The sequence below is a fragment of the Schistocerca gregaria genome, unplaced genomic scaffold (assembly GCF_023897955.1).
Source record: "Schistocerca gregaria isolate iqSchGreg1 unplaced genomic scaffold, iqSchGreg1.2 ptg000066l, whole genome shotgun sequence".
Lineage (NCBI taxonomy): Eukaryota > Metazoa > Arthropoda > Insecta > Orthoptera > Acrididae > Schistocerca > Schistocerca gregaria.
The window spans coordinates 15,847,815-15,919,903 of NW_026061707.1; positions in this window are offsets into that span (position 1 = coordinate 15,847,815).

Here is a 72,089-nt window from a genome sequence, read left to right on the forward strand (position 1 = left end):
TGTGAATCGAAACTACTACTGGTCTTCCAGGGAACGATCAGAGCTTAGACTGTTTGAGACATTACTCCCATGGAGGGAAGTGGGCATGGTGACTGTTGTATTTAATCCCAATGCAATTTCTGTCTTTTATCAACACCCGGCTAGACCACAGATTACAGAATACCTCCAGATGTGCATCAGAAACTACTACTGGTCTTCCAGGGAACGATCAAAGCATAGACTGTTTGAGACATTACTCCCTTGGAGGAATGTGCGCATGGTGACTGTTGTATTCAATCCCGATGCTATTTCTGTGTTTCATCAACTCTCTGATAGTCCACAGATTACAGAATACCACCAGATGTGCATCGGAAACTACTACTGGTATTCCAGGGAACGATCAAAGCGTAGACTGTTTGAGATATCACTCACGTGGGGGAAAGTGCACATGGTGACTGTTGTATTTAATCCCGATGCATTTTCTGTGTTTCATCAACACTCTGATAGTCTACAGATTACAGAACGCCACCAGTTGTGCATCGGAAACTACTACTGGTCTTGCAGGGAACGATCAACGCGTAGACTGTTTGAGACATTACTCCCATGGAGGAAAGTGCGCATGGTGACTTTTGTATTCAATCCGGATGCAATATCTGTGTTTCATCAACACTCTGATAGTCCACAGATTACAGAATGCAGCCAGATGTGCATCGGAAACAACTACTGGTCTTCCAGGAAGGATCAAAGCGTAGACTGTTTGAGACATTACTCCCATGGAAGAAAGTGCGCATGGCGACTCTTGTATTCAATACCGATGCTATTTCTGTGTTTCATCAACTCTCTGATAGTCTACGTAGTACAGAATGCCACCAGATGTGCATCGGAAACCACTACTGGTCTTCCAGGGAACGATCAACGCGTAGACTGTTTGAGACATTACTCGCATGGAGGAATGTGCGCATGGTGACTGTTGTATTCAATCCCGATGCTATTTCTGTTTTTCATCAACACTCTGGTAGTCCACCGATTACAGAATGCCATTAGATGTGCATCGGAAACTACTACTGGTCTTCCAGATAACGATCAAAGCGTAGACTGTTTGAAAATTACTCCCATGGAGGAAAGTGCGCATGGTGACTGTTGTATTCAATCCCGATGGAATTTCTGTGTTTCATCAACACTCTGATAGACCACAGATTACAGAATGCCTCCAGATATGCATCGAAAACCACTACTGGTCTTCAGGGGAACAATCAAAACGTAGACAGCTTGAGACATTACTCCCTTGGAGGAAAGTGCGCATGGTGACTGTTGTATTCAATCCCGATGCAATTTCTGTGTTTCATCAACACTCTGGTAGTCCACAGATTACAGAATGCCACCAAATGTCCATCGGAAACTGCTACTTTTCTTCCAGGGAACGATCAAAGCGTAGACTGTTTGAGACGTTACTCCCATGGGGGAAAGTGCGCATGGTGACTGTTGTATTCAATCCCGATGCTATTTCTGTGTTTCATCAACACTCTGATAGTCCACAGATTACAGAATGCCACCAGATGTGCATCGGAAACTACTACTGGTCGTCCAGGAAACGATCAAAGCGTAGAATGTTTCAGACGTTACTCCCATGGAGGAAAGTGCGGATGGTGACTGTTGTATTCAATCCCGATGCAATTTCTGTGTTTATTCAACACTCTGATAGTCCATAGATTACAGAATGCCACCAGATGTGCATCGGAAACTTCTACTGGTCTTCCAGGGAATGATCAAAGCGTAGACTGTTTGAGACATTACTAGCATGGAGGAATGTGCGCATGGTGACTGTTGTATTTAATCCCGATGCAATTTCTGTGTTTCATGAACACTCTGATAGTCCACAGATTACAGAATGCCACCAGATGTAGATCGGTATCTACTACTGGTCTTCCAGGGAACGATCAAAGCGTAGACTGTTTGAGACATTACTCCCATGGAGGAAAGTGCGCATGGTGACTGTTGTGTTCAATCCCGATGCAATTTCTGTGTTTCATCAACACACTGATAGTCCAGAGATTACAGAATGCCTCCAGATGTGCATCGGAAACTACTACTGGTCTTCCAGGGAACGATCAAAACGTAGACTGTTTGAGACATTACTCCCATGGAGGAAATTGCGCAAGGTGACTGTTGTATTCAATCCGGATGCAATATCTGTGTTTCATCAACACTCTGATAGTATACAGATTACAGAATGCTACCAGATGTGCATCGGAAACTACTACTGGTCTTCCAGGGAACGATCAAAGCGTAGACTGTTTGAGACATTACTCCCATGGAGGTAAGTGCGCATGGTGACTGTTGTATTCAATCCCGATGCTATTTCTGTGTTTCACCAACACTCTGATAGTCTACAGGTTACAGAATGCAACCCGATGTGCATCGGAAATTACTACTGGTGTTCCAGGGAACGATCAAAGCGTACACTCTTTGAGACATTTCTCCCATGGAGGAAATGCGAGTATTGACTGTTGTATTCAATCCCGTAGCAATTTCTGTGTTTCATGAACACTCTGGTAGTCCACAGATTACAGAACGCCAGCAGATGTGTATCGGAGACTACTACTGGTCTTCCAGGAAGGATCAAAGCGTAGACTGTTTGAGACATTACTCCCATGGAAGAAAGTGCGCATGGTGACTCTTGTATTCTTTCCCGATGCTATTTCTGTGTTTCATCAACTCTCTGATAGTCCACAGATTACAGAATGCCAAAAGATGTGCATCGGAAACTACTACTGGTATTCCAGGGAACGATCAAAGCGTAGACTGTTTGAGATATCACTCACGTGGGGGAAAGTGCACATGGTGACTGTTGTATTTAATCCCGATGCATTTTCTGTGTTTCATCAACACTCTGATAGTCTACAGATTACAGAACGCCACCAGTTGTGCATCGGAAACCACTACTGGTCTTCCAGGGAACGATCAACGCGTAGACTGTTTGAGACATTACTCCCATGGAGGAAAGTGCGCATGGTGACTGTTGTATTCAATCCCGATGCAATTTCTGTGTTTCATCAACACTCTGATAGTACACAGATTACAGATTGCCACCAGATGTGCATCGGAAACTACTACTGGTCCTCCTGGGAACGATCAAAGCGTAGACTGTTCGAGACATTACTCCCATGGAGGAAAGGGCGCATGGTGACTGTTGTATTCAATCCCATTGCAATTTCTGTGTTTTATCAACACTCAGTTAGTCCACAAATTTCAGAATGCCTCCAGATGTGCATTGGAAACTACTACTGGTCTTCGTGGAAACGATCCAATCGTAGACTGTATCAGACATTACTCCCATGGAGGAAAGTGCGGATTGTGACTGTTGTATTCACTCCCGATGCAATTTCTGTTTTTCATCAACACTCTGATAGTCCACAGATTACTGAATGCCTCCAGATGTGCATCGGAAACTACTACTGGTCTTCCAGGGAGCGACCAAACCCTAGACTGTTTGAGACATTACTCCCATGGAGGAAAGTGCGCATTGTGACTGTTGTATTCAATCCCGATGCTATTTCTGTGTTTCACCAACGCTCTGATAGTCCACAGATTACAGAATGCCACCAGATGTGCATCGTAAATTACTACTGGTCTTCCAAGGAACGATCAAAGCGTACACTCTTTGAGACATTACTCCCATGTAGGAAAGTGCCCATGGTGATTGTTGTATTCAATCCCGATGCAATTTCTGTGTTTCATCAATACTTTGAAGAACCACAGATTACAGAATGCCTCCAGATGTGAATCGAAACTGCTACTGGTCTTCCAGGGAACGATCAGAGCTTAGACTGTTTAAAACATTACTCCCATGGAGGAAAGTGGGCATGGTGACTGTTGTATTTAATCCCGATGCAATTTCTGTCTTTTATCAACACCCGGCTAGACCACAGATTACAGAATACCTCCAGATGTGCATCAGAAACTACTACTGGTCCTCGAGGGAACGATCAAAGCTTAGACTGTTTGAGACATTACTCCCATGGAGGAATGTGCGCATGTTGACTGTTGTATTCAATCCCGATGCAATTTCTGTGTTCATCAACTCTCTGATAGTCCACAGATTACAGAATGCCTCCAGATGTGCATCGAAAACTACAACTGGTATTCCAGGGAACGATCAAAGCGTAGACTGTTTGAGACATTACTCCCATGGAGGTAAGTGCGCATGGTGACTGTTGTATTCAATCCCGATGCTATTTCTGTGTTTCATCAACTCTCTGATAGTCCACCGATTACAGAATGCCACCAGATGTGCATCGGAAACTACTACTGGTATTCCAGGGAACGATCTAAGCGTAGACTGTTTGAGATATCACTCACGTGGGGGAAAGTGCACATGGTGACTGTTGTATTTAATCCCGATGCATTTTCTGTGTTTCATCAACACTCTGATAGTCTACAGATTACAGAACGCCACCAGTTGTGCATCGGAAACCACTACTGGTCTTCCAGGGAACGATCAACGCGTAGACTGTTTGAGACATTACTCCCATGGAGGAAAGTGCGCATGGTGATTGTTGTATTCAATCCGGATGCAATATCTGTGTTTCATCAACACTCTGATAGTCCACAGATTAAAGAATGCTACCAGATGTGCATCAGAAACTACTACTGGTCTTCCTGGGAACGATCAAAGCGTAGACTGTTTGAGACATTACTCCCATGGAGGAAAGTGCGCATGGTGAATGTTGTATTCAATCCCATTGCAATTTCTGTGTTTTATCAACACTCAGTTAGTCCACAAATTTCAGTCTGCCTCCAGATGTGCATTGGAAACTACTACTGGTCTTCCAGGGAACGATCAAAGCGTAGACTGTTTGAGACATTACCCCCATGGAGGTAAGTGCGCATGGTGACTGTTGTATTCAATCCCGATGCTATTTCTGTGTTTCACCAACACTCTGATAGTCTACAGGTTACAGAATGCAACCCGATGTGCATCGGAAATTACTACTGGTGTTCCAGGGAACGATCAAAGCGTACACTCTTTGAGACATTGCTCCCATGGAGGAAATGCGAGTATTGACTGTTGTATTCAATCCTGTAGCAATTTCTGTGTTTCATGAACACTCTGGTAGTCCACAGATTACAGAACGCCACCAGATGTGTATCGGAGACTACTACTGGTCTTCCAGGAAGGATCAAAGCGTAGACTGTTTGAGACATTACTCCCATGGAAGAAAGTGCGCATGGTGACTCTTGTATTCTTTCCCGATGCTATTTCTGTGTTTCATCAACTCTCTGATAGTCCACAGATTACAGAATGCCAAAAGATGTGCATCGGAAACTACTACTGGTATTCCAGGGAACGATCAAAGCGTAGACTGTTTGAGATATCACTCACGTGGGGGAAAGTGCACATGGTGACTGTTGTATTTAATCCCGATGCATTTTCTGTGTTTCATCAACACTCTGATAGTCTACAGATTACAGAACGCCACCAGTTGTGCATCGGAAACCACTACTGGTCTTCCAGGGAACGATCAAAGCGTAGACTGTTTGAGACATTACTCCCATGGAGGAAAGTGCGCATGGTGACTGTTGTATTCAATCCCGATGCAATTTCTGTGTTTCATCAACACTCTGATAGTACACAGATTACAGATTGCCACCAGATGTGCATCGGAAACTACTACTGGTCCTCCTGGGAACGATCAAAGCGTAGACTGTTCGAGACATTACTCCCATGGAGGAAAGGGCGCATGGTGACTGTTGTATTCAATCCCATTGCAATTTCTGTGTTTTATCAACTCTCAGTTAGTCCACAAATTTCAGAATGCCTCCAGATGTGCATTGGGAACTACTACTGGTCTTCGTGGAAACGATCCAATCGTAGACTGTATCAGACATTACTCCCATGGAGGAAAGTGCGGATTGTGACCGTTGTATTCACTCCCGATGCAATTTCTGTGTTTCATCAACACTTAGTTAGTCCACAGATTACAGAATGCCTCCAGATGTGCATCAGAAACTACTACTGGTCTTCCAGGGAACGATCAAAGCGTAGACTGTTTGAGACATTACTCCCATGAAGGAAATGCGAGTATTGACTGTTGTATTCAATCCCGTTGCAATTTCTGTGTTTCATGAACACTCTGGTAGTATACAGATTACAGAACGCCACCAGATGTGTATCGGAGACTACTACTGGTCTTCCAGGAAGGATCAAAGCGTAGACTGTTTGAGACATTACTCCCATGGAAGAAACTGCGCATGGTGACTCTTGTATTCAATCCCGATGCTATTTCTGTGTTTCATCAACTCTCTGATAGTCCACAGAGTACAGAATGCCACCAGATGTGCATCGGAAACTACTACTGGTATTCCAGGGAACGATCAAAGCGTAGACTGTTTGAGATATCACTCACGTGGGGGAAAGTGCACATGGTGACTGTTGTATTTAATCACGATGCATTTTCTGTGTTTCATCAACACTCCGATAGTCTACAGATTACAGAACGCCACCAGTTGTGCATCGGAAACCACTACTGGTCTTCCAGGGAACGATCAACGCGTAGACTGTTTGAGACATTACTCCCATGGAGGAATGTGCGCATGGTGACTGTTGTATTCAATCCCGATGCAATTTCTGTGTTTCATCAACACTCTGATAGTCCACAGATTACAGATTGCCACCAGATGTGCATCGGAAACTACTACTGGTCTTCCTGGGAGCGATCAAAGCGTTGACTGTTTGAGACATTACTCCCATGGAGGAAAGTGCGCATGGTGAATGTTGTATTCAATCCCATTGCAAATTCTGTGTTTTATCAACACTCAGTTAGTCCACAAATTTCAGACTGCCTCCAGATGTGCATTGGAAACTACTACTGGTCTTCCTGGAAACGATCAAATCGTACACTGTATCAGACATTACTCCCATGGAGGAAAGTGCGGATTGTGACTGTTGTATTCACTCCCGATGCAATTTCTGTTTTTCATCAACACTCTGATAGTACACAGATTACAGAATGCCTCCAGATGTGCATCGGAAACTACTACTGGTCTTCCAGGGAGCGATCAAACCCTAGACTGTTTGAGACATTACTCCCATGGAGGAAAGTGCGCATGGTGACTGTTGTATTCAATCCCGATGCTATTTCTGTGTTTCACCAACACTCTGATAGTCCACAGATTACAGAATGCCACCAGATGTGCATCGGAAATTACTACTGGTCTTCCAAGGAACGATCAAAGCGTACACTCTTTGAGACATTATTCCCATGGAGGAAAGTTCCCATGGTGATTGTTGTATTCAATCCCGATGCAATATCTGTGTTTCATCAATACTTTGAAGAACCACAGATTACAGAATGCCTCCAGATATGAATCGAAACTGCCACTGGTCTTCCAGGGAACGATCAGAGCTTAGACCGTTTGAGACATTACTCCCATGGAGGAAAGTGGGCATGGTGACTGTTGTATTTAATCCCGATGCAATTTCTGTCTTTTATCAACAACCGGCTAGACCACAGATTACAGAATACCTCCAGATGTGCATCAGAAACTACTACTGGTCTTCCAGGGAACGATCAAAGCGTAGACTGTTTGAGACATTACTCCCATGGAGGAATGTGCGCATGGTGACTGTTGTATTCAATCCCGATGCAATTTCTGTGTTCATCAACTCTCTGATAGTCCACAGATTACAGAATGCCTCCAGATGTGCATCGAAAACTACAACTGGTATTCCAGGGAACGATCAAAGCGTAGACTGTTTGAGACATTACTCCCATGGAGGTAAGTGCGCATGGTGACTGTTGTATTCAATCCCGATGCTATTTCTGTGTTTCATCAACTCTCTGATAGTCCACAGATTACAGAATGCCACCAGATGTGCATCGGAAACTACTACTGGTATTCCAGGGAACGATCAAAGCGTAGACTGTCTGAGATATCACTCACGTGGGGGAAAGTGCACATGGTGACTGTTGTATTTAATCCCGATGCATTTTCTGTGTTTCATCAACACTCTGATAGTCTACAGATTACAGAACGCCACCAGTTGTGCATCGGAAACCACTACTGGTCCTCCAGGGAACGATCAACGCGTAGACTGTTTGAGACATTACTCCCATGGAGGAAAGTGCGCATGGTGATTGTTGTATTCAATCCGGATGCAATATCTGTGTTTCATCAACACTCTGATAGTCCACAGATTAAAGAATGCTACCAGATGTGCATCAGAAACTACTACTGGTCTTCCTGGGAACGATCAAAGCGTAGACTGTTTGAGACATTACTCCCATGGAGGAAAGTGCGCATGGTGAATGTTGTATTCAATCCCATTGCAATTTCTGTGTTTTATCAACACTCAGTTAGTCCACAAATTTCAGTCTGCCTCCAGATGTGCATTGGAAACTACTACTGGTCTTCCTGGAAACGATCAAATCGTAGACTGTATCAGACATTACTCCCATGGAGGAAAGTGCGGATTGTGACTGTTGTATTCACTCCCGATGCAATTTGTGTTTTTCATCAACACTCTGATAGTCCACAGATTACAGAATGCCTCCAGATGTGCATCGGAAACTACTACTGGTCTTCCAGGGAGCGATCAAACCCTAGACTGTTTGAGACATTACTCCCATGGAGGAAAGTGCGCATGGTGACTGTTGTATTCAATCCCGATGCTATTACTGTCTTTCACCAACACTCCGATAGTCCACAGATTACAGAATGCCACCAGATGTGCATCGGAAATTACTACTGGTCTTCCAAGGAACGATCAAAGCGTACACTCTTTGAGACATTTTCCCATGGAGGATATGCGAGTATTGACTGTTGTATTCAATCCCGTTGCAATTTCTGTGTTTCATGAACACTCTGGTAGTCCACAGATTACAGAACGCCACCAGATGTGTATCGGAGACTACTACTGGTCTTCCAGGAAGGAACAAAGCGTAGACTGTTTGAGACATTACTCCCATGGAAGAAAGTGCGCATGGTGACTCCTGTATTCAATCCCGATGCTATTTCTGTGTTTCATCAACTTTCTGATAGTCCACAGAGTACAGAATGCCACCAGATGTGCATCGGAAACTACTACTGGTATTCCAGGGAACGATCAAAGCGTAGACTGTTTGAGATATCACTCACGTGGGGGAAAGTGCACATGGTGACTGTTGTATTTAATCCCGATGCATTTTCTGTGTTTCATCAACACTCTGATAGTCTACAGATTACAGAACGCCACCAGTTGAGCATCGGAAACCACTACTGGTCTTCCAGGGAACGATCAACGCGTAGACTGTTTGAGACATTACTCCCATGGAGGAAAGTGCGCATGGTGACTGTTGTATTCAATCCGGATGCAATATCTGTGTTTCAGCAACACTCTGATAGTCCACAGATTACAGAATGCTACCAGATGTGCATCGGAAACTACTACTGGTCTTCCAGGGAACGATCAAAGCGTAGACTGTTTGAGACATTACTCCCATGGAGGAAAGTGCGCAAGGTGACTGTTGTATTCAATCCCATTGCAATTTCTGTGTTTTATCAACACTCAGTTAGTCCACAAATTTCAGAACGCCTCCAGATGTGCATTGGAAACTACTACTGGTCTTCCTGGAAACCATCAAATCGTAGACTGTATCAGACATTACTCCCATGGAGGAAAGTGCGGATTGTGACTGTTGTATTCACTCCCGATGCAATTTCTGTTTTTCATCAACACTCTGATAGTCCACAGATTACAGAATGCCTCCAGATGTGCATGGGAAACTACTACTGGTCTTCCAGGGAGCGATCAAATCCTAGACTGTTTGAGACATTACTCCCATGGAGGAAAGTGCACATGGTGACTGTAGTATTCAATCCCGATGCTATATCTGTGTTTCATCAACACTCTGATAGTCCACAGATTACAGAATGCCACCAGATGTGCATCGGAAATTACTACTGGTCTTCCAAGGAACGATCAAAGCGTACACTCTTTGAGACATTACTCCCATGGAGGAAAGTGCTCATGGTGATTGTTGTATTCAATCCCGATGCAATTTCTGTGTTTCATCAATACTTAGAAGAACCACAGATTACAGAATGCCTCCAGATGTGAATCGAAACTACTACTGGTCTTCCAGGGAACGATCAGAGCTTAGACTGTTTGAGACATTACACCCATGGAGGAAAGTGGGCATGGTGACTGTTGTATTTAATCCCGATGCAATTTCTGTCTTTTATCAACACCCGGCTAGACCACAGATTACAGAATACCTCCCGATGTGCATCAGAAACTACTACTGGTCTTCCAGGGAACGATCAAAGCGTAGACTGTTTGAGACATTACTCCCATGGAGGAATGTGCGCATGTTGCCTGTTGTATTCAATCCCGATGCAATTTCTGTGTTCATCAACTCTCTGATAGTCCACAGATTACAGAATGCCTCCAGATGTGCATCGAAAACTACTACTGGTATTCCAGGGAACGATCAAAGCGTAGACTGTTTGAGACATTACTCCCATGGAGGTAAGTGCGCATGGTGACTGTTGTATTCAATCCCGTTGCAATTTCTGTGTTTCATGAACACTCTGGTAGTCCACAGATTACAGAACGCCACCAGATGTGTATCGGAGACTACTACTGGTCTTCCAGGAAGGATCAAAGCGTAGACTGTTTGAGACATTACTCCCATGGAAGAAAGTGCGCATGGTGACTCTTGTATTCAATCCCGATACTATTTCTGCGTTTCATCACTACTCTGATAGTCCACAGATTACAGAATGCCACACAGATGTGCATCGGAAACTACTACTGGTCTTCCAGGGAATGATCAAAGCGTAGACTGTTTGAGACATTACCCCCATGGAGGAATGTGCGCATGGTGACTGTTGTATTCAATCCCGATGCTATTTCTGTGTTTCATCAACTCTCTGATAGTCCACAGATTACAGAATGCCACCAGATGTGCATCGGAAACTACTACTGGTATTCCAGGGAACGATCAAAGCGTAGACTGTTTGAGATATCACTCACGTGGGGGAAAGTGCACATGGTGACTGTTGTATTTAATCCCGATGCATTTTCTGTGTTTCATCAACACTCTGATAGTCTACAGATTACAGAACTCCACCAGTTGTGCATCGGAAACCACCACTGTTCTTCCAGGGAACGATCAACGCGTAGACTGTTTGAGACATTACTCCCATGGAGGAAAGTGCGCATGGTGACTGTTGTATTCAATCCGGATGCAATATCTGTGTTTCATCAACACTCTGATAGTCCACAGATTACAGAATGCTACCAGATGTGCATCGGAAACTACTACTGGTCTTCCAGGGAACGATCAAAGCGTAGACTGTTTGAGACATTACTCCCATGGAGGTAAGTGCGCATGGTGACTGTTGTATTCAATTCCGATGCTATTTCTGTGTTTCACCAACACTCTGATAGTCCACAGGTTACAGAATGCCACCAGATGTGCATCGGAAATTACTACTGGTGTTCCAGGGAACGATCAAAGCGTACACCCTTTGAGACATTTTCCCATGTAGGAAATGCGAGTATTGACTGTTGTATTCAATCCCGTTGCAATTTCTGTGTTTCATGAACACTCTGGTAGTCCACAGATTACAGAACGCCACCAGATGTGTATCGGAGACTACTACTGGTCTTCCAGGAAGGATCAAAGCGTAGACTGTTTGAGACATTACTCCCATGGAAGAAAGTGCGCATGGTGACTCCTGTATTCAATCCCGATGCTATTTCTGTGTTTCATCAACTCTCTGATAGTCCACAGAGTACAGAATGCCACCAGATGTGCATCGGAAACTACTACTGGTATTCCAGGGAACGATCAAAGCGTAGACTGTTTGAGATATCACTCACGTGGGGGAAAGTGCACATGGTGACTGTTGTATTTAATCCCGATGCATTTTCTGTGTTTCATCAACACTCTGATAGTCTACAGATTACAGAACGCCACCAGTTGTGCATCGGAAACCACTACTGGTCTTCCAGGGAACGATCAACGCGTAGACTGTTTGAGACATTACTCCCATGGAGGAAAGTGCGCATGGTGACTGTAGTATTCAATCCGGATGCAATATCTGTGTTTCATCAACACTCTGATAGTCCACAGATTACAGAATGCTACCAGATGTGCATCGGAAACTACTACTGGTCTTCCAGGGAACGATCAAAGCGTAGACTGTTTGAGACATTACTCCCATGGAGGTAAGTGCGCATGGTGACTGTTGTATTCAATTCCGATGCTATTTCTGTGTTTCACCAACACTCTGATAGTCCACAGGTTACAGAATGCCACCAGATGTGCATCGGAAATTACTACTGGTGTTCCAGGGAACGATCAAACCGTACACTCTTTAAGACATTTTCCCATGGAGGAAATGCGGGTATTGACTGTTGTATTCAATCCCGTTGCAATTTCTGTGTTTCATGAACACTCTGGTAGTCGTCAGATTACAGAACGCCACCAGATGTGTATCGGAGACTACTACTGGTCTTCCAGGAAGGATCAAAGCGTAGACTGTTTGAGACATTACTCCCATGGAAGAAAGTGCGCATGGTGACTCTTGTATTCAATCCCGAAGCTATTTCTGTGTTTCATCAACTCTCTGATAGTCCACAGAGTACAGAATGCCACCAGATCTGCATCGGAAACTTCTACTGGTATTCCAGGGAACGATTAAAGCGTAGACTGTTTGAGATATCACTCACGTGGGGGAAAGTGCACATGGTGACTGTTGTATTTAATCCCGATGCATTTTCTGTGTTTCATCAACACTCTGATAGTCTACAGATTACAGAACGCCACCAGTTGTGCATCGGAAACCACTACTGGTCTTCCAGGGAACGATCAACGCGTAGACTGTTTGAGACATTACTCCCATGGAGGAATGTGCGCATGGTGACTGTTGTATTCAATCCCATTGCAATTTCTGTGTTTTATCAACACTCAGTTAGTCCACAAATTTCAGAATGCCTCCAGATGTGCATCGGAAACTACTACTGGTCTTCCAGGGAGCGGTCAAACCCTAGACTGTTTGAGACATTACTCCCATGGAGGAAAGTGCGCAAGGTGACTGTTGTATTCAATCCCATTGCAATTTCTGTGTTTTATCAACACTCAGTTAATCCACAAATTTCAGAATGCCTCCAGATGTGCATTGGAAACTACTACTGGTCTTCCTGGAAACCATCAAATCGTAGACTGTATCAGACATTACTCCCATGGAGGAAAGTGCGGATTGTGACTGTTGTATTCACTCCCGATGCAATTTCTGTTTTTCATCAACACTCTGATAGTCCACAGATTACAGAATGCCTCCAGATGTGCATCGGAAACTACTACTGGTCTTCCAGGGAGCGATCAAATCCTAGACTGTTTGAGACATTACTCCCATGGGGGAAAGTGCTCATGGTGACTGTTGTATTCAATCCCGATGCTATATCTGTGTTTTATCAACACTCTGATAGTCCACAGACTACAGAATGCCACCAGATGTGCATCGGAAATTACTACTGGTCTTCCAAGGAACGATCAAAGCGTACACTCTTTGAGACATTACTCCCATGGAGGAAAGTGCTCATGGTGATTGTTGTATTCAATCCCGATGCAATTTCTGTGTTTCATCAATACTTAGAAGAACCACAGATTACAGAATGCCTCCAGATGTGTATCGAAACTACTACTGGTCTTCCAGGGAACGATAAGAGCTTAGACTGTTTGAGACATTACTCCCATGGAGGAAAGTGGGCATGGTGACTGTTGTATTTAATCCCGATGCAATTTCTGTCTTTTATCAACACCCGGCTAGACCACAGATTACAGAATACCTCCCGACGTGCATCAGAAACTACTACTGGTCTTCCAGGGAACGATCAAAGCGTAGACTGTTTGAGACATTACTCCCATGGAGGAATGTGCGCATGTTGCCTGTTGTATTCAATCCCGATGCAATTTCTGTGTTCATCAACTCTCTGATAGTCCACAGATTACAGAATGCCTCCAGATGTGCATCGAAAACTACTACTGGTATTCCAGGGAACGATCAAAGCGTAGACTGTTTGAGACATTACTCCCATGGAGGTAAGTGCGCATGGTGACTGTGGTATTCAATCCCGTTACAATTTCTGTGTTTCATGAACACTCTGGTAGTCCACAGATTACAAAACGCCACCAGATGTGTATCGGAGACTACTACTGGTCTTCCAGGAAGGATCAAAGCGTAGATTGTTTGAGACATTACTCCCATGGAAGAAAGTGCGCATGGTGACTCTTGTATTCAATCCCGATACTATTTCTGCGTTTCATCAACACTCTGATAGTCCACAGATTACGGAATGCGACACAGATGTGCATCGGAAACTACTACTGGTCTTCCAGGGAATGATCAAAGCGTAGACTGTTTGAGACATTACCCCCATGGAGGAATGTGCGCATGGTGACTGTTGTATTCAATCCCGATGCTATTTCTGTGTTTCATCAACTCTCTGATAGTCCACAGATTACAGAATGCCACCAGATGTGCATCGGAAACTACTACTGGTATTCCAGGGAACGATCAAAGCGTAGACTGTTTGAGATATCACTCACGTGGGGGAAAGTGCACATGGTGACTGTTGTATTTAATCCCGATGCATTTTCTGTGTTTCATCAACACTCTGATAGTCTACAGATTACAGAACTCCACCAGTTGTGCATCGGAAACCACTACTGTTCTTCCAGGGAACGATCAACGCGTAGACTGTTTGAGACATTGCTCCCATGGAGGAAAGTGCGCATGGTGACTGTTGTATTCAATCCGGATGCAATATCTGTGTTTCATCAACACTCTGATAGTCCACAGATTACAGAATGCTATCAGATGTGCATCGGAAACTACTACTGGTCTTCCAGGGAACGATCAAAGCGTAGACTGTTTGAGACATTACTCCCATGGAGGTAAGTGCGCATGGTGACTGTTGTATTCAATTCCGATGCTATTTCTGTGTTTCACCAACACTCTGATAGTCCACAGGTTACAGAATGCCACCAGATGTGCATCGGAAATTACTACTGGTGTTCCAGGGAACGATCAAAGCGTACACCCTTTGAGACATTTTCCCATGTAGGAAATGCGAGTATTGACTGTTGTATTCAATCCCGTTGCAATTTCTGTGTTTCATGAACACTCTGGTAGTCCACAGATTACAGAACGCCACCAGATGTGTATCGGAGACTACTACTGGTCTTCCAGGAAGGATCAAAGCGTAGACTGTTTGAGACATTACTCCCATGGAAGAAAGTGCGCATGGTGACTCCTGTATTCAATCCCGATGCTATTTCTGTGTTTCATCAACTCTCTGATAGTCCACAGAGTACAGAATGCCACCAGATGTGCATCGGAAACTACTACTGGTATTCCAGGGAACGATCAAAGCGTAGACTGTTTGAGATATCACTCACGTGGGGGAAAGTGCACATGGTGACTGTTGTATTTAATCCCGATGCATTTTCTGTGTTTCATCAACACCCTGATAGTCTACAGATTACAGAACGCCACCAGTTGTGCATCGGAAACCACTACTGGTCTTCCAGGGAACGATCAACGCGTAGACTGTTTGAGACATTATTCCCATGGAGGAAAGTGCGCATGGTGACTGTTGTATTCAATCCGGATGCAATATCTGTGTTTCATCAACACTCTGATAGTCCACAGATTACAGAATGCTACCAGATGTGCATCGGAAACTACTACTGGTCTTCCAGGGAACGATCAAAGCGTAGACTGTTTGAGACATTACTCCCATGGAGGTAAGTGCGCATGGTGACTGTTGTATTCAATTCCGATGCTATTTCTGTGTTTCACCAACACTCTGATAGTCCACAGGTTACAGAATGCCACCAGATGTGCATCGGAAATTACTACTGGTGTTCCAGGGAACGATCAAACCGTACACTCTTTAAGACATTTTCCCATGGAGGAAATGCGAGTATTGACTGTTGTATTCAATCCCGTTGCAATTTCTGTGTTTCATGAACACTCTGGTAGTCCACAGATTACAGAACGCCACCAGATGTGTATCGGAGACTACTACTGGTCTTCCAGGAAGGATCAAAGCGTAGACTGTTTGAGACATTACTCCCATGGAAGAAAGTGCGCATGGTGACTCTTGTATTCAATCCTGAAGCTATTTCTGTGTTTCATCAACTCTCTGATAGTCCACAGAGTACAGAATGCCACCAGATCTGCATCGGAAACTTCTACTGGTATTCCAGGGAACGATCAAAGCGTAGACTGTTTGAGATATCACTCACGTGGGGGAAAGTGCACATGGTGACTGTTGTATTTAATCCCGATGCATTTTCTGTGTTTCATCAACACTCTGATAGTCTACAGATTACAGAACGCCACCAGTTGTGCATCGGAAACCACTACTGGTCTTCCAGGGAACGATCAACGCGTAGACTGTTTGAGACATTACTCCCATGGAGGAATGTGCGCATGGTGACTGTTGTATTCAATCCCATTGCAATTTCTGTGTTTTATCAACACTCAGCTAGTCCACAAATTTCAGAATGCCTCCAGATGTGCATCGGAAACTACTACTGGTCTTCCAGGGAGCGGTCAAACCCTAGACTGTTTGAGACATTACTCCCATGGAGGAAAGTGCGCATGGTTACTGTTGTATTCAATCCCGATGCTATATCTGTGTTTCATCAACACTCTGATAGTCCACAGATTACAGAATGCCACCAGATGTGCATCGGAAACTACTGCTTGTATTCCAGGGAAAGATCAAAGCGTAGACTGTTTGAGACATTACTCCCAAGGAGGAAAGTGCTCATGATGACTGTTGTATTCAATCCCGATGCTATTTCTGTTTTTCATCAACACTCTGATAGTCCACAGATTACAAAATGCCATTAGATGTGCATCGGAAACTACTACAGGTCTTCCAGATAACGAACAAAGCGTAGACTGTTTGAAAATTACTCCTATGGAGGAAAGTGCGCATGGTGACTGTTGTATTCAATCCCGATGGAATTTCTGTGTTTCATCAACACTCTGATAGTCCACAGATTACAGAATGCCTCCGGATGTGCATCGAAAACTACTACTGGTCTTCAGGGGAACAATCAAAACGTAGACTGCTTTAGACATTACTCCCATGGAGGAAAGTGCGCATGGTGACTGTTGTATTCAATCCCGATGCAAATTCTGTGTTTCATCAACACTCTGGTAGTCCGCAGATTACAGAATGCCACCAGATGTCCATCGGAAACTACTACTGGTCTTCCAGGGAACGATCAAAGCGTAGACTGTTTGAGACGTTACTCCCATGGAGGAATGTGCGCATGGTGACTGTTGTGTTCAATCCCGATGCAATTTCTGTATTTTATTAACACTCAGTTAGTCCACAAATTTCAGAATGCCTCCAGATGTGCATCGGAAACTACTACTGGTCTTCCAGGGAGAGGTCAAACCCTAGACTGTTTGAGACATTACTCCCATGGAGGAAAGTGCGCATGGTGACTGTTGTATTCAATCCCGATGCTATATCTGTGTTTCATCAACACGCTGATAGTCCACAGATTACAGAATGCCACACAGATGTGCATCGGAAACTACTACTGGTCTTCCAGGGAATGATCAAAGCGTAGACTGTTTGAGACATTACCCCCATGGAGGAATGTGCGCATGGTGACTGTTGTATTCAATCCCGATGCTATTTCTGTGTTTCATCAACTCTCTGATAGTCCACAGATTACAGAATGCCACCAGATGTGCATCGGAAACTACTACTGGTATTCCAGGGAACGATCAAAGCGTAGACTGTTTGAGATATCACTCACGTGGGGGAAAGTGCACATGGTGACTGTTGTATTTAATCCCGATGCATTTTCTGTGTTTCATCAACACTCTGATAGTCTACAGATTACAGAACTCCACCAGTTGTGCATCGGAAACCACTACTGTTCTTCCAGGGAACGATCAACGCGTAGACTGTTTGAGACATTAGTCCCATGGAGGAAAGTGCGCATGGTGACTGTTGTATTCAATCCGGATGCAATATCTGTGTTTCATCAACACTCTGATAGTCCACAGATTACAGAATGCTACCAGATGTGCATCGGAAACTACTACTGGTCTTCCAGGGAACGATCAAAGCGTAGACTGTTTGAGACATTACTCCCATGGAGGTAAGTGCGCATGGTGACTGTAGTATTCAATTCCGATGCTATTTCTGTGTTTCACCAACACTCTGATAGTCCACAGGTTACAGAATGCCACCAGATGTGCATCGGAAATTACTACTGGTGTTCCAGTTAACGATCAAAGCGTACACCCTTTGAGACATTTTCCCATGGAGGAAATGCGAGTATTGACTGTTGTATTCAATCCCGTTGCAATTTCTGTGTTTCATGAACACTCTGGTAGTCCACAGATTACAGAACGCCACCAGATGTGTATCGGAGACTACTACTGGTCTTCCATTAAGGATCAAAGCGCAGACTGTTTGAGACATTACTCCCATGGAAGAAAGTGCGCATGGTGACTCCTGTATTCAATCCCGATGCTATTTCTGTGTTTCATCAATTCTCTGATAGTCCACAGAGTACAGAATGCCACCAGATGTGCATCGGAAACTACTACTGGTATTCCAGGGAACGATCAAAGCGTAGACTGTTTGAGATATCACTCACGTGGGGGAAAGTGCACATGGTGACTGTTGTATTTAATCCCGATGCATTTTCTGTGTTTCATCAACACTCTGATAGTCTACAGATTACAGAACGCCACCAGTTGTGCATCGGAAACCACTACTGGTCTTCCAGGGAACGATCAACGCGTAGACTGTTTGAGACATTACTCCCATCGAGGAAAGTGCGCATGGTGACTGTTGTATTCAATCCGGATGCAATATCTGTGTTTCATCAACACTCTGATAGTCCACAGATTACAGAATGCTACCAGATGTGCATCGGAAACTACTACTGGTCTTCCAGGGAACGATCAAAGCGTAGACTGTTTGAGACATTACTCCCATGGATGTAAGTGCGCATGGTGAATGTTGTATTCAATTCCGATGCTATTTCTGTGTTTCACCAACACTCTGATAGTCCACAGGTTACAGAATGCCACCAGATGTGCATCGGAAATTACTACTGGTGTTCCAGGCAACGATCAAACCGTACACTCTTTAAGACATTTTCCCATGGAGGAAATGCGAGTATTGACTGTTGTATTCAATCCCGTTGCAATTTCTGTGTTTCATGAACACTCTGGTAGTCCACAGATTACAGAACGCCACCAGATGTGTATCGGAGACTACTACTGGTCTTCCAGGAAGGATCAAAGCATAGACTGTTTGAGACATTACTCCCATGGAAGAAAGTGCGCATGGTGACTCTTGTATTCAATCCCGAAGCTATTTCTGTGTTTCATCAACTCTCTGATGGTCCACAGAGTACAGAATGCCACCAGATCTGCATCGGAAACTTCTACTGGTATTCCAGGGAACGATCAAAGCGTAGACTGTTTGAGATATCACTCACGTGGGGGAAAGTGCACATGGTGACTGTTGTATTTAATCCCGATGCATTTTCTGTGTTTCATCAACACTCTGATAGTCTACAGATTACAGAACGCCACCAGTTGTGCATCGGAAACCACTACTGGTCTTCCAGGGAACGATCAACGCGTAGACTGTTTGAGACATTACTCCCATGGAGGAATGTGCGCATGGTGACTGTTGTATTCAATCCCATTGCAATTTCTGTGTTTTATCAACACTGAGTTAGTCCACAAATTTCAGAATGCCTCCAGATGTGCATCGGAAACTACTACTGGTCTTCCAGGGAGCGGTCAAACCCTAGACTGTTTGAGACATTACTCCCATGGAGGAAAGTGCGCATGGTGACTGTTGTATTCAATCCCGATGCTATATCTGTGTTTCATCAACACTCTGATAGTCCACAGATTACAGAATGCCACCAGATGTGCATTGGAAACTACTACTGGTATTCCAGGGAAAGACCAAAGCGTAGACTGTTTGAGACATTACTCCCAAGGAGGAAAGTGCTCATGATGACTGTTGTATTCAATCCCGATGCTATTTCTGTTTTTCATCAACACTCTGATAGTCCACAGATTACAGAATGCCATTAGATGTGCATCGGAAACTACTACAGGTCTTCCAGATAACGAACAAAGCGTAGACTGTTTGAAAATTACTCCCATGGAGGAAAGTGCGCATGGTGACTGTTGTATTTAATCCCGATGGAATTTCTGTGTTTCATCAACACTCTGATAGTCCACAGATTACAGAATGCCTCCAGATGTGCATGGAAAACTACTACTGGTCTTCAGGGGAACAATCAAAGCGTAGACTGCTTTAGACATTACTCCCATGGAGGAAAGTGCGCATGGTGACTGTTGTATTCAATCCCGATGCAATTTCTGTGTTTCATCAACACTCTGGTAGTCCGCAGATTACAGAATGCCACCAGATGTCCATCGGAAACTACTACTGGTCTTCCAGGGAACGATCAAAGCGTAGACTGTTTGAGACGTTACTCCCATGGAGGAATGTGCGCATGGTGACTGTTGTATTCAACCCCTATGCAATTTCTGTGTTTCATCAACACTCTGATAGTCCACAGATTACAGAATGCCACCAGATGTGCATCGGAAACTACTACTGGTCGTCCAGGAAACGATCAAAGCGTAGAATGTTTCAGACGTTACCCCCATGGAGAAAGTGCGGATGGTGACTGTTGTATTCAATCCCGATGCAATTTCCGTGTTTCATCAACACTCTGATAGTCCATAGATTACAGAATGCCACCAGATGTGCATCGGAAACTTGTACTGGTCTTCCAGGGAATGATCAAAGAGTAGACTGTTTGAGACATTACTCCCATAGAGGAATGTGCGCATGGTGATTGTTGTATTTAATCCCGATGCAATTTCTGTGTTTCATGAACACTCTGATAGTCCACAGATTACAGAATGCCACCAGATGTCCATCGGTATCTACTACTGGTCTTCCAGGGAACGATCAAAGCGTAGACTGTTTGAGACATTACTCCCGTGAAGGAAAGTGCGCATGGTGACTGTTGTATTCAATCCCGATGCAATTTCTGTGTTTCATCAACTCTCTGATAGTCCACAGATTACAGAATGCCACCTGATGTCCATCGGTATCTACTACTGGTGTGCCAGGGAACGATCAAACGTAGACTGTTTGAGACATTACTCCCATGGAGGGAAGTGCGCATGGTGACTGTTGTATTCAATCACGATGCAATTTCTGTGTTTCATCAACACTCTGATAGTCCACAGAATACAGAATGCCACCAGATGTGCATCCAAAACTACTACTGGTCTTCCAGAGAACGATCAAAGCGTAGACTGTTTGAGACATTACTCCCAAGGAGGAAAGTGCTCATGATGACTGTTGTATACAATCCCGTTGCTATTTCTGTGTTTCATCAACACTCTGATAGTCCACAGATTACAGAATGCCTCCAGATGTGCATCGGAAATTACTACTGGTCTTCCAGGGAACTATCAAAGCGTAGACTGTTTGAGACATTACTCCCATGGAGGAAAGTGAGAAAATTGACTGTTGTAATTAATCCCGATGCAATTTCTGTGTTTCATCAACACTCTGTTAGTCCACAGATTACAGAATGCCACCAGATGTGCATCGGACACTACTACTGGTCTTCCAGGGAACGATCAAAGCGTAGACTTTGAGACATTACTCCCATGGAGGGAAGTGCGCATGGTGACTGTTGTATTCAATCCCGATGCTATTTCTGTGTTTCATCAACACACTGATAGTCCACAGATTACAGAATGCCACCAGATGTGCATCGGAAACTACTACTGGTATTCCAGGGAACGATCAAAGCGTAGACTGTTTGAGATATCACTCCCGTGGAGGAAAGTGCTCATGGTGACTGTTGTATTCAATCCCGATGCATTCTCTGTGATTCATCAACACTCTGATAGTCCACAGATTACAGAATACCACCAGTTGAGCATCGGAAACCACTACTGGTCTTTCAGGGAACGATCAAAGCGTAGGCTGTTTGAGACATAACTCCCATGGAGGAAAGTGCGCATGGTGAATGTTGTATTCAATCCCATTGCAATTTCTGTGTTTTATCAACACTCAGTTAGTCCACAAATTTCAGAATGCCTCCAGATGTGCATTGGAAACTACTACTGGTCTTCCTGGAATCGATCAAATCGTAGACTGTATCAGACATTACTCAAATGGAGGAAAGTGCGGATTGTGACTGTTGTATTCACTCCCGATGCAATTTCTGTTTTTCTTCAACACTCTGATAGTCCACAGATTACAGAATGCCTCCAGATGTGCATTGAAAACTACTACTGGTATCCCAGGGGACGATGAAACCGTAGACTGTTTGAGACATTACTCCCATGGAGGAAAGTACGCATGGTGACTGTTGTATTCAATCCCGATGCAATTTCTGTGTTTCATCAACACTCTGGTAGTCCACAGATTACAGAATGCCACCAGATGTCCATTGGAAACTACTACTGGTCTTCCAGGGAACGATCAAAACGTAGACTGTTTGAGACGTTGCTCCCATGGAGGAAAGTGCGCATGGTGACTGTTGTATTCAATCCCGATGCTATTTCTGTGTTTCATCAACACTCTGATAGTCCACAGATTACAGAATGCCACCAGATGTGCATCGGAAACTACTACTGGTCGTCCAGGAAACGATCAAAGCGTAGAATGTTTCAGACGTTACTCCCATGGAGGAAAGTGCGGATGGTGACTGTTGTATTCAATCCCGATGCAATTTCTGTGTTTCATCAACACACTGATAGTCCAGAGATTACAGAATGCCTCCAGATGTGCATCGGAAACTACTACTGGTCTTCCAGGGAACGATCAAAACGTAGACTGTTTGAGACATTACTCCCATGGAGGAAAGTGCGCATGGTGACTGTTGTATTCAATCCCGATGGAATTTCTGTGTTTCATCAACACTCTGATAGTCCACAAATTACAGAATGCCTCCAGATGTGAATCGAAACTACTACTGGTCTTCCAGGGAACGATCAGAGCTTAGACTGTTTGAGACATTACTCCCATGGAGGAAAGTGGGCATGCTGACTGTTGTATTTAATCCCGATGCAATTTCTGTCTTTTATCAACACCCGGCTAGACCACAGATTACAGAATACCTCCAGATGTGCATCAGAAACTGCTACTGGTCTTCCAGGGAACTATCAAAGCGTAGACTGTTTGAGACATTACTCCCATAGAGGAATGTGCGCATGTTGACTGTTGTATTCAATCCCGATGCAATTTCTGTGTTCATCAACTCTCCGATAGTCCACAGATTACAGAATGCCTCCAGATGTGCATTGAAAACTACTACTGGTATCCCAGGGAACGATCAAAGCGTAGACTGTTTGAGACATTACTCCCATGGAGGTAAGTGCGCATGGTGACTGTTGTATTCAATCCCGACGCTATTTCTGTGTTTCATCAACTCTCTGATAGTCCACAGATTACAGAATGCCACCAGATGTGCATCGGAAACTACTACTGGTATTCCAGGGAACGATCAAAGCGTAGACTGTTTGAGATATCACTCACATGGGGGAAAGTGCACATGGTGACTGTTGTATTTAATCCCGATGCATTTTCTGTGTTTCATCAACACTCTGATAGTCTACAGATTACAGAACGCCACCAGTTGTGCATCGGAAACCACTACTGGTCTTCCAGGGAACGATCAACGCGTAGACTGTTTGAGACATTACTCCCATGGAGGAAAGTGCGCAAGGTGACTGCTGTATTCAATCCCGATGCAATTTCTGTGTTTCATCAACACTTTGATAGTCCACAGATTACAGATTGCCACCAGATGTGTATCGGAGACTACTACTGTTCTTCCTGGAAGGATCAAAGCGTAGACTGTTTGAAAATTACTCCCATGGAGGAAAGTGCGCATGGTGACTGTTGTATTCAATCCCGATGGAATTTCTGTGTTTCATCAACACTCTGATAGTCCACAGATTACAGAATACCTCCAGATGTGCATCGAAAACTACTACTGGTCTTCAGGGGAACAATCAAAACGTAGACTGCTTGAGACATTACTCTCATGGAGGAAAGTGCGCATGGTGACTGTTGTATTCAATCCCGATGCTATTTCTGTGTTTCATCAACACTCTGGTAGTCCACAGATTACAGAATGCCACCAGATGTCCATCGGAAACTACTACTGGTCTTCCAGGGAACGATCAAAGCGTAGACTGTCTGAGACGTTGCTCCCATGGAGGAAAGTGCGCATGGTGACTGTTGTATTCAATCCCGATGCTATTTCTGTGTTTCATCAACACTCTGATAGTCCACAGATTACAGAATGCCACCAGATGTGCATCGGAAACTACTAGTGGTCGTCCAGGAAACGATCTAAGCGTAGAATGTTTCAGACGTTACTCCCATGGAGGAAAGTGCGGATGGTGACTGTTGTATTCAATCCCGATGCAATTTCTGTGTTTCATGAACACTCTGATAGTCCACAAATTACAGAATGCCACCTGATGTCCATCGGTATCTACTACTCGTCTTCCAGGGAACGATCAAAGCGTAGACTGTTTGAGACATTACTCCCTTGGAGGAATGTGCGCATGGTGACTGTTGTATTTAATCCCGATGCAATTTCTGTGTTTCATGAACACTCTGATAGTCCACAGATTACAGAATGCCACCTGATGTCCATCGGTATCTAATACTGGTCTTCCAGGGAACGATCAAAGAGTAGACTGTTTGAGACATTACTCCCATGGAGGAAAGTGCGCATGGTGACTGTTGTATTCAATCCCGATGCTATTTCTGTGTTTCATCAACACTCTGATAGTCCACAGATTACAGAATGCCACCAGATGTGCATCGGAAACTACTACTGGTCTTCCAGGGAACGATCAAAGCGTAGACTGTATCAGACATTGCTCCCATGGAGGAAAGTGCGGATTGTGACTGTTGTATTCACTCCCGATGCAATTTCTGTTTTTCTTCAACACTCTGATAGTCCACAGATTACAGAATGCATCCAGATGTGCATCGGAAACTACTACTGGTCTTCCAGGATACGATGAAACCGTAGACTGTTTGAGACATTACTCCCATGGAGGAAAGTGCGCATGGTGACTGTTGTATTCAATCCCGATGCAATTTCTGTGTTTCATCAACACTCTGGTAGTCCACAGATTACAGAATGCCACCAGATGTCCATCGGAAACTACTACTGGTCTTCCAGGGAACGATCAAAGCGTAGACTGTTTGAGACGTTGCTCCCATGGAGGAAAGTGCGCATGGTGACTGTTGTATTCAATCCCGATGCTATTTCTGTGTTTCATCAACACTCTGATAGTCCACAGATTACAGAATGCCACCAGATGTGCATCGGAAACTACTACTGGTCGTCCAGGAAACGATCAAAGCGTAGAATGTTTCAGACGTTACTCCCATGGAGGAAAGTGCGGATGGTGACTGTTGTATTCAATCCCGATGCAATTTCTGTGTTTCATGAACACTCTGATAGTCCACAGATTACAGAATGCCACCTGATGTCCATCGGTATCTACTACTGGTCTTCCAGGGAACGATCAAAGCGTAGACTGTTTGAGACATTACTCCCTTGGAGGAATGTGCGCATGGTGACTGTTGTATTTAATCCCGATGCAATTTCTGTGTTTCATGAACACTCTGATAGTCCACAGATTACAGAATGCCACCTGATATCCATCGGTATCTACTACTGGTCTTCCAGGGAACGATCAAAGAGTAGACTGTTTCAGACATTACTCCCATGGAGGAAAGTGCGCATGGTGACTGTTGTATTCAATCCCGATGCTATTTCTGTGTTTCATCAACACTCTGATAGTCCACAGATTACAGAATGCCACCAGATGTGCATCGGAAACTACTACTGGTCTTCCAGGGAACGATCAAAGCGTAGAATGTTTGAGAATTACTCCCATGGAGGAAAGTGCGCATGGTGACTGTTGTATTCAATCCCGATGCAATTTCTGTGTTTCATCAACACACTGATAGTCCAGAGATTACAGAATGCCTCCAGATGTGCATCGGAAACTACTACTGGTCTTCCAGGGAACGATCAAAACGTAGACTGTTTGAGACATTACTCCCATGGAGGAAAGTGCGCATGGTGACTGTTGTATTCAATCCCGATGGAATTTCTGTGTTTCATCAACACTCTGATAGTCCACAAATTACAGAATGCCTCCAGATGTGAATCGAAACTACTACTGGTCTTCCAGGGAACGATCAGAGCTTAGACTGTTTGAGACATTACTCCCATGGAGGAAAGTGGGCATGCTGACTGTTGTATTTAATCCGGATGCAATTTCTGTCTTTTATCAACACCCGGCTAGACCACAATTACAGAATACCTCCAGATGTGCATCAGAAACTACTACTGGTCTTCCAGGGAACGATCAAAGCGTAGACTGTTTGAGACATTACTCCCATGGAGGAATGTGCGCATGTTGACTGTTGTATTCAATCCCGATGCAATTTCTGTGTTCATCAACTCTCTGATAGTCCACAGATTACAGAATGCCTCCAGATGTGCATTGAAAACTACTACTGGTATCCCAGGGAACGATCAAAGCGTAGACTGTTTGTGACATTACTCCCATGGAGGTAAGTGCGCATGGTGACTGTTGTATTCAATCCCGACGCTATTTCTGTGTTTCATCAACTCTCTGATAGTCCACAGATTACAGAATGCCACCAGATGTGCATCGGAAACTACTACTGGTATTCCAGGGAACGATTGTTTGAGATATCACTCACGTGGGGGAAAGTGCACATGGTGACTGTTGTATTTAATCCCGATGCATTTTCTGTGTTTCATCAAAACTCTGATAGTCTACAGATTACAGAACGCCACCAGTTGTGCATCGGAAACCACTACTGGTCTTCCAGGGAACGATCAACGCGTAGACTGTTTGAGACATTACTCCCATGGAGGAAAGTGCGCAAGGTGACTGCTGTATTCAATCCCGATGCAATTTCTGTGTTTCATCAACACTCTGATAGTCCACAGATTACAGATTGCCACCAGATGTGTATCGGAGACTACTACTGTTCTTCCTGGAAGGATCAAAGCGTAGACTGTTTGAAAATTACTCCCATGGAGGAAAGTGCGCATGGTGACTGTTGTATTCAATCCCGATGGAATTTCTGTGTTTCATCAACACTCTGATAGTCCACAGATTACAGAATACCTCCAGATGTGCATCGAAAACTACTACTGGTCTTCAGGGGAACAATCAAAACGTAGACTGCTTGAGACATTACTCTCATGGAGGAAAGTGCGCATGGTGACTGTTGTATTCAATCCCGATGCAATTTCTGTGTTTCATCAACACTCTGGTAGTCCACAGATTACAGAATGCCACCAGATGTCCATCGGAAACTACTACTGGTCTTCCAGGGAACGATCAAAGCGTAGACTGTCTGAGACGTTGCTCCCATGGAGGAAAGTGCGCATGGTGACTGTTGTATTCAATCCCGATGCTATTTCTGTGTTTCATCAACACTCTGATAGTCCACAGATTACAGAATGCCACCAGATGTGCATCGGAAACTACTACTGGTCGTCCAGGAAACGATCTAAGCGTAGAATGTTTCAGACGTTACTCCCATGGAGGAAAGTGCGGATGGTGACTGTTGTATTCAATCCCGATGCAATTTCTGTGTTTCATGAACACTCTGATAGTCCACAGATTACAGAATGCCACCTGATGTCCATCGGTATCTACTACTGGTCTTCCAGGGAACGATCAAAGCGTAGACTGTTTGAGACATTACTCCCTTGGAGGAATGTGCGCATGGTGACTGTTGTATTTAATCCCGATGCAATTTCTGTGTTTCATGAACACTCTGATAGTCCACAGATTACAGAATGCCACCTGATGTCCATCGGTATCTAATACTGGTCTTCCAGGGAACGATCAAAGAGTAGACTGTTTGAGACATTACTCCCATGGAGGAAAGTGCGCATGGTGACTGTTGTATTCAATCCCGATGCTATTTCTGTGTTTCATCAACACTCTGATAGTCCACAGATTACAGAATGCCACCAGATGTGCATCGGAAACTACTACTGGTCTTCCAGGGAACGATCAAAGCGTAGATAGATTGAGAATTACTCCCATGGAGGAAAGTGCGCATGTTGACTGTTGTATTCAATCCCGATGCAATTTCTGTGTTTCATCAACACACTGATAGTCCAGAGATTACAGAATGCCTCCAGATGTGCATCGGAAACTACTACTGGTCTTCCAGGGAACGATCAAAACGTAGACTGTTTGAGACATTACTCCCATGGAGGAAAGTGCGCATGGTGACTGTTGTATTCAATCCCGATGGAATTTCTGTGTTTCATCAACACTCTGATAGTCCACAGATTACAGAATCCCTCCAGATGTGAATCGAAACTACTACTGGTCTTCCAGGGAACGATCAGAGCTTTGACTGTTTGTGACATTACTCCCATGGAGGAAAGTGGGCATGCTGACTGTTGTATTTAATCCCGATGCAATTTCTGTCTTTTATCAACACCCGGCTAGACCACAGATTACAGAATACCTCCAGATGTGCATCAGAAACTACTACTGGTCTTCCAGGGAACGATCAAAGCGTAGACTGTTTGAGACATTACTCCCATGGAGGAATGTGCGCATGTTGACTGTTGTATTCAATCCCGATGCAATTTCTGTGTTCATCAACTCTCTGATAGTTCACAGATTACAGAATGCCTCCAGATGTGCATTGAAAACTACTACTGGTATCCCAGGTAACGATCAAAGCGTAGACTGTTTGAGACATTACTCCCATGGAGGTAAGTGCGCATGGTGACTGTTGTATTCAATCCCGACGCTATTTCTGTGTTTCATCAACTCTCTGATAGTCCACAGATTACAGAATGCCACCAGATGTGCATCGGAAACTACTACTGGTATTCCAGGGAACGATCAAAGCGTAGATTGTTTGAGATATCACTCACGTGGGGGAAAGTGCACATGGTGACTGTTGTATTCAATCCCGATGCAATTTCTGTGTTTCATCAATACACTGATAGTCCACAGATTACAGATTGCCACCAGATGTGCATCGGAAACTACTACTAGTCTTCCTGGGAACGATCAAAGCGTAGACTGTTTGAGACATTACTCCCATGGAGGAAAGTGCGCATGGTGACTGTTGTATTCAATCCCATTGCAATTTCTGTGTTTTATCAACACTCAGTTAGTCCACAAATTTCAGAATGCCTCCAGATGTGCATTGGTAGCTACTACTGGTCTTCCTGGAAACGATCAATTCGTAGACTGTATCAAACATTACTCCCATGGAGGAAAGTGCGGATTGTGACTGTTGTATTCACTCCCGATGCAATTTCTGTTTTTCATCAACACTCTGATAGTCCACAGATTACAGAATGCCACCAGATGTGCATCGGAAACTACTACTGGTATTCCAGGGAACGATCAAAGCGTAGATTGTTTGAGATATCACTCACGTGGGGGAAAGTGCACATGGTGACTGTTGTATTTAATCCCGATGCATTTTCTGTGTTTCATCAACACTCTGATAGTCTACAGATTACAGAATGCCACCAGATGTGCATCGGATATTACTACTGGTCTTCCAAGGGATGATCAAAGCGTACACTCTTTGAGACATTACTCCCATGGAGGAAAGTGCGCATGGTGACTGTTGTATTCAATCCGGATGCAATATCTGTGTTTCATCAACACTCTGATAGTCCACAGATTACAGAATGCTACAAGATGTGCATCGGAAACTACTACTGGTCTTATAGGGAACGATCAAAGCGTAGACTGTTTGAGACATTACTCCCATGGAGGTAAGTGCGCATGGTGAATGTTGTATTCAATCCCGATTCCATTTCTGTGTTTCACCAACACTCTGATAGTCCACAGGTTACAGAATGCCACCAGATGTGCATCGGAAATTACTACTGGTGTTCCAGGGAACGATCAAAGCGTACACTCTTTGAGACATTACTCCCATGGAGGAAAAGCGAGTATTGACTGTTGTATTCAATCCCGTTGCAATTTCTGTGTTTCATGAACACTCTGGTAGTCCACAGATTACAGAACGCCACCAGATGTGTATCGGAGGCTACTACTGGTCTTCCAGGAAAGATCAAAGCGTAGACTGTTTGAGACATTACTCCCATGGAAGAAAGTGCGCATGGTGACTCTTGTATTCAATCCCGATGCTATTTCTGTGTTTCATCAACTCTCTGATAGTCCACAGATTACAGAATGCCACCAGATGTGCATCGGAAACTACTACTGGTATTCCAGGGAACGATCAAAGCGTAGACTGTTTGAAATATCACTCACGTGGGGGAAAGTGCACATGGTGACTGTTGTATTTAATCCCGATGCATTTTCTGTGTTTCATCAACACTCTGATAGTCTACAGATTACAGAACGCCACCAGTTGTGCATCGGAAACCACTACTGGTCTTCCAGGGAACGATCAACGCGTAGACTGTTTGAGACATCACTCATATGGAGGAAAGTGCGCATGGTGACTGTTGTATTCAATCCCGATGCAATTTCTGTGTTTCATCAACACTCTGATAGTCCACAGATCACAGATCGCCACCAGATGTGCATCGGAAACTACTACTGGTCTTCCTGGGAACGATCAAAGCGTAGACTGTTTGAGACATTACTCCCATGGAGGAAAGTGCGCATGGTGACTGTTGTATTCAATCCCATTGCAATTTCTGTGTTTTATCAACACTCAGTTAGTCCACAAATTTCAGAATGCCTCCAGATGTGAATTGGAAACTACTACTGGCGTTCCTGGAAACGATCAAATCGTAGACTGTATCAGACATTACTCCCATGGAGGAAAGTGCGGATTGTAACTGTTGTATTCACTCCCGATGCAATTTCTGTTTTTCATCAACACTCTGATAGTCCACAGATTACAGAATGCCTCCAGATGTGCATCGGAAACTACTACTGGTCTTCCAGGGAACGATCAAAGCGTAGACTGTTTTAGACATTACTCCCATGGAGGAAAGTGCTCATGGTGACTGTTGTATTCAATCCCGATGCTATATCTGTGTTTCACCAACACTCTGATAGTCCACAGATTACAGAATGCCACCAGATGTGCACCGGAAATTACTACTGGTCTTCCAAGGAACGATCAAAGCGTACACTCTTTGAGACATTATTCCCATGGAGGAAAGTGCCCATGGTGATTGTTGTATTCAATCCCGATGCAATTTCTGTGTTTCATCAATACTTTGAAGAACCACAGATTACAGAATGCCTCCAGATGTGAATCGGAAACTACTACTGGTCTTCCTGGGAACGATCAAAGCGTATACCGTTTGAGACATTACTCCCACGGAGGAAAGTGCGCATGGTGACTGTTGTATTCACTCCCGATGCAATTTCTGTTTTTCATCAACACTCTGATAGTCCACAGATTACAGAATGCCTCCAGATGTGCATCGGAAACTACTACTGGTCTTCCAGTGAGCGATCAAACCCTAGACTGTTTGAGACATTACTCCCATGGAGGAAAGTGCGCATGGTGACTGTTGTATGCAATCCCGATGCTATTTCTGTGTTTCACCAACACTCTGATAGTCCACAGATTACAGAATGCCACCAGATGTGCATCGGAAATTACTACTGGTCTTCCAAGGGATGATCAAAGCGTACACTCTTTGAGACATTACTCCCATGGAGGAAAGTGCGCATGGTGACTGTTGTATTCAATCCGGATGCAATATCTGTGTTTCATCAACACTCTGATAGTCCACAGATTACAGAATGCTACCAGATGTGCATCGGAAACTACTACTGGTCTTCCAGGGAACGATCAAAGCGTAGACTGTTTGAGACATTACTCCCATGGAGGTAAGTGCGCATGGTGAATGTTGTATTCAATCCCGATGCTATTTCTGTGTTTCACCAACACTCTGTTAGTCCACAGGTTACAGAATGCCACCAGATGTGCATCGGAAATTACTACTGGTGTTCCAGGGAACGATCAAAGCGTACACTCTTTGAGACATTACTACCAGGGAGGAAATGCGAGTATTGACTGTTGTATTCAATCCCGTTGCAATTTCTGTGTTTCATGAACACTCTGGTAGTCCACAGATTACAGAACGCCACCAGATGTGTATCGGAGGCTACTACTGGTCTTCCAGGAAAGATCAAAGCGTAGACTGTTTGAGACATTACTCCCATGGAAGAAAGTGCGCATGGTGACTCTTGTATTCAATCCCGATGCTATTTCTGTGTTTCATCAACTCTCTGATAGTCCACAGATTACAGAATGCCACCAGAAGTGCATCGGAAACTACTACTGGTATTCCAGGGAACGATCAAAGCGTAGACTGTTTGAAATATCACTCACGTGGGGGAAAGTGCACATGGTGACTGTTGTATTTAATCCCGATGCATTTTCTGTGTTTCATCAACACTCTGATAGTCTACAGATTACAGAACGCCACCAGTTGTGCATCGGAAACCACTACTGGTCTTCCAGGGAACGATCAACGCGTAGACTGTTTGAGACATTACTCATATGGAGGAAAGTGCGCATGGTGACTGTTGTATTCAATCCCGATGCTATATCTGTGTTTCACCAATACTCTGATAGTCCACAGATTACAGATTGCCACCAGATGTGTACCGGAAATTACTACTGGTCTTCCAAGGAACGATCAAAGCGTACACTCTTTGAGACATTATTCCCATGGGTGAAAGTGCCCATGGTGATTGTTGTATTCAATCCCGATGCAATTTCTGTGTTTCATCAATACTTTGAAGAACCACAGATTACAGAATGCCTCCAGATGTGAATCGAAACTACTACTGGTCTTCCAGGGAACGATCAAAGCTTAGACTGTTTGAGACATTACTCCCATGGAGGAAAGTGGGCATGGTGACTGTTGTATTTAATCCCGATGCAATTTCTGTCTTTTATCAACACCCGGCTAGACCACAGATTACAGAATACCTCCAGATGTGCATCAGAAACTACTACTGGTCTTCCAGGGAGCGATCAAAGCGTAGACTGTTTGAGACATTACTCCCATGGTGGAATGTGCGCATGTTGACTGTTGTATTCAATCCCGATGCAATTTCTGTGTTCATCAACTCTCTGATAGTCCACAGATTACAGAACCCCACCAGATGTGTATCGGAGACTACTACTGGTCTTCCAGGAAGGATCAAAGCGTAGACTGTTTGAGACATTACTCCCATGGAAGAAAGTGCGCATGGTGACTCTTGTATTCAATCCCGATGCTATTTCTTTGTTTCATTAACACTCTGATAGTCCACAGATTACAGAATGCCACCAGTTGTGCATCGGAAACTACTACTGGTATTCCAGAGAACGATCAAAGCGTAGACTGTTTGAGACATTACTCCCAAGGAGGAAAGTGCTCATGATGACTGTTGTATTCAATCCCGATGCTATTTCTGTTTTTCATCAACACTCTGATAGTAAACAGATTACAGAATGCCATTAGATGTGCATCAGAAACTACTACTGGTCTTCCAGATAACGATCAAAGCGTAGACTGTTTGAAAATTACTCCCATGGAGGAAAGTGCGCATGGTGACTGTTGTATTCAATCCCGATCGAATTTCTGTGTTTCATTAACACTCTGATAGTCCACAGATTACAGAATGCCTCCAGATGTGCATCGAAAACTACTACTGGTCTTCAGGGGAACAATCAAAACGTAGACTGCTTTAGACATTACTCCCATGGAGGAAAGTGCGCATGGTGACTGTTGTATTCAATCCCGATGCAATTTCTGTGTTTCATCAACACTCTGGTAGTCCACAGATTACAGAATGCCACCAGATGTCTACCGGAAACTACTACTGGTCTTCCAGGGAACGATCAAAGCGTAGACTGTTTGAGACGTTACTCCCATGGAGGAAAGTGCGCATGGTGACTGATGTATTCAATCCCGATGCTATTTCTGTGTTTCATTAACACTCTGATAGTCCACAGATTAAGAATGCCACCAGATGTGCATCGGAAACTACTACTGGTCGTCCAGGAAACGATCAAAACGTAGAATGTTTCAGACGTTACTCCCATGGAGATAGTGCGGATGGTGACTGTTGTATTCAATCCCGATGCAATTTCTGTGTTTCATCAACACTCTGATAGTCCATAGATTACAGAATGCCTTCAGATGTGCATCGGAAACTTCTACTGGTCTTCCAGGGAATGATCAAAGCGTAGACTGTTTGAGACATTACTCCCATGGAGGAATGTTCGCATGGTGATTGTTGTATTTAATCCCGATGCAATTTCTGTGTTTCATGAACACTCTGATAGTCCACAGATTACAGAATGCCACCAGATGTCCATCGGTATCTATTACTGGTCTTCCAGGGAACGATCAAAGCGTAGACTGTTTGAGACATTACTCCCATGAAGGAAAACGCGCATGGTGACTGTTGTATTCAATCCCGATGCATTCTCTGTGTTTCATCAACACTCTGATAGTCCACAGATTACAGAATGCCACCAGTTGTGCATCGGAAACCACTACTGGTGTTCCAGGGAACGATCAAATCGTAGACTGTTTGAGACATTACTCCCATGGAGGGAAGTGCGCATGGTGACTGTTGTATTCAATCAGGATGCAATTTCTGTGTTTCATCAACACTCTGACAGTCCACAGATTACAGAATGCCACCAGATGTGCATCCAAAACTACTACTGGTCTTCCAGAGAACGATCAAAGTGTAGACTGTTTGCGACATTACTCCCAAGGAGGAAAGTGCTCATGATGACTGTTGTATTCAATCCCGATGCTACTTCTGTGTTTCATCAACACTCTGATAGTCCACAGATTACAGAATGCCACCAGATGTGCATCGGAAACTACTACTGGTCATCCAGGGAACGATCAAATCGTAGAATGTTTGAGACATTACTCCCATGGAGGAAAGTGCGCATGTTGACTGTTGAATTCAATCCCGATGCTATTTCTGTGTTTCATCAACACTCTGATAGTCCACAGATTACAGATTGCCACCAGATGTGCATCGGAAACTACTACTGGTCTTCCTGGGAACGATCAAAGCGTAGACCGTTTGAGACATTACTCCCATGGAGGAAAGTGCGGATGGTGACTGTTGTATTCAATCCCGATGCAATTTCTGTGTTTCATCAATACACTGATAGTCCACAGATTACAGATTGCCACCAGATGTGCATCGGAAACTACTACTAGTCTTCCTGGGAACGATCAAAGCGTAGACTGTTTGAGACATTACTCCCATGGAGGAAAGTGCGCATGGTGACTGTTGTATTCAATCCCATTGCAATTTCTGTGTTTTATCAACACTCAGTTAGTCCACAAATTTCAGAATGCCTCCAGATGTGCATTGGTAGCTACTACTGGTCTTCCTGGAAACGATCAATTCGTAGACTGTATCAAACATTACTCCCATGGAGGAAAGTGCGGATTGTGACTGTTGTATTCACTCCCGATGCAATTTCTGTTTTTCATCAACACTCTGATAGTCCACAGATTACAGAATGCCACCAGATGTGCATCGGAAACTACTACTGGTATTCCAGGGAACGATCAAAGCGTAGATTGTTTGAGATATCACTCACGTGGGGGAAAGTGCACATGGTGACTGTTGTATTTAATCCCGATGCATTTTCTGTGTTTCATCAACACTCTGATAGTCTACAGATTACAGAATGCCACCAGATGTGCATCGGATATTACTACTGGTCTTCCAAGGGATGATCAAAGCGTACACTCTTTGAGACATTACTCCCATGGAGGAAAGTGCGCATGGTGACTGTTGTATTCAATCCGGATGCAATATCTGTGTTTCATCAACACTCTGATAGTCCACAGATTACAGAATGCTACAAGATGTGCATCGGAAACTACTACTGGTCTTATAGGGAACGATCAAAGCGTAGACTGTTTGAGACATTACTCCCATGGAGGTAAGTGCGCATGGTGAATGTTGTATTCAATCCCGATTCTATTTCTGTGTTTCACCAACACTCTGATAGTCCACAGGTTACAGAATGCCACCAGATGTGCATCGGAAATTACTACTGGTGTTCCAGGGAACGATCAAAGCGTACACTCTTTGAGACATTACTCCCATGGAGGAAAAGCGAGTATTGACTGTTGTATTCAATCCCGTTGCAATTTCTGTGTTTCATGAACACTCTGGTAGTCCACAGATTACAGAACGCCACCAGATGTGTATCGGAGGCTACTACTGGTCTTCCAGGAAAGATCAAAGCGTAGACTGTTTGAGACATTACTCCCATGGAAGAAAGTGCGCATGGTGACTCTTGTATTCAATCCCGATGCTATTTCTGTGTTTCATCAACTCTCTGATAGTCCACAGATTACAGAATGCCACCAGATGTGCATCGGAAACTACTACTGGTATTCCAGGGAACGATCAAAGCGTAGACTGTTTGAAATATCACTCACGTGGGGGAAAGTGCACATGGTGACTGTTGTATTTAATCCCGATGCATTTTCTGTGTTTCATCAACACTCTGATAGTCTACAGATTACAGAACGCCACCAGTTGTGCATCGGAAACCACTACTGGTCTTCCAGGGAACGATCAACGCGTAGACTGTTTGAGACATCACTCATATGGAGGAAAGTGCGCATGGTGACTGTTGTATTCAATCCCGATGCAATTTCTGTGTTTCATCAACACTCTGATAGTCCACAGATCACAGATCGCCACCAGATGTGCATCGGAAACTACTACTGGTCTTCCTGGGAACGATCAAAGCGTAGACTGTTTGAGACATTACTCCCATGGAGGAAAGTGCGGATTGTAACTGTTGTATTCACTCCCGATGCAATTTCTGTTTTTCATCAACACTCTGATAGTCCACAGATTACAGAATGCCTCCAGATGTGCATCGGAAACTACTACTGGTCTTCCAGGGAACGATCAAAGCGTAGACTGTTTTAGACATTACTCCCATGGAGGAAAGTGCTCATGGTGACTGTTGTATTCAATCCTGATGCTATATCTGTGTTTCACCAACACTCTGATAGTCCACAGATTACAGAATGCCACCAGATGTGCACCGGAAATTACTACTGGTCTTCCAAGGAACGATCAAAGCGTACACCCTTTGAGACATTATTCCCATGGAGGAAAGTGCCCATGGTGATTGTTGTATTCAATCCCGATGCAATTTCTGTGTTTCATCAATACTTTGAAGAACCACAGATTACAGAATGCCTCCAGATGTGAATCGGAAACTACTACTGGTCTTCCTGGGAACGATCAAAGCGTATACCGTTTGAGACATTACTCCCACGGAGGAAAGTGCGCATGGTGACTGTTGTATTCACTCCCGATGCAATTTCTGTTTTTCATCAACACTCTGATAGTCCACAGATTACAGAATGCCTCCAGATGTGCATCGGAAACTACTACTGGTCTTCCAGTGAGCGATCAAACCCTAGACTGTTTGAGACATTACTCCCATGGAGGAAAGTGCGCATGGTGACTGTTGTATGCAATCCCGATGCTATTTCTGTGTTTCACCAACACTCTGATAGTCCACAGATTACAGAATGCCACCAGATGTGCATCGGAAATTACTACTGGTCTTCCAAGGGATGATCAAAGCGTACACTCTTTGAGACATTACTCCCATGGAGGAAAGTGCGCATGGTGACTGTTGTATTCAATCCGGATGCAATATCTGTGTTTCATCAACACTCTGATAGTCCACAGATTACAGAATGCTACCAGATGTGCATCGGAAACTACTACTGGTCTTCCAGGGAACGATCAAAGCGTAGACTGTTTGAGACATTACTCCCATGGAGGTAAGTGCGCATGGTGAATGTTGTATTCAATCCCGATGCTATTTCTGTGTTTCACCAACACTCTGATAGTCCACAGGTTACAGAATGCCACCAGATGTGCATCGGAAATTACTACTGGTGTTCCAGGGAACGATCAAAGCGTACACTCTTTGAGACATTACTACCAGGGAGGAAATGCGAGTATTGACTGTTGTATTCAATCCCGTTGCAATTTCTGTGTTTCATGAACACTCTGGTAGTCCACAGATTACAGAACGCCAACAGATGTGTATCGGAGGCTACTACTGGTCTTCCAGGAAAGATCAAAGCGTAGACTGTTTGAGACATTACTCCCATGGAAGAAAGTGCGCATGGTGACTCTTGTATTCAATCCCGATGCTATTTCTGTGTTTCATCAACTCTCTGATAGTCCACAGATTACAGAATGCCACCAGATGTGCATCGGAAACTACTACTGGTATTCCAGGGAACGATCAAAGCGTAGACTGTTTGAAATATCACTCACGTGGGGGAAAGTGCACATGGTGACTGTTGTATTTAATCCCGATGCATTTTCTGTGTTTCATCAACACTCTGATAGTCTACAGATTACAGAACGCCACCAGTTGTGCATCGGAAACCACTACTGGTCTTCCAGGGAACGATCAACGCGTAGACTGTTTGAGACATTACTCATATGGAGGAAAGTGCGCATGGTGACTGTTGTATTCAATCCCGATGCAATTTCTGTGTTTCATCAACACTCTGATAGTCCACAGATTACAGATTGCCACCAGATGTGCATCGGAAACTACTACTGGTCTTCCTGGGAACGATCAATGAATAGACTGTTTGAGACATTACTCCCATGGAGGAAAGTGCGCATGGTGACTGTTGTATTCAATCCCATTGCAATTTCTGTGTTTTATCAACACTCAGTTAGTCCACAAATTTCAGAATGCCTCCAGATGTGCATTGGAAACTACTACTGGTCTTCCTGGAAACGATCAAATCGTAGACTGTGTCAGACATTACTCCCATGGAGGAAAGTGCGGATTGTAACTGTTGTATTCACTTCCGATGCAATTTCTGTTTTTCATCAACACTCTGATAGTCCACAGATTACAGAATGCCTCCAGATGTGCATCGGAAACTACTACTGGTCTTCCAGGGAACGATCAAACCCAAGACTGTTTGAGACATTACTCCCATGGAGGGAAGTGCTCATGGTGACTGTTGTATTCAATCCCGATGCTATATCTGTGTTTCACCAATACTCTGATAGTCCACAGATTACAGATTGCCACCAGATGTGTACCGGAAATTACTACTGGTCTTCCAAGGAACGATCAAAGCGTACACTCTTTGAGACATTATTCCCATGGGTGAAAGTGCCCATGGTGATTGTTGTATTCAATCCCGATGCAATTTCTGTGTTTCATCAATACTTTGAAGAACCACAGATTACAGAATGCCTCCAGATGTGAATCGAAACTACTACTGGTCTTCCAGGGAACGATCAAAGCGTAGACTGTTTGAGACATTACTCCCATGGTGGAATGTGCGCATGTTGACTGTTGTATTCAATCCCGATGCAATTTCTGTGTTCATCAACTCTCTGATAGTCCACAGATTACAGAATGACTCCAGATGTGCATCGAAAACTACTACTGGTATTCCAGGGAACGATCAAAGCGTAGACTGTTTGAGACATTACTCCCATGGAGGAAAGTGCGCATGGTGACTGTTGTATTCAATCCCGTTGCAATTTCTGTGTTTCATCAACACTCTGGTAGTCCACAGATTACAGAACGCCACCAGATGTGTATCGGAGACTACTACTGGTCTTCCAGGAAGGATCAAAGCGTAGACTGTTTGAGACATTACTCCCATGGAAGAAAGTGCGCATGGTGACTCTTGTATTCAATCCCGATGCTATTTCTTTGTTTCATTAACACTCTGATAGTCCACAGATTACAGAATGCCACCAGTTGTGCATCGGAAACTACTACTGGTATTCCAGAGAACGATCAAAGCGTAGACTGTTTGAGACATTACTCCCAAGGAGGAAAGTGCTCATGATGACTGTTGTATTCAATCCCGATGCTATTTCTGTTTTTCATCAACACTCTGATAGTAAACAGATTACAGAATGCCATTAGATGTGCATCAGAAACTACTACTGGTCTTCCAGATAACGATCAAAGCGTAGACTGTTTGAAAATTACTCCCATGGAGGAAAGTGCGCATGGTGACTGTTGTATTCAATCCCGATCGAATTTCTGTGTTTCATCAACACTCTGATAGTCCACAGATTACAGAATGCCTCCAGATGTGCATCGAAAACTACTACTGGTCTTCAGGGGAACAATCAAAACGTAGACTGCTTTAGACATTACTCCCATGGAGGAAAGTGCGCATGGTGACTGTTGTATTCAATCCCGATGCAATTTCTGTGTTTCATCAACACTCTGGTAGTCCACAGATTACAGAATGCCACCAGATGTCTACCGGAAACTACTACTGGTCTTCCAGGGAACGATCAAAGCGTAGACTGTTTGAGACGTTACTCCCATGGAGGAAAGTGCGCATGGTGACTGATGTATTCAATCCCGATGCTATTTCTGTGTTTCATTAACACTCTGATAGTCCACAGATTAAGAATGCCACCAGATGTGCATCGGAAACTACTAATGGTCGTCCAGGAAACGATCAAAGCGTAGAATGTTTCAGACGTTACTCCCATGGAGATAGTGCGGATGGTGACTGTTGTATTCAATCCCGATGCAATTTCTGTGTTTCAACAACACTCTGATAGTCCATAGATTACAGAATGCCTTCAGATGTGCATCGGAAACTTCTACTGGTCTTCCAGGGAATGATCAAAGCGTAGACTGTTTGAGACATTACTCCCATGGAGGAATGTTCGCATGGTGATTGTTGTATTTAATCCCGATGCAATTTCTGTGTTTCATGAACACTCTGATAGTCCACAGATTACAGAATGCCACCAGATGTCCATCGGTATCTACTACTGGTCTTCCAGGGAACGATCAAAGCGTAGACTGTTTGAGACATTACTCCCATGAAGGAAAACGCGCATGGTGACTGTTGTATTCAATCCCGATGCATTCTCTGTGTTTCATCAACACTCTGATAGTCCACAGATTACAGAATGCCACCAGTTGTGCATCGGAAACCACTACTGGTGTTCCAGGGAACGATCAAATCGTAGACTGTTTGAGACATTACTCCCATGGAGGGAAGTGCGCATGGTGACTGTTGTATTCAATCAGGATGCAATTTCTGTGTTTCATCAACACTCTGACAGTCCACAGATTACAGAATGCCACCAGATGTGCATCCAAAACTACTACTGGTCTTCCAGAGAACGATCCAAGTATAGACTGTTTGCGACATTACTCCCAAGGAGGAAAGTGCTCATGATGACTGTTGTATTCAATCCCGATGCTACTTCTGTGTTTCATCAACACTCTGATAGTCCACAGATTACAGAATGCCACCAGATGTGCATCGGAAACTACTACTGGTCATCCAGGGAACGATCAAATCGTAGAATGTTTGAGACATTACTCCCATGGAGGAAAGTGCGCATGTTGACTGTTGAATTCAATCCCGATGCTATTTCTGTGTTTCACCAACACTCTGATAGTCCACAGACTACTGAATGCCACCAGATGTGCATCGGAAACTACTACTGGTCTTCCAGGGAACGATCAAAGCGTAGACTGTTTGAGACATTACTCCCATGGAGGAAAGTGCGAATATTGACTGTTGTATTCAATCCCGATGCAATTTCTCTGTTTCATTAACACTCTGTTAGTCCACAGATTACAGAATGCCACCAGATGTGCATCGGAAACTACTACTGGTCTTCCAGGGAACGATCAAAGTGTAGACTGTTTGAGACATTACTCCCATGGAGAAATGTGCGCATGGTGACTGTTGTATTCAATCCCAGTGCTACTTCTGTGTTTCATCAACACTCTGATAGCCCACTGATTACAGAATGGCACCAGATGTGCATCGGAAATTACTACTGCATTCCAGAGACCGATCAAAGCGTAGACTGTTTGAGATTTCACTCCCGTGGAGGAAAGTGCGCATGGTGACAGTTGTATTCAATCCCGATGCACTCTCTGTGTTTCATCAACACTCTGATGGTACGCAGATAACAGAATGCCACCAGTTATGCATCGGAAACCACTACTGCTCTTTCAGGGAACGATCAAAGCGTAGACTGTGTGAGATATTACTCCCATGGAGGAATGTGCGCATGGTGGCTGTTGAATTCAATCCCGATGCAATTTCTGTGTTTCATCAACACTCTGATAGTCCACAGATTACAGAATGCCACCAGATCTGCATCGGAAACTACTACTGGTCTTCCAGGGAACGATCAAAGCGTAGAATGTATGAGAATTACTCCCATGGAGGAACGTGCGCATGGTGACTGTTGTATTCAATCCCGATGCAATTTCTGTGTTACACCAACACTCTGATAGTCCACAGATTACAGAATGCCACCAGATGTGCATCGGAAACTACTACCGGTCTTCCAGGGAACGATCAAAACGTAGACTATTTGAGACATTACTCCCATGGAGGAAAGTGCGCATGGTGACTGTTGTATTCAATCCCGTTGCAATTTCAGTGTTTCATCAACACTCTGATAGTCCACAGATTACAGAATGCCTCCAGATGTGCATCGGAAATTTCTACTGGTCTTCCAGGGATTTATCAAAGCGTAGATTGTTTGAGACATTACTCCCATGGAGGAAAGTGAGAAAATTGACTGTTGTATTCAATCCCGATGCAATTTCTGTGTTTCAACAACACTCTGTTAGTCCACAGATTACAGAATGCCACCAGTTGTGCATCGGAGACAACTACTGGTCTTCCAGGGAACGATCAAAGCGTAGACTTTGAGACATTACTCCGATGGAGGAAAGTGCGCATGGTGACTGTTGTATTCAATCCCGATGCTATTTCTGTGTTTCATCAACACACTGATAGTCCACAGATTACAGAATGCCACCAGGTGTGCATCGGAGACTTCTACGGGTATTCCAGGGAACGATCAAAGCGTAGACTGTTTGAGATATCACTCCCGTGGAGGAAAGTGCTCATGGTGACTGTTGTATTCAATCCCGATGCATTCTCTGTGTTTCATCAACACTCTGATAGTCCACAGATTACAGAATACCACCAGTTGAGCATCGGAAACCACTACTGGTCTTTCAGGGAACGATCAAAGCGTAGACTGTTTGAGACATTACAAACATGGAGGAATGTGCGCATTGTGACTGTTGTATTCAATCCCGATGCAATTTCTGTGTTTCATCAACTCTCTGATAGTCCACAGATTACAGAATGATACCAGATGTGCATCGGAAGCTACTACTGGTCATCCAGGGAACGATCAAATCGTAGACTGTTTGAGACATTACTCCCATGGAGGAAAGTGCGCATGGTGACTGTTGTATTCAATCCCGATGCTATTTCTGTGTTTCACCAACACTCTAATCGTCCACAGACTACTGAATGCCACCAGATGTGCATCGGAAACTACTACTGGTCTTCCAGGGAACGATCAAAGCGTAGAATGTTTGATAATTACTCCCATGGAGGAAAGTGCGTATGGTGACTGTTGTATACAATCCCGATGCAATTTCTGTGTTTCATCAACACTCTGATAGTCCACAGATTGCAGAATGCCTCCAGATGTGCATCGGAAATTACTGCTGGTCTTCCAGGGAACGATCAAAGCGTAGACTGTCTGAGACATTACTACCATGGAGGGAAGTGCGAATATTGACTATTGTATTCAATCCCGATGCAATTTCTCTGTTTCATCAACACTCTGTTAGTCCACAGATTACAGAATGCCACCAGGTGTGCATCGGAAACTACTACTGGTCTTCCAGGGAACGATCAAAGTGTAGACTGTTTGAGACATTACTCCCATGGAGAAAAGTGCGCATGGTGACTGTTGTATTCAATCCCAGTGCTATTTCTGTGTTTCATCAACACTCTGATAGCCCACTGATTACAGAATGGCACCAGATGTGCATCGGAAACTACTAATGCATTCCAAAAAACGATCAAAGCGTAGACTATTTGAGATATCACTCCCGTGGAGGAAAGTGCGCATGGTGACTGTTGTATTCAATCCCGATACAATTTCTGTGTTTCATCAACACTCTGATAGTCCACAGATTACAGAATGCCACCAGATGTGCATCGGAAACTACTACTGGTCTTCCAGGGAACGATCAAAACGTAGACTTTTTGAGATATCACTCCCGTGGAGGAAAGTGCGCATGGTGACTGTTGTATTCAATCCCCATGCATTCTCTGTGTTTCATCAACACTCTGATAGTCCACAGATTAAAGAATGCCTCCAGATGTGCATCGGAAATTACTACTGGTATTCCAGGGAACTATCAAGGCGTAGACTGTTTGAGACATTACTCCCATGGAGGAAAGTGAGGAAATTGACTGTTGTATTCAATCCCGATGCAATTTCTGTGTTTCAACAACACTCTGTTAGTCCACAGATTGCAGAATGCCACCAGATGTGCATCGGAGACTACTATTGGTCTTCCAGGGAACGATCAAAGCGTAGACTTTGAGACATTACTCCGATGGAGGAAAGTGCGCATGGTGACTGTTGTATTCAATCCCGATGCTATTTCTGTGTTTCATCAACAAACTGATAGTCCACAGATTACAGAATGCAACCAGATGTGCATCGGAAACTACTACTTGTATTCCAGGGAACGATCAAAGCGTAGACTGTTTGAGATATCACTCCCGTGGAGGAAAGTGCTCATGGTGACTGTTGTATTCAATCCCGATGCATTCTCTGTGTTTCATCAACACTCTGATAGTCCACAGATTACAGAATACCACCAGTTGAGCATCGGAAACCACTACTGGTCTTTCAGGGAACGATCAAAGCGTAGACTGTTTGAGCCATTGATCACATGGAGGAATGTGCGCATTGTGACTATTGTATTCAATCCCGATGCAATTTCTGTGTTTCATCAACTCTCTGATAGTCCACAGATTACAGAATGCCACCAGATGTGCATCGGAAACTACTACTGGTGTTCCAGGGAGCGATCAAACCGTAGACTGTTTGAGACATTACTCCCAAGGAGGAAAGTGCTCATGATGACTGTTGTATTCAATCCCGATGCTACTTCTGTGTTTCATCAACACTCTGATAGTCCACAGATTACAGAATGCCACCAGATGTGCATCGGAAACTACTACTGGTCCTCCAGGGAACGATCAAAGCGTAGACTGTTTGAAAATTACTCCCATGGAGGAAAGTGCGCATGGTGACTGTTGTATTCAATCCCGATGGAATTTCTGTGTTTCATCAACACTCTGATAGTCCAAAGATTACAGAATGCCTCCATTTGTGCATCGAAAACTACTATTGGTCTACCAGGGAACAATCAAAACGTAGACTGTTTGAGACAATACTCCCATGGAGGAAAGTGAGCATGGTGAATGTTGTATTCAATCCCGATGCAATTTCTGTGTTTCATGAACACTCTGATAGTCCATAGATAACAGAATGCTACCAGATGTCCATCGGAAACTTATACTGGTCTTCCAGGGAACGATCAAAGCGTAGACTGTTTGAGACATTACTCCCATGGAGGAATGTGCGCATGGTGACTGTTGTATTCAATCCCGATGCTATTTCTGTGTTTCATCAACACTCTGATAGTCCACAGATTACAGAATGCCACCAGATGTGCATCGGAAACTACTACTGGTCTTCCAGGGAACGATCAAAGCGTAGAATGTTTGAGAATTACTCCCATGGAGGAAAGTGCGCATGGTGACTATTGTATTCAATCCCGATGCTACTTCTGTGTTTCATCAACACTCTGATAGTCCACAGATTACAGAATGCCTTCAGATGTGCATCGGAAACTACTACTGGTCTTCCTGGCAACGATCAAAACGTAGACTGTTTGAGACATTACTCCCATGGAGGAAAGAGCGCATGGTGACTGTTGCATTCAATCCCGATGCAATTTCTGTGTTTCATCAACACTCTTATTGTCCACAGATTACAGAATGCCTCCAGATGTGCATCGGAAACTACTACTGGTCTTCCATCGAACTATCAAAGCGTAGACTGTTTGAGACATTACTCCCATGGAGGAAAGTGAGAAAATTGACTGTTGTATTCAATCCCGATGCAATTTCTGTGTTTCATCAACACTCTGTTAGTCCACAGATTACAGAATGCCTAAAGATGTGCATCGGGGACTACTACTGGTCTTCCAGGGAACGATCAAAGCGTAGACTGTTTGAGATATCACTCCCGTGGAGGAAAGTGCGCATGGTGACTGTTGTATTCAATCCCGATGCATTCTCTGTGTTTCATCAAAACTCTGATAGTGCACAGATTACAGAATGCCACCAGTTGCGCATCGGAAACCACTACTGGTATTCCAGGGAACGATCAAAGCGTAGACTGTTTGAGATATCACTCCCGTGGAGGAAAGTGCGCATGGTGACTGTTGTATTCAATCCCGATGCATTCTCTGTGTTTCATCAACACTCTGATATTCCACAGATTACAGAATGTCACCAGTTGCGCATCGGAAACCACTACTGGTCTTTCAGGGAACGATCAAAGCGTAGTCTGTTTGAGACATTACTCACATGGAGGTTCGTGCGCATTGTGACTGTTGTATTCAATCCCGATGCAATTTCTGTGTTTCATCAACTCTCTGATAGTCCACAGATTACAGAATGCCACCAGATGTGCATCGGAAACTACTACTGGTGTTCCAGGGAGCGATCAAACCGTAGACTGTTTGAGACATTACTCCCAAGGAGGAAAGTGCTCATGATGACTGTTGTATTCAATCCCGATGCTACTTCTGTGTTTCATCAACACTCTGATAGTCCACAGATTACAGAATGCCACCAGATGTGCATCGGAAACTACTACTGGTCTTCCAGGGAACGATCAAAGCGTAGACTGTTTGAAAATTACTCCCATGGAGGAAAGTGCGCATGGTGACTGTTGTATTCAATCCCGATGGAATTTCTGTGTTTCATCAACACTCTGATAGTCCAAAGATTACAGAATGCCTCCATTTGTGCATCGAAAACTACTATTGGTCTTCCAGGGAACAATCAAAACGTAGACTGTTTGAGACAATACTCCCATGGAGGAAAGTGAGCATGGTGAATGTTGTATTCAATCCCGATGCAATTTCTGTGTTTCATGAACACTCTGATAGTCCATAGATAACAGAATGCTACCAGATGTCCATCGGAAACTTATACTGGTCTTCCAGGGAACGATCAAAGCGTAGACTGTTTGAGACATTACTCCCATGGAGGAATGTGCGCATGGTGACTGTTGTATTCAATCCCGATGCTATTTCTGTGTTTCATCAACACTCTGATAGTCCACAGATTACAGAATGCCACCAGATGTGCATCGGAAACTACTACTGGTCTTCCAGGGAACGATCAAAGCGTAGAATGTTTGAGAATTACTCCCATGGAGGAAAGTGCGCATGGTGACTGTTGTATTCAATCCCGATGCTACTTATGTGTTTCATCAACACTCTGATAGTCCACAGATTACAGAATGCCTTCAGATGTGCATCGGAAACTACTACTGGTCTTCCTGGCAACGATCAAAACGTAGACTGTTTGAGACATTACTCCCATGGAGGAAAGTGCGCATGGTGACTGTTGCATTCAACCCCGATGCAATTTCTGTGTTTCATCAACACTCTTATAGTCCACAGATTACAGAATGCCTCCAGATGTGCATCGGAAATTACTACTGGTCTTCCAGGGAACTATCAAAGCGTAGACTGTTTGAGACATTACTCCCATGGAGGAAAGTGAGAAAATTGACTGTTGTATTCAATCGCGATGCAATTTCTGTGTTTCATCAACACTCTGTTAGTCCACAGATTACAAAATGCCTCCAGATGTGCATCGGGGACTACTACTGGTCTTCCAGGGAACGATCAAAGCGTAGACTGTTTGAGATATCACTCCCGTGGAGGAAAGTGCGCATGGTGACTGTTGTATTCAATCCCGATGCATTCTCTGTGTTTCATCAAAACTCTGATAGTCCACAGATTACAGAATGCCACCAGTTGCGCATCGGAAACCACTACTGGTATTCCAGGGAACGATCAAAGCGTAGACTGTTTGAGATATCACTCCCGTGGAGGAAAGTGCGCATGGTGACTGTTGTATTGAATCCCGATGCATTCTCTGTGTTTCATCAACACTCTGATAGTCCACAGATTACAGAATGTCACCAGTTGCGCATCGGAAACCACTACTGGTCTTTCAGGGAACGATCAAAGCGTAGTCTGTTTGAGACATTACTCACATGGAGGTTCGTGCGCATTGTGACTGTTGTATTCAATCCCGATGCAATTTCTGTGTTTCATCAACTCTCTGATAGTCCACAGATTACAGAATGCCACCAGATGTGCATCGGAAACTACTACTGGTGTTCCAGGGAACGATCAAATCGTAGACTGTTTGAGACATTACTCCCATGGAGGAAAGTGCTCATGATGACTGTTGTATTCAATCCCGATGCTACTTCTGTGTTTCATCAACACTCTGATAGTCCACAGATTACAGAATGATACCAGATGTGCATCGGAAACTACTACTGGTCTTCCAGGAAACGATCAAAGCGTAGACTGTTTGAGAATTACTCCCATGGAGGAAAGTGCGCATGGTGACTGTTGTATTCAATCCCGATGGAATTTCTGTGTTTCATCAACACTCTGATAGTCAACAGATTACAGAATGCCTCCATTTCTGCATCGAAAACTACTACTGGTCTTCCAGGGAACAATCAAAACGTAGACTGTTTGAGACAATATTCCCATGGAGGAAAGTGCGCATGGTGACTGCTGTAATCAATCCCGATGCAATTTCTGTGTTTCATCATCATTCTGATAGTCCATAGATTACAGAATCCTACCAGATGAGCATCGGAAACTTCTACTGGCCTTCCAGGGAACGATCAAATCGTAGACTGTTTGAGACATTACTCCCATGGAGGAAAGTGCGCATGGTGACTGTTGTATTCAATCCCGATGCTATTTCTGTGTTTCACCAACACTCTGATAGTCCACAGATTACTGAGTGCCACCAGATGTGCATCGGAATTTACTACTGGTCTTCCAGGGAACGATCAAAGCGTAGAAAGTTTGAGAATTACTCCCATGGAGGAAAGTGCGCATGATTATTGTTGTATTCAATCCCGATGCAATTTCTGTGTTTCATCAACACTCTGATAGTCCACAGATTGCAGAATGCCTCCAGATGTGCATCGGAAATTACTACTGGTCTTCCAGGGAACAATCAAAGCGTAGACTGTTTGAGACATTACTCCCATGTAGGAAAGTGCGAATATTGACTGTTGTATTCAATCCCGATGCAATTTCTCTGTTTCATCAACACTCTGTTAGTCCACAGATTACAGAATGCCACCAGTTGCGCATCGGAAACCACTACTGGTATTCCAGGGAAGGATCAAAGCGTAGACTGTTTGAGATATCACTCCCGTGGAGGAAAGTGCGCATGGTGACTGTTGTATTGAATCCCGATGCATTCTCTGTGTTTCATCAACACTCTGAAAGTCCACAGATTACAGAATGCCACCAGTTGCGAATCGGAAACCACTACTGGTCTTTCAGGGATCGATCAAAGCGTAGTCTGTTTGAGACATTACTCACATGGAGGTTCGTGCGCATTGTGACTGTTGTATTCAATCCCGATGCAATTTCTGTGTTTCATCAACTCTCTGATAGTCCACAGATTACAGAATGCCACCAGATGTGCATCGGAAACAACTACTGGTGTTCCAGGGAACGATCAAATCGTAGACTGTTTGAGACATTACTCCCATGGAGGAAAGTGCTCATGATGACTGTTGTATTCCATCCCGATGCTACTTCTGTGGTTCATCAACACTCTGATAGACCACAGATTACAGAATGATACCAGATGTGCATCGGAAACTACTACTGGTCTTCCAGGGAACGTTCAAAGCGTAGACTGTTTGAGAATTACTCCCATGGAGGAAAGTGCGCATGGTGACTGTTGTATTCAATCCCGATGGAATTTCTGTGTTTCATCAACACTCTGATAGTCCACAGATTACAGTATGCCGCCATTTCTGCATCGAAAACTACTACTGGTCTTCCAGGGAACAATCAAAACGTAGACTGTTTGAGACAATATTCCCATGGAGGAAAGTGCGCATGGTGACTGTTGTAATCAATCCCGATGCAATTTCTGTGTTTCATCAACATTCTGATAGTCCATAGATTACAGAATCCTACCAGATGAGCATCGGAAACTTCTACTGGTCTTCCAGGGAACGATCAAATCGTAGACTGTTTGTGACATTACTCCCATGGAGGAAAGTGCGCATGGTGACTGTTGTATTCAATCCCAATGCTATTTCTGTGTTTCACCAACACTCTGATAGTCCACAGATTACTGAGTGCCACCAGATGCGCATCGGAAACTACTACTGGTCTTCCAGGGAACGATCAAAGCGTAGAAAGTTTGAGAATTACTCCCATGGAGGAAAGTGCGCATGATGATTGTTGTATTCAATCCCGATGCAATTTCTGTGTTTCATCAACACTCTGATAGTCCACAGATTGCAGAATGCCTCCAGATGTGCATCGGAAATTACTACTGATCTTCCAGGGAACAATCAAATCGTAGACTGTTTGAGACATTACTCCCATGTAGGAAAGTGCGAATATTGACTGTTGTATTCAATCCCGATGCAATTTCTCTGTTTCATCAACACTCTGTTAGTCCACAGATTACAGAATGCCACCAGATGTGCATCGGAAACTACTACTGGTTTTCCAGGGAACGATCAAAGCGTAGACTGTTTGAGACATTACTCCCATGGAGGAAAGTGCGCATGGAGAATGTTGTATTCAATCCCGATGCTATTTCTGTGCTTCATCAACACTCTGATAGTCCACAGATTACAGAATGCCTTCAGATGTGCATCGGAAACTACTACTGGTGTTCCAGGGAACGATCAAAACGTAGACTGTTTGAGACATTACTCCCACGGAGGAAAGTGCGCATAGTGACTCTTGCATTCAATCCCGATGCAATTTTTGTGTTTCATCAAGACTCTTATAGTCCACAGATTACAGAATGCCTCCAGATGTGCATCGAAAATTACTACTGGTCTTCCAGGGAACTATCAAAGCGTAGACTGTTTGAGACATTACTCCCATGGAGGAAAGTGAGAAAATTGACTGTTGTATTCAATCCCGATGCTATTTCTGTGTTTCATCAACACTCTGATAGTCCACAGATTACAGAATGCCACCAGATGTGCATCGGAAACTACTACTGGTGTTCCAGGGAACGATCAAATCGTAGACTGTTTGAGACATAACTCCCATGGAGGGAAGTGCGCATGGTGACTGTTGTATTCAAGCACGATGCAATTTCTGTGTTTCATCAACACTCTGATAGTCCACTGATTACAGAATGCCACCAGATGTGCATCCAATACTACTCCTTGTCTTCCAGAGAACGATCAGAGCGTAGACTGTTTGAGACATTACTCCCATGGAGGAATGTGCTCATGATGACTGTTGTATTCAATCCCGATGCTACTTCTTTGTTTCATCAACACTCTGATAGTCCACAGATTACAGAATGCCACCAGATGTGCATCGGACACTACTACTGGTCTTCCAGGGAACGATCAAGGCGTAGACTGTTTGAGAATTACTCCCATGGAGGAAAGTGGGCATGGTGACTGTTTTATTAAATCCCGATGGAATTTCTGTGTTTCATCAACACTCTGATAGTCCATAGATTATAGAATGCTACCAGATGAGCATCGGAAACTTCTACTGGTCTTCCATTGAACGATGAAAGCGTAGACTGTTTGAGACATTACTCCCATGGAGGAAAGTGCGCATGGTGAATGTTGTATTCAATCCCGATGCTATTTCTGTGCTTCATCAACACTCTGATAGTCCACAGATTACAGAATGCCTTCAGATGTGCATCGGAAACTACTACTGGTGTTCCAGGGAACGATCAAAACGTAGACTGTTTGAGACATTACTCCCATGGAGGAAAGTGCGCATAGTGACTGTTGCATTCAATCCCGATTCAATTTCTGTGTTTCATCAAGACTCTTATAGTCCACAGATTACAGAATGCCTCCAGATGTGCATCGGAAATTACTACTGGTCTTCCAGGGAACTATCAAAGCGTAGACTGTTTGAGACATTACTCCCATGGAGGAAAGTGAGAAAATTGACTGTTGTATTCAATCCCGATGTTATTTCTGTGTTTCATCAACACTCTGATAGTCCACAGATTACAGAATGCCACCAGATGTGCATCGGAAACTACTACTGGTGTTCCAGGGAACGATCAAATCGTAGACTGTTTGAGACATAACTCCCATGGAGGGAAGTGCGCATGGTGACTGTTGTATTCAAGCACGATGCAATTTCTGTGTTTCATCACCATTCTGATAGTCCACTGATTACAGAATGCCACCAGATGTGCATCCAAAACTACTACTGGTCTTCCAGAGAACGATCAAAGCGTAGACTGTTTGAGACATTACTCCCATGGAGGAAAGTGCTCATGATGACTGTTGTATTCAATCCCGATGCTACTTCTTTGTTTCATCAACACTCTGATAGTCCACAGATTACAGAATGCCACCAGATGTGCATCGGAAACTACTACTGGTCTTCCAGGGAACGATCAAGGCGTAGACTGTTTGAGAATTACTCCCATGGAGGAAAGTGGGCATGGTGACTGTTGTATTAAATCCCGATGGAATTTCTGTGTTTCATCAACACTCTGATAGTCCACAGTTTACAGAATGCCTCCATTTGTACATCGAAAACTACTACTGGTCTTCCAGGGAACAATCAAAACGTAGACTGTTTGAGACAATACTCCCATGGAGGAAAGTGCGCATGGTGACTGTTGTAATCAATCCCGATGCAATTTCTGTGTTTCATCAACACTCTGATAGTCCATAGATTATAGAATGCTACCAGATGAGCATCGGAAACTTCTACTGGTCTTCCAGGGAACGATGAAAGCGTAGACTGTTTGAGACATTACTCCCATGGAGGAAAGTGCGCATGGTGACTGTTGTATTTAATCCCGATGCAATTTCTGTGTTTCATCAACACTCTGATAGTCCACAGATTATCAGAATGCCACCAGATGTGCATCGGAAACTACTACTGGTCTTTCAGGGAACGACCAAATCATAGACTGATTGAGACATTACTCCCATGGAGGAAAGTGCGCATGGTGACTGTTGTATTTAATCCCGATGCAATGTCTCTGTTTCATCAACACTCTGTTAGTCCACAGATTACAGAATGCCACCAGATGTGCATCGGAAACTACTACTGGTCTTCCAGGGAACGATCAAAGCGTAGACTCTTTGAGACATTACTCCCATGGAGAAAAGTGCGCATGGTGACTGTTGTATTCAATAACGACGCTAATTCTGTGTTTCATCAACACTCTGATAGTCCACTGATTACAGAATGCCACCAGATGTGCATCGGAAACTACTACTGCATTCCAGTGAACGATCAAAGCGTAGACTGTTTGAGATATCACTCCCGTGGAGGAAAGTGCGCATGGTAACTGTAGTATTCAATCCCGATGCATTCTCTGTGTTTCATCAACACTCTGATAGTCCACAGATTACAGAATGCCACCAGTTGCGCATCGGAAACCACTACTGGTCTTTCAGGGATCGATCAAAGCGTAGTCTGTTTGAGACATTACTCACATGGAGGTTCGTGCGCATTGTGACTGTTGTATTCAATCCCGATGCAATTTCTGTGTTTCATCAACTCTCTGATAGTCCACAGATTACAGAATGCCACCAGATGTGCATCGGAAACTTCTACTGGTGTTCCAGGGAACGATCAAATCGTAGACTGTTTGAGACATTACTCCCATGGAGGAAAGTGCTCATGATGACTGTTGTATTCAATCCCGATGCTACTTCTGTGGTTCATCAACACTCTGATAGACCACAGATTACAGAATGATACCAGATGTGCATCGGAAACTACTACTGGGCTTCCAGGGAACGTTCAAAGCGTAGACTGTTTGAGAATTACTCCCATGGAGGAAAGTGCGCATGGTGACTGTTGTATTCAATCCCGATGGAATTTCTGTGTTTCATCAACACTCTGATAGTCCACAGATTACAGAATGCCTCCATTTCTGCATCGAAAACTACTACTGGTCTTCCAGGGAACAATCAAAACGTAGACTGTTTGAGACAATATTCCCATGGAGGAAAGTGCGCATGGTGACTGTTGTAATCAATCCCGATGCAATTTCTGTGTTTCATCAACATTCTGATAGTCCATAGATTACAGAATCCTACCAGATGAGCATCGGAAACTTCTACTGGTCTTCCAGGGAACGATCAAATCGTAGACTGTTTGTGACATTACTCCCATAGAGGAAAGTGCGCATGGTGACTGTTGTATTCAATCCCAATGCTATTTCTGTGTTTCACCAACACTCTGATAGTCCACAGATTACTGAGTGCCACCAGATGCGCATCGGAAACTACTACTGGTCTTCCAGGGAACGATCAAAGCGTAGAAAGTTTGAGAATTACTCCCATGGAGGAAAGTGCGCATGATGATTGTTGTATTCAATCCCGATGCAATTTCTGTGTTTCATCAACACTCTGATAGTCCACAGATTGCAGAATGCCTCCAGATGTGCATCGGAAATTACTACTGATCTTCCAGGGAACAATCAAATCGTAGACTGTTTGAGACATTACTCCCATGTAGGAAAGTGCGAATATTGACTGTTGTATTCAATCCCGATGCAATTTCTCTGTTTCATCAACACTCTGTTAGTCCACAGATTACAGAATGCCACCAGATGTGCATCGAAAACTACTACTGGTCTTCCAGGGAACAATCAAAACGTAGACTGTTTGAGACAATACTCCCATGGAGGAAAGTGCGCATGGTGACTGTTGTAATCAATCCCGATGCAATATCTGTGTTTCATCAACACTCTGATAGTCCATAGATTATAGAATGCTACCAGATGAGCATCGGAAACTTCTACTGGTCTTCCAGGGAACGATGAAAGCGTAGACTGTTTGAGACATTACTCCCATGGAGGAAAGTGCGCATGGTGAATGTTGTATTCAATCCCGATGCTATTTCTGTGCTTCATCAACACTCTGATAGTCCACAGATTACAGAATGCCTTCAGATGTGCATCGGAAACTACTACTGGTGTTCCAGGGAACGATCAAAACGTAGACTGTTTGAGACATTACTCCCATGGAGGAAAGTGCGCATAGTGACTGTTGCATTCAATCCCGATGCAATTTCTGTGTTTCATCAAGACTCTTATAGTCCACAGATTACAGAATGCCTCCAGATGTGCATCGGAAATTACTACTGGTCTTCCAGGGAACTATCAAAGCGTAGACTGTTTGAGACATTACTCCCATGGAGGAAAGTGAGAAAATTGACTGTTGTATTCAATCCCGATGCTATTTCTGTGTTTCATCAACACTCTGATAGTCCACAGATTACAGAATGCCACCAGATGTGCATCGGAAACTACTACTGGTGTTCCAGGGAACGATCAAATCGTAGACTGTTTGAGACATAACTCCCATGGAGGGAAGTGCGCATGGTGACTGTTGTATTCAAGCACGATGCAATTTCTGTGTTTCATCAACACTCTGATAGTCCACTGATTACAGAATGCCACCAGATGTGCATCCAAAACTACTACTGGTCTTCCAGAGAACGATCAAAGCGTAGACTGTTTGAGACATTACTCCCATGGAGGAAAGTGCTCATGATGACTGTTGTATTCAATCCCGATGCTACTTCTTTGTTTCATCAACACTCTGATAGTCCACAGATTACAGAATGCCACCAGATGTGCATCGGAAACTACTACTGGTCTTCCAGGGAACGATCAAGGCGTAGACTGTTTGAGAATTACTCCCATGGAGGAAAGTGGGCATGGTGACTGTTGTATTAAATCCCGATGGAATTTCTGTGTTTCATCAACACTCTGATAGTCCACAGTTTACAGAATGCCTCCATTTGTACATCGAAAACTACTACTTGTCTTCCAGGGAACAATCAAAACGTAGACTGTTTGAGACAATACTCCCATGGAGGAAAGTGCGCATGGTGACTGTTGTAATCAATCCCGATGCAATTTCTGTGTTTCATCAACACTCTGATAGTCCATAGATTATAGAATGCTACCAGATGAGCATCGGAAACTTCAACTGGTCTTCCAGGGAACGATGAAAGCGTAGACTGTTTGAGACATTACTCCCATGGAGAAAAGTGCGCATGGTTACTGTTGTATTCAATAACGACGCTAATTCTGTGTTTCATCAACACTCTGATAGTCCACTCATTACAGAATGCCACCAGATGTGCATCGGAAACTACTACTGCATTCCAGTGAACGATCAAAGCGTAGACTGTTTGAGATATCACTCCCGATGAGGAAAGTGCGCATGGTAACTGTAGTATTCAATCCCGATGCATTCTCTGTGTTTCATCAACACTCTGATGGTCCACAGATTACAGAATGCCACCAGTTGTGCATCGGAAACCACTACTGGTCTTTCAGGGAACGATCAAAACGTAGACTGTTGGAGACATTACTCCCATGGAGATATGTGCGCATGGTGACTGTTGAATTCAATCCCGATGCAATTTCTGTGTTTCATCAACACTCTGATAGTCCACAGATTACAGAATGCCACCAGATGTGCATCGGAAACTACTACTGGTCTTCCAGGGAACGATCAAAGCGTAGAATGTTTGAGAATTACTCCCATGGAGGAACTTGTGCATGGTGACTGTTGTATTCAACCCCGATGCAATTTCTGTGTTTCATCAACACTCTGATAGTCCACAGATTACAGAATGCCTTCAGATGTGCATCGGAAACTACTACTGGTCTTCCAGGGAACGATCAAAACGTAGAATGTTTGAGACATTACTCCCATGGAGGAAAGTGCGCATGGTGTGTTGTATTCAATCCCGATGCAATTTCTGTGTTTCATCAACACTCTGATAGTCCACAGATTACAGAATGCCTCCAGATGTGCATCGAAAATTACTACTGGTCTTCCAGGGAACTATCAAAGCGTGGACTGTTTGAGACATTGCTCCCATGGAGGAAAGTGAGAAAATTGACTGTTGTATTCAATCCCGATGCAATTTCTGTGTTTCATCAACACTCTGTTAGTCCACAGATTACAGAATGCCACAAGATGTGCATAGGAGACTACTACTGTTTCTTCCAGGGAACGATCAAAGCGTAGACTTTGAGACATTACTCCCATGGAGGAAAGTGCGCTTGGTGACTGTTGTATTCAATCCCGATGCTATTTATGTGTTTCATCAACACTCTGATAGTCCACAGATTACAGAATGCCACCAGATGTGCATCGGAAACTACTACTGGTATTCCAGTGAACGATCAAAGCGTAGATTGTTTGAGATATCACTCCTGTGGAGGAAAGTGCTCATGGGGACTGTTGTAGTCAATCCCGATGCATTCTCTGTGTTTCATCAACACTCTGATAGTCCACAGATTACAGAATGCCACCAGATGTGCATCGGAAACTACTACTGGTCTTCCAGGGAACGATCAAAGCGTAGACTGTTTGAGAATTACTCCCATGGAGGAAAGTTCGCATAGTGACTGTTGTATTCAATCCCGATGGAATTTCTGTGTTTCATCAACACTCTGATAGTCCACAGATTACAGAATGCCTCCATTTGTGCATCGAAAACTACTACTGGTGTTCCAGGGAACGATCAAATCGTAGACTGTTTGAGACATTACTCCCATGGAGGGAAGTGCGCATGGTGACTGTTGTATTCAATCACGATGCAATTTCTGTGTTTCATCAACACTCTGATTGTCCACAGATTACAGAATGCCACCAGATGTGCATCCAAAACTACAACTGGTCTTCCAGGGAACGATCAAAGCGTAGACTGTTTGAGACATTACTCCCATGGAGGAAAGTGCTCATGACGACTGTTGTATTCAATCCCGATGCTACTTCTGAGTTTCATCAACACTCTGATAGTCCACAGATTACAGAATGCCACCAGATGTGCATCGGAAACTACTACTTGTCTTCCAGGGAAAGGTCAAGGCGTAGAAAGTTTGAGAATTACTCCCATGGAGGAAAGTGCGCATGGTTACTGTTGTATTCAATCCCGATGCAATTTCTGTGTTTCATCAACACTCTGATAGTCCACAGATTGCAGAATGCCTCCAAATGTGCATCGGAAATTACTACTTTTCTTCCAGGGAACGATCAAAGCGTAGACTGTTTGAGACATTACTCCCATGGAGGAAAGTGCGAATATTGACTGTTGTATTCAATCCCGATGCAATTTCTCTGTTTCATCAACACTCTGTTAGTCCACAGATTACAGAATGCCACCAGATGTGCATCGGAAACTAATACTGGTCTTCCAGGGAACGATCAAAGCGTAGACTGTATGAGACATTACTCCCATGGAGAAAAGTGCGCAACGTGACTGTTGTATTCAATCCCCATGCAATTTCTGTGTTTCATCAACTCTCTGATAGTCCACAGATTACAGAATGCCACCAGATGTGCATCGGAAACTACTACTGGTGTTCCAGGGAACGATCAAATCGTAGACTGTTTGAGACATTACTCCCATGGAGGGAAGTGCGCATGGTGTCTGTTGTAATCAATCGCGATGCAATTTCTGTGTTTCATCAACACTCTGATAGTCCACAGATTACAGAATGCCACCAGATGTGCATCCAAAACTACTACTGGTCTTCCAGAGAACGATCAAAGCGTAGACTGTTTGAGACATAACTCCCATGGAGGAAAGTGCTCATGATGACTGTTGTATTCAATCCCGATGCTACTTCTGTGTTTCATCAACACTCTGATAGTCCACAGATTACAGAATGCCTCCATTTGTGCATCGAAAACTACTACTGGTGTTCCAGGGAACAATCAAAACGTAGACTGTTTGAGACAATACTCCCATTTAGGTAAGTGCGCATGGTGACTGTTGTATTCAATCCCGATGCAATTTCTGTGTTTCATCAACACTCTGATAGTCCATAGATTACAGAATGCTACCAGATGAGCATCGGAAACTTCTACTGGTCTTCCAGGGAACGATGAAAGCGTAGACTGTTTGAGACATTACTCCCATGGAGGAATGTGCGCATGGTGACTGTTGTATTCAATAACGATGCAATTTCTGTGTTTCATCAACACTCTGATAGTCCACAGATTACAGAATGCCACCAGATGTGCATCGGAAACTAAAACTGGTCTTTCAGGGAACGATCAAATCGTAGACTGTTTGAGACATTACTCCCATGGAGGGAAGTGCGCATGTTGCCTGTTGTATACAATCCCGATGCTATATCTGTGTTTCACCAACACTCTGATAGTCCACAGATTACGAATGTCACCAGATGTGCATCGGAAACTACTACTGGTCTTCCAGGGAACGATCAGAGCGTAGAATGTTTGAGAATTACTCCCATGGATTAAAGTGCGCATGGTGACTGTTGTATTCAATCCCGATGCAATTTCTGTGTTTCATCAACACTCTGATAGTCCACAGATTACAGAATGCCACCAGATGTGCATCGGAAACTACTACTGGTCTTCCAGGGAACGATCAAAGCGTAGACTGTTTGAGAATTACTCTCATGGAGGAAAGTGCGCATGGTGACTGTTGTATCAATCCCGATGGAATTTCTGTGTTTCACCAACACTCTGATAGTCCACAGATTACTGAATGCCACCAGATGTGCATCGGAAACTACTACTGGTGTTCCAGGGAACGATCAAATCGTAGACTGTTTGAGACATTACTCCCATGGAGGGAAGTGCGCATGGTGTCTGTTGTAATCAATCACGATGCAATTTCTGTGTTTCATCAACACTCTGATAGTCCACAGATTACAGAATGCCACCAGATGTGCATCCAAAACTACTACTGGTCTTCGAGGGAACGATCAAAGCGTAGACTGTTTGAGACATTACTCCCATGGAGGAAAGTGCGAATATTGACTGTTGTATTCAATCCCGATGCAATTTCTCTGTTTCATCAACACTCTGTTAGTCCACAGATTACAGAATGCCACCAGATGTGCATCGGAAACTACTACTGGTCTTCCAGGGAACGATCAATGCGTAGACTGTTTGAGACATTACTCCCATGCTGAAAAGTGCGCGTGGTGACTGTTGTATTCAATCCCGATGCAATTTCTGTGTTTCATCAACTCTCTGATAGTCCACAGATTACAGAATGCCACCAGATGTGCATCGGAAACTACTACTGGTGTTCCAGGGAACGATCAAATCGTAGACTGTTTGAGACATTACTCCCATGGAGGGAAGTGCGCATGGTGACTGTTGTATTCAATCACGATGCAATTTCTGGGTTTCATCAACACTCTGATACTCCACAGATTACAAAATGCCACCAGATGTGCATCGGAGACTACTACTGGTCTTCCAGAGAACGTTCAAAGCGTAGACTGTTTGAGACATTACTCCCATGGAGGAAAGTGCTCATGATGACTGTTGTATTCAATCACGAAGCTACTTCTGTGTTTCATCAACACTCTGATAGTCCACAGATTACAGAATGCCACCAGATGTGCATCGGAAACTACTACTGGTCTTCCAGGGAACGATCAAAGCGTAGACTGTTTGAGACATTACTCCCATGGAGGAAATTGCGCATGGTGACTGTTGTATTCAATCCCGATGGAATTTCTGTGTTTCATCAACACTCTGATAGTCCACAGATTACAGAATGCCTCCATTTGTGCATCGGAAACTACTACTGGTCTTCCAGGGAACGATCAATGCGTAGACTGTTTGAGACATTACTCCCATGCTGAAAAGTGCGCGTGGTGACTGTTGTATTCAATCCCGATGCAATTTCTGTGTTTCATCAACTCTCTGATAGTCCACAGATTACAAAATGCCACCAGATGTGCATCGGAGACTACTACTGGTCTTCCAGAGAACGTTCAAAGCGTAGACTGTTTGAGACATTACTCCCATGGAGGAAAGTGCTCATGATGACTGTTGTATTCAATCACGAAGCTACTTCTGTGTTTCATCAACACTCTGATAGTCCACAGATTACAGAATGCCACCAGATGTGCATCCAAAACTACTACTGGTCTTCGAGGGAACGATCAAAGCGTAGACTGTTTGAGACATTACTCCCATGGAGGAAAGTGCGAATATTGACTGTTGTATTCAATCCCGATGCAATTTCTCTGTTTCATCAACACTCTGTTAGTCCACAGATTACAGAATGCCACCAGATGTGCATCGGAAACTACTACTGGTCTTCCAGGGAACGATCAATGCGTAGACTGTTTGAGACATTACTCCCATGCTGAAAAGTGCGCGTGGTGACTGTTGTATTCAATCCCGATGCAATTTCTGTGTTTCATCAACTCTCTGATAGTCCACAGATTACAGAATGCAACCAGATGTGCATCGGAAACTACTACTGGTGTTCCAGGGAACGATCAAATCGTAGACTGTTTGAGACATTACTCCCATGGAGGGAAGTGCGCATGGTGACTGTTGTATTCAATCACGATGCAATTTCTGGGTTTCATCAACACTCTGATACTCCACAGATTACAAAATGCCACCAGATGTGCATCGGAGACTACTACTGGTCTTCCAGAGAACGTTCAAAGCGTAGACTGTTTGAGACATTACTCCCATGGAGGAAAGTGCTCATGATGACTGTTGTATTCAATCACGAAGCTACTTCTGTGTTTCATCAACACTCTGATAGTCCACAGATTACAGAATGCCACCAGATGTGCATCGGAAACTACTACTGGTCTTCCAGGGAACGATCAAAGCGTAGACTGTTTGAGACATTACTCCCATGGAGGAAATTGCGCATGGTGACTGTTGTATTCAATCCCGATGGAATTTCTGTGTTTCATCAACACTCTGATAGTCCACAGATTACAGAATGCCTCCATTTGTGCATCGGAAACTACTACTGGTCTTCCAGGGAACGATCAATGCGTAGACTGTTTGAGACATTACTCCCATGCTGAAAAGTGCGCGTGGTGACTGTTGTATTCAATCCCGATGCAATTTCTGTGTTTCATCAACTCTCTGATAGTCCACAGATTACAGAATGCCACCAGATGTGCATCGGAAACTACTACTGGTCTTCCAGAGAACGATCAAAGCGTAGACTGTTTGAGACATTACTCCCATGGAGGGAAGTGCGCATGGTGACAGTTGTATTCAATCCCGATGCAATTTCTGTGTTTCATCAACACTCTGATAGTCCATAGATTACAGAATGCTACCAGATGAGCATCGGAAACTTCTACTGGTCTTCCAGGGAACGATGAAAGCGTAGACTGTTTGAGACATTACTCCCATGGAGGAATGTGCGCATGTTGACTGTTGTATTCAATAACGATGCAATTTCTGTGTTTAATCAACACTCTGATAGTCCACAGATTACAGAATGCCACCAGATGTGCATCGGAAACTACTACTGGTCTTCCAGGGAACGATCAAAACGTAGACTGTTTGAGACATTACTCCCATTGAGGAAAGTGAGAAAATTGACTGTTGTATTCAATCCCGATGCAATATCTGTGTTTCATCAACACTCTGTTAGTCCACAGATACAGAATGCCACCAGATGTGCATCGGAGACTACTACTGGTCTTCCAGGGAACGATCAAAGCGTAGACTTTGAGACATTACTTCCATGGAGGAAAGTGCGCATGGTGACTGTTGTATTCAATCCCGATGCTATTTCTGTGTTTCATCAACAATCTGATAGTCCACAGATTACAGAATGCCACCAGATGTGCATCGGAAACTACTACTGGTCTTCCAGGGAACGATCAAAGCGTAGACTGTTTGAGACATTACTCCCATGGTGAAAAGTGCGCGTGGTGACTGTTGTATTCAATCCCGATGCAATTTCTGTGTTTCATCAACTCTCTGATAGTCCACAGATTACAGAATGCCACCAGATGTGCATCGGAAACTACTACTGGTGTTCCAGGGAACGATCAAATCGTAGACTGTTTGAGACATTACTCCCATGGAGGGAAGTGCGCATGGTGACTGTTGTATTCAATCACGATGCAATTTCTGGGTTTCATCAACACTCTGATACTCCACAGATTACAAAATGCCACCAGATGTGCATCGGAGACTACTACTGGTCTTCAAGAGAACGATCAAAGCGTAGACTGTTTGAGACATTACTCCCATGGAGGAAAGTGCTCATGATGACTGTTGTATTCAATCACGAAGCTACTTCTGTGTTTCATCTACACTCTGATAGTCCACAGATTACAGAATGCCACCAGATGTGCATCGGAAACTACTACTGGTCTTCCAGGGAACGATCAAAGCGTAGACTGTTTGAGACATTACTCCCATGGAGGAAAGTGCGCATGATGACTGTTGTATTCAATCCCGATGGAATTTCTGTGTTTCATCAACACTCTGATAGTGCACAGATTACAGAATGCCTCCATTTGTGCATCGAAAACTACTACTGGTCTTCCAGGGAACAGTCAAAACGTAGACTGTTTGAGACAATACTCCCATGGAGGAAAGTGCGCATGGTGACTGTTGTATTCAATCCCGATGCAATTTCTGTGTTTCATCAACACTCTGATAGTCCATAGATTACAGAATGCTACCAGATGAGCATCGGAAACTTCTACTGGTCTTCCAGGGAACGATGAAAGCGTAGACTGTTTGAGACATTACTCCCATGGAGGAAAGTGCGAATATTGACTGTTGTATTCAATCCCGATGCAATTTCTCTGTTTCATCAACACTCTGTTAATCCACAGATTAAAGAATGCCACCAGATGTGCATCGGAAACTACTACTGGTCTTCCAGGGAACGATCAAAGCGTAGACTGTTTGAGACATTACTCCCATGGAGAAAAGTTCGCATGGTGACTGTTGTATTCAATCCCGATGCTATTTCTCTTTTTCATCAACACTCTGATAGTCCACTGATTACAGAATGCCACCAGATGTGCATCGGAGACTACTACTGCATTCCAGGGAACGATCAAAGCGTAGACTGTTTGTGATATCACTCCCGTGGAGGGAAGTGCGCATGGTAACTGTTGTATTCAATCCCGATGCACTCTCTGTGTTTCATCAACACTCTGATGGTCCACAGATTACAGAATGCCAACAGTTGTGCATCGGAAACCACTACTGGTCTTTCAGGGAACGATCAAAACGTAGATTGTTTGCGACATTACTCCCATGGAGGAATGTGCCCATGGTGACTGTTGAATTCAATCCCGATGCAATTTCTGTGTTTCATCAACACTCTGATATTCCACAGATTACAGAATGTCACCAGATGTGCATCGAAAATTACTACTGGTCTTCCAGGGAACGATCAAAGCGTAGAATGTTTGAGAATTACTCCCATGGAGGAACGTGTGCATGGTGACTGTTGTATTCAATCCCGATGCAATTTCTGCGTTTCATCAACACTCTGATAGTCCACAGATTACAGAATGCCACCAGATGTGCATCGGAAACTACTACTGGTCTTCCAGGGAACGATCAAATCGTAGACTGTTTGAGACATTACTCCCATGGAGGAAAGTGAGAAAATTGACTGTTGTATTCAATCCCGATGCAATATCTGTGTTTCATCAACACTCTGTTAGTACACAGATTACAGAATGCCACCAGATGTGCATCGGAGACTACTACTGGTCTTCCAGGGAACGATCAAAGCGTAGACTTTGAGACATTACTTCCATGGAGGAAAGTGCTCATGATGACTGTGGTATTCAATCCCGATGCTACTTCTGTGTTTCATCAACACTCTGATAGCCCTAAGATTACAGAATGCTACCAGATGAGCATCGGAAACTTCTACTGGTCTTCCAGGGAACGATGAAAGCGTAGACTGTTTGAGACATTACTCCCATGGAGGAATGTGCGCATGGTGACTGTTGTATTCAATAACGATGCAATTTCTGTGTTTAATCAACACTCTGATAGTCCACAGATTACAGAATGCCACCAGATGTGCATCGGAAACTACTACTGGTCTTCCAGGGAACGATCAAAGCGTAGACTGTTTGAGACATTACTCCCATGGAGAAAAAATCGCATGGTGACTGTTGTATTCAATCCCGATGCTATTTCTCTTTTTCATCAACACTCTGATAGTCCACTGATTACAGAATGCCACCAGATGTGCATCGGAGACTACTACTGCATTCCAGGGAACGATCAAAGCGTAGAATGTTTGAGATATCACTCCCGTGGAGGAAAGTTCGCATGGTAACTGTTGTATTCAATCCCGATGCATTCTCTGTGTTTCATCAACACTCTGATTGTCCACAGATTACAGAATGCCACCAGTTGTGTACCGGAGACCACTACTGGTCTTTCAGGGAACGATCAAAACGTAGACTGTTTGCGACATTACTCCCATGGAGGAATGTGCCCATGGTGACTGTTGAATTCAATCCCGATGCAATTTCTGTGTTTCATCAACACTCTGATAGTCCACAGATTACAGAATGCCAAGAGATTTGCATCGGAAACTACTACTGGTCTTCCAGGGAACGATCAAAGCGTAGAATGTTTGAGAATTACTCCCATGGAGGAACGTGTGCATGGTGACTGTTGTATTCAATCCCGATGCAATTTCTGCGTTTCATCAACACTCTGATAGTCCACAGATTACAGAATGCCACCAGATGTACATCGGAAACTACTACTGGTCTTCCAGGGAACGATCAAAACGTAGACTGTTTGAGACATTACTCCCATTGAGGAAAGTGAGAAAATTGACTGTTGTATTCAATCCCGATGCAATATCTGTGTTTCATCAACACTCTGTTAGTCCACAGATACAGAATGCCACCAGATGTGCATCGGAGACTACTACTGGTCTTCCAGGGAACGATCAAAGCGTAGACCTTGAGACATTACTTCCATGGAGGAAAGTGCGCATGGTGACTGTTGTATTCAATCCCGATGCTATTTCTGTGTTTCATCAACAATCTGATAGTCCACAGATTACAGAATGCCACCAGATGTGCATCGGAGACTACTACTGGTCTTCCAGAGAACGATCAAAGCGTAGACTGTTTGAGACATTACTCCCATGGAGGGAAGTGCGCATGGTGACTGTTGTATTCAATCACGATGCAATTTCTGGGTTTCATCAACACTCTGATACTCCACAGATTACAAAATGCCACCAGATGTGCATCGGAGACTACTACTGGTCTTCCAGAGAACGATCAAAGCGTAGACTGTTTGAGACATTACTCCCATGGAGGAAAGTGCTCATGATGACTGTTGTATTCAATCACGAAGCTACTTCTGTGTTTCATCTACACTCTGATAGTCCACAGATTACAGAATGCCACCAGATGTGCATCGGAAACTACTACTGGTCTTCCAGGGAACGATCAAAGCGTAGACTGTTTGAGACATTACTCCCATGGAGGAAAGTGCGCATGATGACTGTTGTATTCAATCCCGATGGAATTTCTGTGTTTCATCAACACTCTGATAGTGCACAGGTTACAGAATGCCTCCATTTGTGCATCGAAAACTACTACTGGTCTTCCAGGGAACAGTCAAAACGTAGACTGTTTGAGACAATACTCCCATGGAGGAAAGTGCGCATGGTGACTGTTGTATTCAATCCCGATGCAATTTCTGTGTTTCATCAACACTCTGATAGTCCATAGATTACAGAATGCTACCAGATGAGCATCGGAAACTTCTACTGGTCTTCCAGGGAACGATGAAAGCGTAGACTGTTTGAGACATTACTCCCATGGAGGAAAGTGTGAATATTGACTGTTGTATTCAATCCCGATTCAATTTCTCTGTTTCATCAACACTCTGTTAGTCCACAGATTAAAGAATGCCACCAGATGTGCATCGGAAACTACTACTGGTCTTCCAGGGAACGATCAAAGCGTAGACTGTTTGAGACATTACTCCCATGGAGAAAAGTTCGCATGGTGACTGTTGTATTCAATCCCGATGCTATTTCTCTTTTTCATCAACACTCTGATAGTCCACTGATTACAGAATGCCACCAGATGTGCATCGGAGACTACTACTGCATTCCAGGGAACGATCAAAGCGTAGACTGTTTGTGATATCACTCCCGTGGAGGGAAGTGCGCATGGTAACTGTTGTATTCAATCCCGATGCACTCTCTGTGTTTCATCAACACTCTGATGATCCACAGATTACAGAATGCCAACAGTTGTGCATCGGAAACCACTACTGGTCTTTCAGGGAACGATCAAAACGTAGATTGTTTGCGACATTACTCCCATGGAGGAATGTGCCCATGGTGACTGTTGAATTCAATCCCGATGCAATTTCTGTGTTTCATCAACACTCTGATAGTCCACAGATTACAGAATGTCACCAGATGTGCATCGAAAATTACTACTGGTCTTCCAGGGAACGATCAAAGCGTAGAATGTTTGAGAATTACTCCCATGGAGGAACGTGTGCATGGTGACTGTTGTATTCAATCCCGATGCAATTTCTGCGTTTCATCAACACTCTGATAGTCCACAGATTACAGAATGCCACCAGATGTGCATCGGAAACTACTACTGGTCTTCCAGGGAACGATCAAATCGTAGACTGTTTGAGACATTACTCCCATGGAGGAAAGTGAGAAAATTGACTGTTGTATTCAATCCCGATGCAATATCTGTGTTTCATCAACACTCTGTTAGTCCACAGATTACAGAATGCCATCAGATGTGCATCGGAGACTACTACTGGTCTTCCAGGGAACGATCAAAGCGTAGACTTTGAGACATTACTTCCATGGAGGAAAGTGCTCATGATGACTGTGGTATTCAATCCCGATGCTACTTCTGTGTTTCATCAACACTCTGATAGCCCTAAGATTACAGAATGCTACCAGATGAGCATCGGAAACTTCTACTGGTCTTCCAGGGAACGATGAAAGCGTAGACTGTTTGAGTCATTACTCCCATGGAGGAATGTGCGCATGGTGACTGTTGTATTCAATAACGATGCAATTTCTGTGTTTAATCAACACTCTGATAGTCCACAGATTACAGAATGCCACCAGATGTGCATCGGAAACTACTACTGGTCTTCCAGGGAACGATCAAAGCGTAGACTGTTTGAGACATTACTCCCATGGAGAAAAAATCGCATGGTGACTGTTGTATTCAATCCCGATGCTATTTCTCTTTTTCATCAACACTCTGATAGTCCACTGATTACAGAATGCCACCAGATGTGCATCGGAGACTACTACTGCATTCCAGGGAACGATCAAAGCGTAGAATGTTTGAGATATCACTCCCGTGGAGGAAAGTTCGCATGGTAACTGTTGTATTCAATCCCGATGCATTCTCTGTGTTTCATCAACACTCTGATGGTCCACAGATTACAGAATGCCACCAGTTGTGTACCGGAGACCACTACTGGTCTTTCAGGGAACGATCAAAACGTAGACTGTTTGCGACATTACTCCCATGGAGGAATGTGCCCATGGTGACTGTTGAATTCAATCCCGATGCAATTTCTGTGTTTCATCAACACTCTGATAGTCCACAGATTACAGAATGCCACCAGATTTGCATCGGAAACTACTACTGGTCTTCCAGGGAACGATCAAAGCGTAGAATGTTTGAGAATTACTCCCATGGAGGAACGTGTGCATGGTGACTGTTGTATTCAATCCCGATGCAATTTCTGCGTTTCATCAACACTCTGATAGTCCACAGATTACAGAATGCCACCAGATGTGCATCGGAAACTACTACTGGTCTTCCAGGGAACGATCAAAACGTAGACTGTTTCAGACATTACTCCCATTGAGGAAAATGAGAAAATTGACTGTTGTATTCAATCCCGATGCAATATCTGTGTTTCATCAACACTCTGTTAGTCCACAGATACAGAATGCCACCAGATGTGCATCGGAGACTACTACTGGTCTTCCAGGGAACGATCAAAGCGTAGACTTTGAGACATTACTTCCATGGAGGAAAGTGCGCATGGTGACTGTTGTATTCAATCCCGATGCTATTTCTGTGTTTCATCAACAATCTGATAGTCCACAGATTACAGAATGCCACCAGATGTGCATCGGAAACTACTACTGGTCTTCCAGGGAACGATCAAAGCGTAGACTGTTTGAGACATTACTCCCATGGTGAAAAGTGCGCGTGGTGACTGTTGTATTCAATCCCGATGCAATTTCTGTGTTTCATCAACTCTCTGATAGTCCACAGATTACAGAATGCCACCAGATGTGCATCGGAAACAACTACTGGTGTTCCAGGGAACGATCAAATCGTAGACTGTTTGAGACATTACTCCCATGGAGGGAAGTGCGCATGGTGACTGTTGTATTCAATCACGATGCAATTTCTGGGTTTCATCAACACTCTGATACTCCACAGATTACAAAATGCCACCAGATGGGCATCGGAGACTACTACTGGTCTTCCAGAGAACGATCAAAGCGTAGACTGTTTGAGACATTACTCCCATGGAGGAAAGTGCTCATGATGACTGTTGTATTCAATCACGAAGCTACTTCTGTGTTTCATCTACACTCTGATAGTCCACAGATTACAGAATGCCACCAGATGTGCATCGGAAACTACTACTGGTCTTCCAGGGAACGATCAAAGCGTAGACTGTTTGAGACATTACTCCCATGGAGGAAAGTGCGCATGATGACTGTTGTATTCAATCCCGATGGAATTTCTGTGTTTCATCAACACTCTGATAGTCCACAGATTACAGAATGCCTCCATTTGTGCATCGAAAACTACTACTGGTCTTCCAGGGAACAGTCAAAACGTAGACTGTTTGAGACAATACTCCCATGGAGGAAAGTGCGCATGGTGACTGTTGTATTCAATCCCGATGCAATTTCTGTGTTTCATCAACACTCTGATAGTCCATAGATTACAGAATGCTACCAGATGAGCATCGGAAACTTCTACTGGTCTTCCAGGGAACGATGAAAGCGTAGACTGTTTGAGACATTACTCCCATGGAGGAAAGTGCGAATATTGACTGTTGTATTCAATCCCGATGCAATTTCTCTGTTTCATCAACACTCTGTTAGTCCACAGATTAAAGAATGCCACCAGATGTGCATCGGAAACTACTACTGGTCTTCCAGGGAACGATCAAAGCGTAGACTGTTTGAGACATTACTCCCATGGAGAAAAGTTCGCATGGTGACTGTTGTATTCAATCCCGATGCTATTTCTCCTTTTCATCAACACTCTGATAGTCCACTGATTACAGAATGCCACCAGATGTGCATCGGAGACTACTACTGCATTCCAGGGAACGATCAAAGCGTAGACTGTTTGTGATATCACTCCCGTGGAGGGAAGTGCGCATGGTAACTGTTGTATTCAATCCCGATGCACTCTCTGTGTTTCATCAACACTCTGATGGTCCACAGATTACAGAATGCCACCAGTTGTGCATCGGAAACCACTACTGGTCTTTCAGGGAACGATCAAAACGTAGATTGTTTGCGACATTACTCCCATGGAGGAATGTGCCCATGGTGACTGTTGAATGCAATCCCGATGCAATTTCTGTGTTTCATCAACACTCTGATAGTCCACAGATTACAGAATGTCACCAGATTTGCATCGGAAACTACTACTGGTCTTCCAGGGAACGATCAAAGCGTAGAATGTTGGAGAATTACTCCCATGGAGGAACGTGTGCATGGTGACTGTTGTATTCAATCCCGATGCAATTTCTGCGTTTCATCAACACTCTGATAGTCCACAGATTACAGAATGCCACCAGATGTGCATCGGAAACTACTACTGGTCTTCCAGGGAACGATCAAATCGTAGACTGTTTGAGACATTACTCCCATGGAGGAAAGTGAGAAAATTGACTGTTGTATTCAATCCCGATGCAATATCTGTGTTTCATCAACACTCTGTTAGTCCACAGATTACAGAATGCCACCAGATGTGCATCGGAGACTACTACTGGTCTTCCAGGGAACGATCAAAGCGTAGACTTTGAGACATTACTTCCATGGAAGAAAGTGCTCATGATGACTGTGGTATTCAATCCCGATGCTACTTCTGTGTTTCATCAACACTCTGATAGTCCACAGATTACAGAATGCCACCAGATGTGCATCGGAAATTACTACTGGTCTTTCAGGGAACGATCAAAGCGTAGACTGTTTGAGAATTACTCCCATGGAGGAAAGTGCGAATAGTGACTGTTGTATTCAATCCCGATGGAATTTCTGTGTTTCATCAACACTCTGATAGTCCACAGATGACAGAATGCCTCCATTTGTGCATCGAAAACTACTACTGGTCTTCCAGGGAACAATCAAAACGTAGACTGTTTGAGACAATACTCCCATGGAGGAAAGTGCGCATGGTGACTGTTGTATTCAATCCCGATGCAATTTCTGTGTTTCATCAACACTCTGATAGTCCATAGATTACAGACTGCTACCAGATGTGCATCGGAAACTTCTACTGGTCTTCCAGGGAACGATCAAAGCGTAGACTGTTTGAGACATTACTCCCATGGAGGAATGTGCGCATGGTGACTGTTGTATTCAATCCCGATGCAATTTCTGTGTTTCATCAACACTCTGATAGTCCACAGATTACAGAATGCCACCAGATGTGCATCGGAATCTACTAATTGTCTTCCAGGGAACGATCAAATCGTAGACTGTTTGAGACATTACTCCCATGGAGGAAAGTGCGCATGGTGACTGTTGTATTCAATCCCGATGCTATTTCTGTGTTTCACCAACACTCTGATAGTCCACAGATTACTGAATGCCACCAGATGTGCATCGGAAACTACTACTTGTCTTCCAGGGAACGATCAAAGCGTAGAAAGTTTGAGAATTACTCCCATGG